Here is a 72,089-nt window from a genome sequence, read left to right as displayed (position 1 = left end):
ATTACCTGCAACACCAGTTATTCAGAAACTCGAGACTGATAACATTGCTCATACATATCTAAAATCTGTTCTATATCGAAATTACAATTTGCTGCAAAAGCTCAAAAGCTTATGTATTATGAAGCTGAGAATGTTGAATGATTGGTCATTGGATATTCTAACTTATGTCTATTATGTTCAGATATTATTATTATTATTCTTGACTCAGGCTTAAATGCAGTTTTCCATGTTTTATGATGGTTGGCATGTATCTTTTGCAAGGATTTAAGGTTTATCTGTCTATAATATAATACTAAATAGCTTTTTTCTTTTATTTTGAGAGTGGCAGAGAGGTGATGCAATGAAGCAGTCTTTTAATCCTTCATATTTTGGTAAATCTCCAAATTCTCTTGTTTTTTTTTTGGTCTTGGTTATCAACTTACTATTATATATTTATCATCTATAATATTTTGTTTCAAAATAGGTCCTTCCAAGATTCCACCTATTACTGCGCCTGGAAAATCAGAACATGGCGGGTTGGAAGTTTTATCTGGATCTGATGTAAACCATGTTTCTTCAGATGCCAGTCTCTTTTCTAGCTCATTACCTGTTCTTCCACATGAAAAATGTATGCGATAATTTTTTCCTACCAGCTCTATTCTTTGTATACTCCATGTTTTATGAAATCTCATGAACCTGTTTTGCTAACTTGATTGTAGTGAATATAAATGAAACTGAAAGCGGTTTTCAAGTTGTTGATGACATCTCAGCTGGCTTTAAAAAGCTTCATCAAGAGGCAGAGCTCAATGGTTCCCTTGAGGATGGTAATAATAATGCAAATGGAACCATGCTTCCTGATGATGATGATGAGCTTTTGGACGGCATATTGGATGACTTTGACCTAAGTGGTTTACCTGGTTCCCTTGAGGATTTGGAAGAATATGATATTTTTGGTAGTGGTGGAGGATTGGAACTTGAAACTGATACACAGGAAAGTCTGAGTGCGGGAGTCTCTAAGTTAAGCTTCTCTGATAGCTCTTCTGGCAATGGTTTTCCCCCTTATTCTCTCCCTAATGGGGTTGGAAGTGGAGCCGTTGCTGGAGAACATCCATATGGAGAGCATCCTTCTCGAACATTGTTTGTTCGGAATATTAACAGTAATGTGGAGGATACTGAGCTGCGAACTCTTTTTGAGGTGAGTTACGTTAGGGTGAGCTCAATCCAGACGCCACTATAAGTTTTGCTTTGATATCTTCACGATACTAGTAAAAACTATGGTGTCCATAATTTCATGTTGCCTCTGATTGAATAGTATGTCTTCATTGAGAAGAAATTCTTGTGAAAATAATGAATTATTAATTGATTTGTACTATTTTTTATTTATTTTCAGCAATATGGTGATATTAGAACCCTATATACTGCATGTAAACACAGGGGATTTGTGATGATATCGTATTATGACATCCGTGCTGCTCGAACAGCTATGCGTGCATTACAAAACAAACCTTTGCGGCGTAGGAAACTTGACATTCACTTTTCAATACCAAAGGTTTCTTACCTAAAAACAATTCTTGTCATTTATACTTTTAGTTACTGAACGCCCTGACATTCACATTATGTTGCCTTTTTTTTTGCCAGGATAATCCATCAGACAAGGATATCAATCAAGGAACCTTAGTAGCTTTCAATTTGGATCCATCAGTTTCAAATGAAGACCTCCGCCAAATATTTGGGGCTTACGGAGAGGTCAAAGAGGTGATAATTTTGTCCTTTTTAAAAACTGTTTCGCATTTGAGTCTCTCAGGGAAACCCATACAGTATGTGTTTTATTGTTTAAGCTCGGAATTAAGATGAATAGTTGGGTATCTTTGCAGATAAGGGAAACTCCTCACAAGAGGCATCATAAGTTTATTGAATTTTATGATGTCAGAGCTGCAGAAGCAGCACTTAAATTATTAAATAGGAGTGATATAGCTGGTAAACGCATAAAGCTTGAACCAAGTCGGCCTGGAGGAGCTCGTCGCAAGTATGTGTACTAATAATTTTACTTTTACTTTGGTGTTTGATTGCTCTTTACTTTTGCAGTAGTAATAATAATAATAATAATCTATTTTTCTAGCTGATTATTGAGCATTGTGTGACCTTAAAAAAACATTTGATGAAGCATCTTTGACCTATTCTTGAAAATATTTGAAATTTATTATTATTGGTCTTACATTCCTGGAAACAGAGTTTTACCAAATGTGTTAATAAAATGAATGTGCTGTGTAATAATTGAGAAACACCATCAAATCTAAGGGTAGGGAATTATCATCACTAACTTGTGTTAACTTCCATATGTCTTCCTTCTTTCTGGGATCCAAAACTGATACATTAACATTTAATTGATAATATGTTGTACCTTTTAGTTTGATGCTCCAACTTAATCAAGAGCTTGACCAAGACGAGTCTCGAAGTTTTCGATATCAAGTGGGTTCACCTCTAGCCTGCTCTCCGCCAGGTTGGTTCTTTGACATACTAAATATCCTGAGCCGTTGGCATCATGAAGTAGTATATATTTTAGTTACCAAGTTCATAAATTATTGCATTTGTTTTCTCTTCGATGGGATTGAAATTAATTTAATGAAACTTTCATGACAGGTAATTGGTTACAGTTCAACAGCCCTGTCGAGCAAAGTTCATTGCCAAATATCAATCATTCTCCCAGTTCTAGTATCATAAGCCCAACAACCGGCAGTCATTTATCTGGATTAGCTTCAATTTTGCAACCACAGACGCCAACCACAGTTAAGGCCGCAACCATTGGCAAGGACATGGGCAGGAGTAGTTATCGAGACCACATATTTACCAATATGAGTTCATCCTCTGGATCCACTGTCAACTCGCATTCACTTCCAGAGCCCAAATTTAGTCAATATCGCGGGACTCTGTCCTCGTTTGATACATCAACATCAAATGGATCTTCGGTGGAAACGTTGACCGCACCACAGTTTCTATGGGGAAGTCCAAACTTATCTTCAGCGCAAACCAAACCTTCAGCTTGGCCAAAACCATCTGTTGGACATCAACTTAGTACATCAAATGGAACGAGTCATGCTTTCCCATACTCAAGTCGGAGCAATTCCTTTGTCAATTTGTCCCAACAGCATCACCATCATCACGTTGGTTCTGCTCCTTCACGTTTGCCTTTTCAGAGGCACTTTGGTTTTTTCCCCAAGTCATCCGAAACTTCATTGATGAATAATGTTGGCTATAGTGGCATGAGTCTAGGGCACACCGATGGAAATTACATGCTAAATGCTGGCGTGTCTATTCCACGAAATATGCCTGATAATGGTTCATCGAACTTCAGAATGAGATCTTCTCCTATACTTAGCCCTGTATTTTTGGGTAATGGTCCTTATCCAGGATTGCTACCTACTGCTATGGAGAGTTTGACCGACCATGTTAGCAGTAGATGGATTGATAACAATGGAAGCCAAGTTGACAGCAAGAAGCTATTTCAGCTTGACTTGGATAAGATCAGATGTGGTGAAGATACAAGGACTACATTGATGATAAAGAATATCCCAAATAAGTATGAACAACTTAACTTAGCGATGCTTGTTTATTATTAATCTTGCTTTTTTCACTGGATGCTTAGATGATGTATTAATTCTCATTTACCTGCAGATACACCTCGAAAATGTTGTTAGCTGCCATTGATGAAAGTCAGAAGGGTACCTATGATTTCCTCTACCTGCCAATTGACTTTAAGGTATATGTTGTGCTATTTTAATTTAATGAGCTCTTTATTTTTCTCGATGAGTTGCGGTTTGATCCCTGTGCTCTTATAATTTGTGAAGCTGATATTTTTTTCCCACTTTCCATTGCAGAATAAATGCAATGTGGGTTACGCATTTATCAACATGCTGTCACCTTCCCTCATTATTCCATTCTACGAGGTTTGTATGAGCCCGCATATTTTGATCATTTTGCTGAATGAAAATGGCATTGATTTGGTCATTCTTCCCTTTTCATTATCTTACTAAAGTTAATTTAGTAGTTGATGATGTATGGCATTTATTATATAGATGATGACAAGAAAAAGGCTATTATTTGCCTAAATCATTGATTCATTGATATATCTGGTTTTGCAGACATTCAATGGGAAGAGGTGGGAGAAGTTCAATAGTGAAAAAGTTGCTTCTTTGGCATATGCTCGAATCCAAGGGAAGAATGCTCTTGTGAATCATTTTCAAAATTCAAGTTTGATGAATGAAGATAAGCGCTGCCGACCTATTGTTTTCGACCCAGATGGTTCTGAAGCTGTTGATCAGGTAACATTGTATATTATTGTTGCATTAATAAGTGAATGGAAAACACTAATTGATATTAGGAACTGGTATTCTGGTTGCACTTCAGCTTTTCTGTTGGATTTGTTGCCAGCTCAACCCTTTTCTTCTTTCTTCCTTTTTTTTATGCAGCACCAACACTTAAGATTGAAGCCATGTCCGGTGTCTGAAACAACACCCGACACACTACATTCAATCTCCTCTAATTTTTATAATTATAACATGTCAGTGTTGTATTTGTTGTCTGTCCGTGTCAGTCGTTAATAGTGCTTTTCTACTTATGATAATATGCTAACCGTGTTCATACATAACTTTGATTTAGGTCATACAAGAGAGTTTCCCCTCCTACTATAGCAATATTCAGGCAGTGAAGCCAAGTGAATTTCAATTAAGTGATTCGCTCGGATTCCCTTCAAAGAATGGTCTTCCTATGAGTTTGGATGCAAGTTAATATCACGTGAGAAGATGTAAAGTTGCTAACAGAAGGATGTAGATTTTGTATCATAAAGTATTTTGCCCACAAGTTTTAGAAGTCTGGAGCATTTTGGTTGTGATTTTCTGCACAGGTAGGAAAGCTGTCTCTGTTAATTAATGTACTAAACAAGGTGGGAGCAAAAGCTGAAAAGGTAAAGCAAATAGATCTTCACTTTTGCTCATTTTTGTTTTTTTGGTGGCTTGTAATCTCAATGTTAATATGTGGTTTAGAGTTAAGTTAGGTTTGAGATTAAGGGTACAAAATTGTAGAGAGATAAAAAAGACATCTTTCTATATTCCTCTAATGTATTGTATTTGTATCAGTACTCTTGAAAACAAAGTGCTTATTTAAATGTAAGATGCATGTATGTAAGTTATTCTCTTTTTCGAACCTCCACTAGTCAATATTGCTTTTGCATGATTATCTCTTGTACTTGCATCTTTGACACGGCTTCTGAAGAAGTCATTAAAACTATAACACGTAATGGCATTCTTAATGGATAAGTATAACTTGGATTGACTCAAGCTCTTTGAACCATATCTTTATTCAGTTGTTACTTTAAGCAATTATTGTAGACACATAAGTTGAAATACTGATACTAATTATTCAGTGGGGACAGATAGTTTAGATGACATGACATAATTTGTCAATATCTCTTTTTAAAGGATACATCCCAAGTCATTTTTTATTCTTTGTTTTATTTGATATAACATTGTTACTTTGTTTACAAGATCATTTCAACACTATTAATCCGAATTGAAATAAGCTTTAACTAATTCATTGATGAATTAATTCCCAAGTTGTTGTTTTGCAATCATGTCTTCCTTCACTGATTACACAAATCAAATAAGCATACTATCAAACTTTTTGAAAACCTAGTTTTCCAATTAACTTTGATTTTTAATCTGTTAAAACTCTGTATAGATTCATTCAATCATATTAGACCAATAAGTGGTATCAGATGTTGGTCTTTTGATCACGTTCTAACCACCCCTAAAAGATAATTATGAATGGTGATTGGCGACAATCCCAAGAATACATATAATAGGGTTTCTATTTTTAATAGAGTAAGCTATGTTTATTGGAAAGAGTACATGCATGTTCATGTCATGTTTGTTGAAATGAAGGTTTGATTCACTATTATGAATGGTAGATTTATGTGAAAAATAATCATTAATAACATCAAGGTAGACAAGCATCAAAATGATTGGGACAATGAGGAAATTAAAAAGGTCGGATATAAGTGAGAATTATTTTGATATCCAAGCACCGATGAATATGCTAAACTGATGTAAGATGCAATGAAGGTTATTCACGAGAGAACCAAAGATGTGAAGTAATCAAAGATAAGTACCTTAATTCAAGAATATGAACTCTTACAAATATTTTTTTGGTTTGGATGGACCACCCTGATTGTCGCTTCGTTAAAGCGAACGGAATATTCCCTAAACGACTATGATGGTCCCTGATGTATGTTGAATACACTTGTGGCTGTTAGCTTCTGGTGCCGGTTTTTGGCGAATTGGTGGACTAACTTCTTTACTATGTCTTGGTAGCTGGTGCCAGAGAGCCTAGGTAGGCCCATATACAATCTCAAGCATGCTTTCTTAAAGGTGTCGTATAAGAGCTTGGAATTTTGAGAGTCAGGTGCCTCAATGATGGTCATCTAAGTGTTAATGAAGGCCACATGCTCATATGGACCGTTGTGTCCATCGAACTTAGCAAACAATGGTTGCTTAAAGTTCTTTGGGACGAGTGCCTCTCATATCCCGTTTGATAGAGGTTCGAGATCCAATACCCCCACTTCATCCACCATATCAGTTTCTCGTTATCACTATTGAGTATGAAGAATATTATCCTCAAAGGTTTGGTTATGGCGACGAAGGTCGTCCATAACAAAGCACATCTCAGTTGTGATACTTTTTTCGTCATTAGATTCTTCGTTGGTCGGTGTCGTTGTCTTCTTATGGGCGACGAAGGTCGTCCATAACAAAACACATCTCTGCTATGATTTTCTCCGCTATGATTTTCTGACATGCTTTTAATCATTTGAAGCATCAAAGTTATTTGTATTAGCTATTTTAATTTTAGTTTGACTTTGAACACTTTTAATTGTATTTGCATTTCAAAATTATTTTACCCTTTTTGTTAACAAAAAAAACCAAATATTAGATAGTTAGAACTTATAATTAAATTACAATTTTGAAAGCTACAATCTCTACTTTCATTTTATCACTTGTTTGACTATGTATATTTACAAATCATGTTTAACTAATCAATAATTATTATTATTTTTTTCATATTATTTAATTATCTATAATAAAAGGCAAAAAGAGAAATAAGAAAAAGTAAAAAATATTAATAAAAAAAACTTTTAATACCAATTAGTTAAGACTATTTATGTTCGACTTTTTAAATAGGTCAAATGATCTATTAAATAAGTTAAAGAGACAAACTAAACACATCAACACAACTAAGTAGATATTTAATAATGATTTTGATTCTTGAAATGATTTTCTTGCAACTTCCTAAATGCTAAAGATAATTTTTAAAAATATTTAACACATCGATACTTCTAAAAGACATTTAAAGTATTTAATAATGAAGTTTTCACGCTATAAAATTATGTTACAACTTTCTATTTCTACATGAAAATAAGAAAGAAAGAAAAAAGAAATATGTCTGGATTTAACAAATTTCTCTGGGTCATGAATGCTTTCGTTTTCTTATTTAACACTGTAATTGGTGGTAAGTTCACTTTGTCAATTTATTTTTAATATTTTATTTATTTCATACCTAATATTTTTTCTGATTATTAATATTCTTTTTTTTCTTCATATTTGACATTATAGGAATTAATAAATGCCAGTCTGATGCAGATTGTCCTGAATCTATGTGTCTTTTTCCTGAATTTCCAAAGTGTAAAGAGGAGATTTGTAAATGTGTGTTTTTTTAGAAGTTAAGCTAAAACTACTCACTTTAATGAATAAAGGAAATAAATGATAATATATGTTGTAATTTATTTTACTTCTTGAGTTATTGTAAGATTGATGTATGTTATTAATTGAATTGATGGAATCTCTGATAATAGAAAAATCACAATAGTTAGAATTATATTTGTAAAAACATTGATATATACTTCAAAATTATAGAAGAATATAAAAAATTATTATAGATAAATATAGGCAGACCACAAAGACTAAAACATTAAATTTACTCCATGCAAGATCCTGTCGGGTTTGGGTTCCCTTCCTATGTGGAGAAAAGTCCAAATATTAATAGCTCATTTGTTTTACTTATTTAAGTGGAGAGTGTCAATTTAGGGTTAAGAGAAATGGAGAGAAAATAAGGATTCAAAAGAGAGAAAAGAGGAGAGAAACTCATTCTCGTTTTTTTCTGCACCAGCCCCACTAAATCGACGATCCCCAATTCGTTCACCGTTGAATTGAGCTGAAATTTTGTGAGCATGTTCGCAACTCATGTATCTAACTTTTAACCGTTCAAAATTTGAAAACAAGGTATGAGCTGAGAAATATGTGCGTCGCATTGGAGCTGCAGATTTGAGTTATTTTTCAGCTTTTTGATTCTTATTTGTAAGCTAATTGTGCTTTGTGATTTGCGGTTGATAGCACGTGTTTGTGAATCACTTAAAGACTATCTTGTATCCTCAATTGATTATAGTGGAGCTATTTCTATAGTCTTGACTACTCGTGGTTTTTACTCTCAAATTGAGGGATTTTCCACGTTAAAAATACCAGTGTTCTTTTTTTTGCATTTATTTTGCCGTCTTCTATGATCCTCAAGGTTCCTACAAGTGTGGGACATTTTATATCTGCTGTGTATTGATCTGTTATTGTATCTTAATTTTCCATCAGAGTGGCATCAGAGCTCTTGGTTAAGGGTTATTTTACTTATTTGAATGATGGAGTCAACTACAAAGATGAAGATGGTATTGTTGAATGGTTCTAATTACCATTTATGGAATGGTAAGATGAAAGACTTACTATTTGTGAAGAAATTGCATTTAACGATTTTTAGTTCCGCAAAGCCGGATTCCGTGTCTGATGAAGAATGGGAGTTTGAACATCAGTTATGTGGTTTTATTTGACAATATGTAAAAGATAATGTTTATAATCATATTGCTAATGAGACACGTGCAAAAACTTTGTGGGAGAAGATAAAGTCCTTGTATGCCTCTAAATCAGGAAATAATAAATTGTTCTTGTTGAATAGCTTCATAAATTTGAAGTATAAGGAGGGGACTTCTATTTCAGACCACTTGAGTGAATTTCAAGGGCTCCTTGATCAGATGTCTAGAATGAGTATTAAATTTGATGATGAACTTTTGGGACTATTTTTATTGTTATCTTTACCAGAGTCTTGAGAGACGTTTCGAGTTTCTATTACAAGTTCTTCTCCTAGAAGTGTTGTTTCTTTAGAAACGGCTAAGGGTGATATTCTTAATGGGGAGATGAGAAGGAAGACACAAGGTTCTTCATCTCAATCCGAGGTACTTGTCACTGAAAATAAGGGGAGAAGTCAAAAAAAGGAACCGAAGGGTGGTAGAGAGAATAACAGAAGCAAGTCCAAGCAATGATACAAGAATCTGGAGTGTCATTATTGTCACAAAACAGGACACGTACTGAAGTATTGTTATTAGTGGAAAAGGGATAACAAAATCAAGAAAGGTAAGTCTAAAAAAATAGATCATGATGATCATGATGATGATCATGTTACTACTGCTACTAGTGATGATCTTGTTATTCTCCGTGATCATGAGTCTGTTAATCTTGTATCAGATGATAGCATGTGGATATTTGACAATGGTGCTACATTGCATGTTACACCAAGGAAGGAGTGTTGAAGATGGATAATGATGATGTATCTAAAGTAATTGGTGTTGGTGATGTTTGCTTGAAAACTAACATGGGAATGCAATTTTTACTTAGAGGTGTCAAACATGCTCCAGATGTTTGCTTTAATTTGATCTCTGTGCACATGCTTGATGATTGTGGTTATGACAATCACTTTGGTTCTGGAAAGTGGAAACTCAACAAATGTAACTTGGTTGTGGCTAGAGGGGAGAAGCTTTCTAATTTGTATTGGACAAACGATTTGGTTGCTAGGGACAATGTGAATGCTATCGACATAGAAACATCTTTATGGCACCGAAGACTTAGTCATATTAGTGAAAAAGGCTGAATGTTTTGGCCAAAAAGGATATTCTTCATAGATTAAAGAATGCATATTTGAAAAAGTGTTCTCATTGCATGGTGGTAAACAGACTATAGTATTTTTCAAGAGACATTCTCCTTCAAGGAAGTCAAAGTTGCTTCAATTAGTACATTCTGATGTTTGTGGTCCATTAAAGGTAAAATCCTTTAGTGGTGCACTTTATTTTGTTACCTTTATTGATGATTATTCCAGAAAACTATGGGTTTATGCCTTGAATACAAAAGACCAAGTATTGGAGAAATTCAAAGAATTCCATGTTTTGGTAGAGAGGAAGACATGTGAGAAGCTGAAATGTGTTCGTTCTGATAATGGTGGTGAGTATTGTGGACCATTTGATTCCTATTGCAAGCAATATGGTATTGCACATGAAAAGACTCCTCCTAAAACTGCTCAATTGAATGGTTTAGAAGAGAGGATGAATCAAATATTGATTTAGAGAGTAAGGTGTATGCTTTCTGAAGCTAAGTTGCCAAATAATTATTGGGGTGAGGCACTTTACACTATGGTGCATGTTATTAATCTCACTCCTACTGTTGCTTTAAACAGTGAAGTTCCAGACAAAAATTGGTTTGGAAAGAATATCAAGTATGATTATTTGAGAGTATTTGGTTGTAAGGCTCTTGTGCATATTCCAAAGGATAAAAGATCCAAGTTGGATGCAAAGTCAAAACAATGTATCTTCATCGGCTATGGGCAAGATGAGTTTGGTTACAGGTTGTATGATCCTGTAGGGAAAAAGCTTATTTAAAGCCCGCGATGTGGTGTTCATGGAAGACCAAAATAATGAAGACATTGATAAGGTAGAGAAAACTACACCCAAAAAAGATATTAGTTTGTCTAATACTGATCCAATTCGGTTACCTAGTTATAATCTAGATGCTATTGGTGGTGATGATCAAAATGGTGAGCCATATGATTATGTTGATGATCAACAACTTGGAGATGCGGAAAATATTCCAACTAATGATGATGAAGGGGAGAGAGATATGTCACAGGATGAGAATCTTGGTGAAGCTCCAAAATCATCTCAAGTTTAACTTGTTAGAACAAGATTGAGAATCTATGTTCAGAATCTGGTTTTGATGATAACAAGCATATATTTTGTGAGTAACAATTTTACTACTAATGCTTTCATTAAGTGTGCAGATATTATGCTATAAGTCTTATACGACAACATTAGAAAGAAATTCACACAAGCTTCAAGGAATTAAACAGAAATATCAGATACATGAAGAACTCATTACAACAAGAAGATCACATGAGTAAATGATCAAAAGTTCTGCACATAGAGCAGGAATTCAACAATCAGTGATGAAATATCATAAGTCATCATAGAAACAAAGGCTTGACATTACAAATAATATTAAGCTTCCTGAGAAGTACAAGCGACATCAACGTTCATAACAACAAAAGTTTTGACTCTGTATTCAGAAGCTTCAAAGAACAACATAAATTGCTCCAATTAAATCACATGCAAGAAATCACGTTACTCAATGCAAAGTCAAAATTATGACATCTATTGTTGTCTACATTTTGATAAAGTGTAGGAAAACACGCCACCAAGAGAAATTGTCTTGAAGGAAGAAAAACAAGGAAGACGCGCTACCAAAGATAAGATTCGCCTTGGAAATAGGTGCGTCATCATTAAGTCTACGACAAGCATTAAATGCTATGTTCAAATATAGTTCAACGGAAATATTCCAACGGTAATAACAAACTTCTATAAAAAGAGAAAAACTATGATAGAAGAGATATGAGATGAGAGGGAGACAGTGTGAGCAGGCAAATAAGCATAAGATTAATTAAGCCTCTCCATTAGAGGCAACACACACAAAATATGTAATGAAACGATTATGTTGAAATACATATTATAAGCCTATGAAAAGAAAATCAAAAAGAGTGAAAAAGAAAATCCTGCATGTTTTGCGGTATGCTCCAAAGGAGTTATAAGAAATCCACAAATACTTGATCAATCAATCTCTCATGTTGAATGACCAAAGAAACTGAATACACTGAGTTACTGCTCGATAATGTTTCATGTTTACTTGTGATCATTAATGTGTTATCAGCTGCAACAAGCTCAATGATCAGTATTGAAGAAGAAGAAGATGAAGATCAATGAACAAGAAGCAATTCATACAAGAGCTGTTGCTCTTAATCTGCTTTCAAAAGAAAAAGAAGATCCCATCCAGAAGTTGAAGAAAACAAGACTACAAGAATATTTTTATTTCTTGTAATTATATGTAAAACACATAGAGTTGTTGCTCGTATTGTATTATATCTTAGGAAACTTCTGATAGATTGTTTAGGCACCAGAAGTGACTTCTAGTCAGTGTGTCGTAAGCATATGTACTTAGAATAAGAGAAAATCTGCTTGACTAAGAAGCACACATATAATTGTTAGGAATAAATTAATGGTAAATTCATGTGTTAAAATAAGTGATTTCTTCTCTAAACTAATGCAAATTGTGATAAATCCATAGGTTTTTATTAAGAATTGAATTGAAAAGGTTCAGTCATGTGTAAAGCAAATCGAATCACTTGTGGGTATTATTGATGCAGGTTTAGAGTTGAACTGGAGCTTTAGGAAAGCATGAAGAGGAAAGAAAGCTGGAAGTCTCAAAGGCAAAGCAAAAAAGATGAAGTTTGACAAGGGCGCGCCGCGGGAGTTCTAGCCAGCGCCGCGCCAAAGTCTCTGTTTGTGATCGCGCCGCGCACATCCGTTGCCGCGCCGCGGCCTCGGCGTTAAAAGCCCAAAACTTCTATTTAAAAGCCCTAGCTTCCAGGTGGTTAGAGGAGATCTTTTGTGAGCGAAATTAGGAGAGCATTCTGAGTTTGCAGTCAAGAACAACAATTGAAGGCCAATTCTTTACCAATCGAAGACATTCCATTGATGAAGATGAATCCCTCCATTAATTCTTGTGTGTTCTTCATGTCTATGGAGAGCTAAATTCCTCTTGTTGAGTTTAAGGTAGTAGTTAACCTATGAATATACAATACCATTGATTCTTTCCTATGAACAATTGTTTGAATTTTATTATCAATAAGAAACCTTGCTTTTAATTTACATCATTGTTGAATCCTTGATCGAAAGAGAGGATTTTTACTTTTGCCCTAGGTTACTATATTGATTCAATTGCAATTTGCAGAGATGGAATTGTGATTGGGTTTTCATAATTATCGTTCCTAATTACTATTATCGTTATTGATATTTGGAGAGATCGAATCTCATACCGGTAAAAGTTATCTAATTTGGTTTGCAGACATGGAATCATATTTGAGGATAAGTGAAGATAATAGTTCAAATGATTGTTCAATTGTGAATTAATCCATAAGTTGTATAGGACTAGGTTGATGAACCCTAAAAGCTCAACATATTTCCTTAATCGTTAACAAATTCTCATTATTTGCATTCTTATTATTATTTATATTTGACAATATTAGAATCATAACACAAATCCAATTACTTTTTCTAACTCAAAATAATTAACTATAGAACAGCAGTGATATTAACCAATCCCTGTGGATACGATATATTACCGAAAATATTTACCCACAAATACTTTCAACAAATTGGCGCCGTTGCCGGGGATTGGTGTCAATATTGCACGCATTGCAATAGTGCTTATTTTGAGTATTAAGTTTTATTTTCTCTATTTGGTTGTTTCACGTGTTTGCTAGTTTTTGCAGAAGATCGTGTATGCGCAGCAAAGTTTCTAGCGATCGACTTCTTTTTGATCCCGAGATCGAAAGGACCGCTAGGAGGTTAAATAGCAACGCACGAAGAAGAGCAAACATAGCAAAAGCAAGAGACAACGCAACCGCGACATCGTCACAACAACTTGAAACCATTGACGAGTCGCAAGAAGGATTCTTCTTTCACGAACTATTCACGGAGGAAGAACCGGAAGTTTTTATACAACCTACTGTTGTCAACATGGCTGCTAATGGTCCATGTGCTAATAGTCCAAGACTCAATCCTCAGTTCGCTAGAACTGCCGCCAACGGGCGACCGACAGAACTGAAGACCGGTATCATACAATTGATTTGTGCAAGTCCTTTCGCCGGATTGGACCATGAAGACCCGTACACGCATCTTACTCGATTCTATGAGTTAGCAGGTACTACGGGTGTCGCTCAAGCTGATGAGGAAGCATTATTTAAGAGGTTTTTCCCACACTCTTTGCTATCTAAGGCAAAAGATTGGTATCTGGATCAACCCGAAGCAGTGATGACTAATTGGAACACATTGGAAGAAAAATTTCTGGAAAGGTTTTACTCTCAAAACCGATTCTTCGAAGCAAAAACAGTAATAGCAGTATTTTCTCAAGGTAGTAATGAATATTTAAATGAAGCATGGGAAAGGTATAAAGCTATGTTGAGAAAGTGCAAAGGACACGGCTTTACAGACGTCGATCAAATCCATATGTTCCGTAACGGTCTCACAGCCACAAACAAGACACTTTTGGACGCCACAGCTGGTGGTTCTCTCATGTCCAAAACACCTGAAGAAGCTACTCAGATAATAGAGCGAATGGCTCTAAATGATCGTCAAGGCAATCATGATCGAACAGTAAGAGATAAGAAACCCGGAATGTTAGAGTTGAACAACAGTGATGCTCTACTTGCTCAGAACAAATTGCTAACTTCACAAGTGGAACTTTTGACACAACAAATGTCTAAATTACCACAACAGATCAAGGAGCTGAACGGGGTATCTAATTCATATCAAGTTGCTAAGTGCGAATTATGCAAGGGAGATCATCAAACAGGATTCTGTCCACCAGTGCAAGAAGAAGAAGTGAATTACATGAATAATAACCAAGGACAAAGGCCGAATCAATATCAAAATCAGCCATACCAACAAGGTTATCCACCAAGATATAACAATCAAGGGTACCAACAAAGGCCACCGAATCAAGGGTATCAACAACAAGCATTCCAACCGTACACTCAACCACCACCGCAACAAGGAGGACAATCAAAGCTAGAAGAAACTATGACACAATTTATGCAAATGTCCATGACAAATCAAAAGAATCAAGAAGCAGCTATAAAGAGTTTAGAAACTCAAGTGGGCCAACTTGCTAAGCAGATTGCAACTAATCAATCAAATGCAACTTTCTCGGCCAACACTCAAGAGAACCCAAGGGAACATTGCAAAGCAGTGGTAACAAGGTCTGGACAAAAAGGTGGCAAGGATGAGACGGAAACTAATGAGGTCGAAGACGATAGAGAAAAGGAAGATGAAAAACATGATGGAGAAGATGAAGAATACGAAATTATTAACAAGGGGGCTGAAGAGGAAGATATGAGTAGAGAAGTCAAGAAGGAGAAATTAAAAAGAAGGAGTGCTAAAGATAAGATGGCGAACAACACGATTCCAAGTCAACATTTGCCATATCCTCATGCTCCTTCAAAGAAAGACAACGCTAGACAATATGCCAGGTTTATGGAAATTTTTAAGCAACTACAAATTAATATTCCATTCTCTGAAGCTATTGCCCAAATGCCAAAATACGCGAAATTTATGAAAGATATCTTGACAAAGAAGAAAAGACCGGAAGAAGAAGAGGTTATTATACTTGATGCACAATGTAGTGCTATCATATCACGCCTCCCTCAAAAGGCGAGAGATCCTGGAAGAGTTACTTTACCGGTCACAATAGGAAATCAAAATATTGGGAATGGATTGATTGATCTCGGATCAAGCATAAATTTAATTCCTTTATCAATAGTAAAGCGGCTGGGAAATATTGAGATGAAAGCAACAAGAATGACTTTGCAACTAGCAGACAAGTCTACCACTCTCCCATATGGAATTGCACAAGACATGTTAGTAAAAGTTGACAAATTTTTGTTTCCGGTAGATTTTGTGGTGATTGATATGGAAGAAGATAAAGATTCACCTATCATTCTTGGAAGACCATTCATGAAAACAGCCCGGATGATGATTGACATCGACGACGGTATAATGAAGCTAAGAGTCCAAGATGAAGAGGTATGTTTTAACCTTTTTGATGCTATGAAACAACCCAAAGACAAGAATGATTGTTTTCGCATGGATGTAACTGAAGCAAGTGTCGAAGGAGTGGCGAGCCAAATTCATCTCTCTAACCCTTTAGAGAGGTCTCTTGTTGATTCAGTTAATGTACTCACTCAAGAAGAAGAAAAAGAAATTGAGTTGTTTCTAAAAGAATTAGAGAAAGGTGGCAACATATCCAACAAAGAAGACAAAGTGGAGGATTTGGAGCTAAAAAAAGAAGTCAAAGAATCAAAGTTAGAATTAAAATTGCTCCCAACTCATTTGAAATATGTATTTTTAGATGAAGAGGGAAGTAAGCCGGTCATTATTAGCTCGAAGTTAAATGCTACAGAAGAGGCAAGACTCATACAAATCCTTCAAAAGAATAAAGCAGCAATCGGATGGGTATTGGCAGATTTGAAAGGTATCAGCCCTGCATATTGCATGCACAAGATCATGTTAGAAGAAGACTTCAAACCAGTGGCCCAACCACAAAGAAGGCTAAATCCAACAATGAAAGAGGTAGTAAGGAAAGAGGTGATCAAACTCCTAGAAGCAGGAATGATTTACCCAATTTCTGATAGTACATGGGTAAGTCCAGTACAAGTTGTTCCAAAGAAGGGAGGCATGGCGGTAATCCGGAATGACAAGAATGAACTCATACCAACTAGAACTGTGACCGGGTGGCGCATGTGCATAGATTACCGGAGACTCAACAAAGCAACGAGAAAAGACCACTTTCCATTACCATTCATGGATCAAATGCTTGAGAGATTATCGGGGCAGAATTACTATTGCTTTCTGGATGGATATTCCGGATACAATCAAATCGTAGTCAACCCAGAGGATCATGAGAAGACAGCATTTACATGTCCATTTGGAATCTTTGCATATAGGAGGATGCCATTTGGACTATGCAATTCCCCAGCAACCTTTCAACGATGCATGCAAGCCATATTTTCGGACCTTATTGAAAAGAGTATTGAGGTATTCATGGATGACTTTTCAGTGTTCGGAAAGACGTTTGATACATGCTTGAACAATCTGGACGTGGCACTTGAAAGGTGTATTGAGACCAATTTGATACTTAATTGGGAGAAGTGTCATTTTATGGTAACAGAAGGAATTGTACTCGGACACAAAGTATCTTCAAGAGGACTTGAAGTAGACCAAGCCAAGGTGGAGGTAATTTCAAAGCTACCACCTCCAATAAATGTCAAAGGAGTACGAAGCTTTTTAGGTCATGCAGGATTCTACAGAAGGTTTGTTAAAGATTTTTCCAAGATTGCCAAGCCTTTGAGTAATCTACTCAATCAAGGTACGTGTTTTAATTTTGATGAATCTTGTGTTAAAGCCTTCAATGACCTGAAAGAACGGCTAGCTACCGCACCTGTGATAGTAGCACCAGATTGGAAAAACCATTTTGAACTTATGTGTGATGCTAGCGACTATGCCATAGGTGCGGTGTTAGGCCAACGGAAAGGAAAAGTTTTTCATGTCATACACTATGCAAGCAAGGTGCTAAATGACGCTCAAGTCAATTATGCTACCACAGAAAAAGAATTTTTAGCTATAGTGTATGCTCTTGAAAAATTCAGATCCTATCTCATTGGGTCAAAAGTGGTGATTTACACAGACCATGCGGCCATAAAATATTTGCTCACCAAACCGGATTCGAAGCAAAGACTCATTCGTTGGGTCCTTCTTTTACAAGAATTTGACATAGAAATCCGGGATAAAAAAGGGTCAGAAAATGTGGTAGCAGATCATTTATCCCGGTTGGTCAATGTAAATGTCACCAACCAAGAAGCTGAAATAAATGAGACATTCCCGGATGAACAACTTTTTGAAATACAAACAAGACCATGGTTCGCCGACTTGGCTAATCATAAAGCAACCGGTATGATACCGGAGGACTTTGACTGGAACAAAAAGAAAAAGTTGTTAGCCGATGCAAAGTACTATGTGTGGGACGACCCATACTTGTTCAAGATAGGTAAGGACGGAATTCTAAGGAGATGTGTTACTGAAGAAGAAGCCCAACAAATCTTGTGGCATTGTCATAATTCACCGAGTGGTGGTCATTTTAATGGATGGAGGACGGCAACAAAGGTCCTCCAATCCGGATTTTTCTGGCCAACGATTTTCAAAGACGCCCATCACCATGCAAAGAGTTGTGACAAATGTCAAAGAGTTGGTGGGATAAGTAAACGGGATGAGATGCCACTTCAAACCATCATTGAAGTAGAAGTTTTTGATTGCTGGGGCATCGATTTTATGGGACCATTTCTTCCTTCTTTTACTAACGAATATATTTTAGTTGCAGTGGATTATGTTTCCAAGTGGGTTGAAGCCATCGCTACACCAAAGGCGGATGCCAAAACGGTGCTAAAATTTTTAAACCGTAACATATTCACACGTTTTGGCATGCCTAGAGTGATCATAAGCGATGGTGGATCTCATTTTGTTAATGAACAGGTGGCAAAGGTGTTGGACAAATATCATATCAACCACAAGATAGCTTCACCTTATCATCCCCAAACCAACGGGCAAGCAGAAATTTCAAACCGGACAATCAAGAATATTCTCGAGAAGACGGTGTCAGAGTCCCGTAAAGACTGGTCGGTAAGGATAGACGATGCCTTGTGGGCATATAGGACAGCATACAAAGCACCAACTGGTGCATCACCTTTTCAAATGGTTTATGGTAAGGCATGTCATTTACCGGTGGAGGTGGAGCACAAAGCACTATGGGCCTTACGTTTCTTCAATAGAGATGATAGTTTGGCGTATAAGAAGAGGAAGAATCAACTCCATGAACTTGAGGAATTCAGGTACCTAGCATATGAATCTAATAAAATGTATAAGGAAAATATGAAAAGGTACCATGATAAGAGAATCAAAAAGAAAGAGTTCAAGGTGGGCGACCTTGTATTACTATTCAACTCCAGGCTCAGGCTCTTCCCAGGCAAATTGAAGTCTAAGTGGTCAGGGCCGTTCATAATTAAGGAAATTAAACCTTACGGAGCCATTACTATCGAAGATGGTAAGACTAAAGACAGTTGGACCGTTAATGGAGAACGGTTGAAAAGCTACCTTGGGGGAGAGTTTGATAGAGAAGTGTGCACAATCTCACTGTTGAACTCCTAGTCAAAGGAGTTTAACCGTCGAGCCATGCGACGTTAAACGAAGCGCTTGTTGGGAGGCAACCCAACAGAGTAAGCATCTTTTATTTTAAGTAATTTTCTTTTAATTTCATCTTTTATTTTTATGGATTATCATCAATCAGTGCCATCAGCACAATGGAAGTTACAAAAGAGTGAAGTGGGGGAACAAGCAACAAAAAAAGTTCATTTTTTTTTAAAAAGACCGCGCCGCGGGAAGTAAGTGCACGCCGCGACGCCAAACAGAAATATTTGCGCGCCGGGGGATTCATCTTGCGCGCCGCGGTGCAGGGCTAAAAATAGGTTTTATTTTGAAACCCCCCACTTCCCCCTCATTCTATCTTTTACAACTCCCAAGCCCCAAAAACGCAAGTTCTGGTTCAGAGCTCCAATCTCTCACCTAGTTCACTATTTTTCATCGTTACTCATTCGACAGCAAGATGCATCCTGCCAAGAGAGTACGCACCAAGTCCACAAGCTCGGGTCCTAGAGGTTCCCGTGCTACTGCAAACCAAGCTGATCGATTTCTGGGTCGGGCCCAAGCAGACAGGTTCAAGAATCTGGGTTCCCGCACCATTTTAACTGAGAAAGTGGTTGTCCCCTTAGGACAAGGAGGGGGTCCTTATGCTGCTATGTGGGATTTTCTTGAGAATAGGAACTGGCAACGTGTGTTTGAACCACACACTGTAATTGACTACGACATCGTCAAGGAATTTTATGCCAATGCCATTAAGACTACTGATGAATCTGTCGCTTATTCATATCAGTCCTATGTGAGAGGCAAAACTGTGGCGTTCGACAGAGAGTCAATCAGTGAATTTTTAGGGGAACCCCTCCAATTGTCGGAGAATGAAAGATGCTTCTACCGGCAGAATGTCAACAATTGTGCCAACATGGTGGAGATGATATCTAAAACAATTTGTATTCCAGGGAGAGGACCAGAGCTTAGCCGGCAAGGGAACCCAACCCATTACAACAGGAAGGATCTGAGTATTCAAGCAAGGGGAATTCTATCGGTGATCCTCTACAACATCCGGCCAAGGACTCATGTCACCACCATTCCGCTTGATGTGGCTTTCTTAATAACCGCGATCATGACGGAAAATACTGTTGATGTCGCCTTCATTCTCTTGAATGAATTGCGACGAGCTGCATTGAGTGACACACAACATGGCATTAATGCCAAATGTGTGTTGCCACTACCTGGATTGATTATGGGCTTTGTAAAGAAGCCGGAGTGGAGATTCCTGGACAGGGACATCACGTTATTAACACTTTTATTGATGATGTTTATATTGACAGGTTTTGTGCAAAGCCATACTACAGGGATCAAGCAACCGGTCCTCCTCCAGCTGGACCTTCTGTTTCTGCAGCACCCCCTCAAGGTAGTGCAGCCCCTTTTGACCCTCTGGTAGCCCATCATTATTATTCTGCTATGTTTGAAGCAAATCAGAGGTCCCAAATCTTTCTGCACGATGCTATGCAGCAACAATTCAGGAACCTGTCTGTAGCTCCTGAAGAGAGAACTTTCCCAACCAGGGAAAGCTACTTCACTTACTGTGGTTGGCCGGAGACCAACCCTTTTCCTGTTGGGGGGGATGCAGGTACTGGTACAGGTGCTGATGCAGGTGGTACTGCTGGGGCTGATAACCAAGGCCAGGAGAATGAGGCGGATATTGAGGCAGATATTGATGCCATGTTTGTTTGAGATTTGAGAGGTGATGTACGAGTGAGTGAAAAAATTGTTTTGTGTTGGTAATTGAGTTGATGATAAGACTACTGTTTTTTGTTTTCTGTTTACCTGATCTAGACTCTAGTGAACCTTAGTGGTCACTATGACTTGTTTTATTGGAATTAAGTTATGTTAAGTATTGCAATTCGTTGTTTCTTTCAATTTTAGTTTTTTTTTTCTGTTTGTACCCCCAGTTAGAGTAGGTAGTCCCATAACAAAGTGAGAATCTCAAGCGAAGTATCAACAAGGAAGCAACATGTATGAAAAGTGGTAGGAAGTGAATGTTCAAACTTTTTCAGTTTCACTTTCTTTTTCAATAAGTAACAAAGCAGGTATGAATTTTCAAACTCAAACTCTTAATGTGTGCAATGAAACTTAAGGTGTTAGTAAATACTGTCAGAAGTTCTTTATGGTACATTGTTTATTGGATCAGCTTAGCCTTAACCATTGTGAGGAAAGCTTTCCATTGTTTACTATATGCAGGAGACCATCAATTATTTTGACTTGTTCGTATCATGCTAAACCGGTTGTTGCATCGTCTGTGGAAATCTGTGGAAGTGATTTAGGCAATTGTTTGAATTTGAGAGTTCTTTGAGCCGACTCTACCGTAAAAATTATTTTCTTCTGTGAGAGTGTGATCCTTTGCTAACCATTCTTTGAGCCTGAGGTCAAGGTAAGTATCATAATATGCACCAAGGAAAATACCTGGTGAGTATTGATCTCAATAAAAGTTTTGTTCTGGATCATCAACCATAAAATATGGTGATGTGTTTTCTCTTTAACCCTTTTTAGAAAGTAGGGGAGCATTCATATAATCTGAATACAGGTTGATCTCCAAGTTGGGGAGAGTCATATTCAAAAGAGGAGTAAGTACTTATGGTAATCGGTGAAAGAAAAAAAAAAGGGGTCGTAGCTTGAAAAAAGAAAAGAAAGAAGTAACAACGTTTGAATAGAACGATTGTTGAAAAAAAAAGTGAAAAAGAAGAATCAAGCTACGAATGAATGAAAAAAGATGGATAGGTAAAGGAATTAGAGTTTTAGAGAAAAAGAAATAAGTTATGAATTGGATGCTTCCCTATATTAGGAACAACCCTTGATTATCTTCTTTTCTTTGAATCTAAACCACATTACAACCATAGAAAGACCTTCTGATTCTCAGATTCCACAGTACTTGATGCTAGCAATTTGGTGAACGTATGATATGGATTTCTGTTGATTTAATTGTTTGGATGAGTGTTTAACCCCTCTTTTAGTCATCATACTTTTTGATGAGAGTGATTAGTGCTGATTCAATTCCAATTGTGTAGTGTTTTGAACTTCTGGAGGTAATTTGCTTTCAAAGTTTGTTTCATGTGTATATTCTGAGTTTGCAGGTAGAAGAGGAGTATTTGACTTAGTTACTGTATTGAACCACTTGAGAAAAACTTTTTGAAAAACCTGTTGCATGATTGTCGGTAGACTTTGCTGGAGGTAAGTAATTTTGTTTAGGGACAAACAAAACTCTAAGTTGGGGAGAGTTTGTTAGGAATAAATTAATGGTAAATTCATGTGTTAAAATAAGTGATTTCTTCTCTAAACTAATGCAAATTGTGATAAATCCATAGGTTTTTATTAAGAATTGAATTGAAAAGGTTCAATCATGTGTAAAGCAAATCGAATCACTTGTGGGTATTATTGATGCAGGTTTAGAGTTGAACTGGAGCTTTAGGAAAGCATGAAGAGGAAAGAAAGCTGGAAGTCTCAAAGGCAAAGCAAAAAAGATGAAGTTTGACAAGGGCGCGCCGCGGGAGTTCTAGCCAGCGCCGCGCCAAAGTCTCTGTTTGTGATCGCGCCGCGCACATCCGTTGTCGCGCCGCGGCCTCAGCGTTAAAAGCCCAAAACTTCTATTTAAAAGCCCTAGCTTCCAGGTGGTTAGAGGAGATCTTTTGTGAGCGAAATTAGGAGAGCATTCTGAGTTTGCAGTCAAGAACAACAATTGAAGGCCAATTCTTTACCAATCGAAGACATTCCATTGATGAAGATGAATCCCTCCATTAATTCTTGTGTGTTCTTCATGTCTATGGAGAGCTAAATTCCTCTTGTTGAGTTTAAGGTAGTAGTTAACCTATGAATATACAATACCATTGATTCTTTCCTATGAACAATTGTTTGAATTTTATTATCAATAAGAAACCTTGCTTTTAATTTACATCATTGTTGAATCCTTGATCGAAAGAGAGGATTTTTACTTTTGCCCTAGGTTACTATATTGATTCAATTGCAATTTGCAGAGATGGAATTGTGATTGGGTTTTCATAATTATCGTTCCTAATTACTATTATCGTTATTGATATTTGGAGAGATCGAATCTCATACCGGTAAAAGTTATCTAATTTGGTTTGCAGACATGGAATCATATTTGAGGATAAGTGAAGATAATAGTTCAAATGATTGTTCAATTGTGAATTAATCCATAAGTTGTATAGGACTAGGTTGATGAACCCTAAAAGCTCAACATATTTCCTTAATCGTTAACAAATTCTCATTATTTGCATTCTTATTATTATTTATATTTGACAATATTAGAATCATAACACAAATCCAATTACTTTTTCTAACTCAAAATAATTAACTATAGAACGGCAGTGATATTAACCAATCCCTGTGGATACGATATATTACCGAAAATATTTACCCACAAATACTTTCAACAATAATCTCCAGAAGAAAAATTCTGATAGAATTGGTGTTCCTTGGGTATCCTCTGATATGGATACTTGAGAAGTCCTTGAGATCTGGTTAGACTCTTGGAGGGTTCTAGGTCAATAAACGTTATATCTCGTGGAGATCACTGAACGGTTTATTGTCTAGGGTTAGTCATGAGCAGTTGGCTTGTGCATGGTTAGTCACGAGCAGTTGGCTTGTGTAGGAGTTACTAGGTTGATGAACGTTATATCTTGCTGAGATCACTGAACGGTTCATCATCTAGAGTTAGTCACTCGCGGGTAGCTTGTGCAGGAAGTTAGTCAAGACAGTTGATCGTGCAGTTGTAATCAGTTTTCTTATAGTGGATTAAGTCCTCGATTGAGAGAGGTAAAATCACCTGAGGAGGGTGGAATTGAGGTAGCCTTGTTGAGTAGGTGAACCTGGATAAAAATGAATGTGTCTTTTATCTTCTGCATATTTCATTTAACTCAGAACATTCACACTGATTATCTTCAGAACTGTACTTGACTAAGTCAGAAGTTCTGATGGAGTTAAGAAGTTAAATTGAATGTATATCTCATTAGTTATGTGGTGTTATCTAAAACATGCTTCCGCAACAAATGATCTAAGCATATCCAGAAAATGAGATGCTAGAAGAAAGAAAAGATTTATAGAAAGGGAAATAAAATATGAAAGAACACAATTCAAACCCCCTTTTCTTGTGTTTTTCTCCACCTTCAATTGGTATTAGAGCATGGCTCTGTTATTGATCTCCAAATCAAACACTTAACCGTTTAGAGAGATCCAGAAGGAGAAAAACCACACTGAGTAGAAAACAAAGTCTCATTCCTACACTTAGTATAATCAGAAGCTATCAGAACAATGATACTATAAAAATCTGAAGACTTTATCTACATATCAAAGGAGTTTGCGGATCATATCTTAAAGAGGCTCAAGACATCAAAAAGAAGAAAATGTGCTTAATGAAACATTCAAGGTCAAACACGTATAGCTGACTCAAGCCAGTTGGTCAACTTTAATTCATCAAGATCAAAGGAAGAAGGCAAGGTAGAACAAGATTGTGAAGCAAAGAGCAGATAGAATTATTACATCAGAAGATGCTCTCTCTCAGTAAAGACTAGGAAGAAAGGTGTATCTTCAAAATAGTTAGATCTTTCTAAGACCCTCTGATTATTTATTTAAGTTTTTTTTACTCTATGATATCCTTAGTAATGACTAGATAGCTCGTTCACTATTACCAAAAATATCCTACTCGTAGCTTTAAGTATCCATGTGTAGTCTCTTCATCACTCTCAAGAAACTAGTTCAACCACCTCATCAACTCACCTGTCTACTTCTAAAAATTGATTTCCTTAGTAATATAAGTCTATACACCATAGACCCTTAGCAGCTACTTCTTCCTCAAAATGCCTCCACTGACCTATCTAGGTAACGAAAATCTTCTTGAAGTAATCTTAGAAAATCAAGTTGAAATTTCATCAGTTAAAAACCATTTTGCTTATAGTCTCATGGATGCAGTCTACTGTAAAAAATGGACTAGATACCTCTCAATGCTCAAGAAACCTATCTATGAGAATCTCGTTAAAGACTTCTGGAAACACGCGTGTCTTAACTCTGAGGATAACTCCATCTCGTCCTTTATATTTGATATCTCGATTTCCATTAACTATTTCTCTATTGTTCTTGCGATTGGATGTGAGGATCAAGGAATTGTTGTTAAATCTTTTGAGACTCAGTTCATTAAGCTTGAAATGTTGAGAACTCTTCACGATGTTTCTTCAGGATACAATCCCACTTACCCCGAAAGTCTCCTAACCATTCCAAAGACCTGGTTTAAGCTTGTTACTTCAATTTTCTTCCTTAGAAAAGAAAACCAAGATATTCTAAGATATGGTGATCAAGAGTTCATGTATCTTCTGGTGAATGATGTGCGCATAAATTTGCCACAGTCTATGTTCATTCATTTATGGAATTCCATTTCTGAATCCAGAAATCGCACTAAGTCCTACATTCCTTTTGGAAGAGTGCTGTCAGAAATACTCATTCAAGAAGGAATTGTGGATATCATCAAAGAAATGATAGAAGATGATGAAATAGAAAATTACCCTGAAAATGTGTTGTTAATAACTAAGGACAATATCTTTAGAAACTAAAGAACTTAGGTATTTATGTAAACTTGCTTCTAATGAAATTATGCTCCTGAGTTTGCATTATATTTTCTGTTTTGTTCTTATCTTTGTTTACTTTGCTAAACTTTATGGATAAAGACATTCTGATATATTTAAATCACTTAAGCGTTGACCATGCTAAAACTCGTTCAAACGCTGCCCTGTCTACACTAAGCTCCATCGGAATCTGGACTACGTGTAAACCAACTAAGTTAGAAGAACAAGTAGAACAAAAATGTCAGAAGTTTAGGTTTTATAAAGTCATAACTAGAAGTTAAATCTAACCAAAAGTCATAAAGAAAATATTACAAAATCAGAAAGTTCATAACAGTAACTCACACATGCAAAAACACGTGATTATTGACGCATGTCCAAAGGTTTTCTGAAAAGTCACACGGTCAAACTACTGAGAAAAAATCCCCAGGAAACTGTTCCAAACTCTTCAAATCACGCTTTCCCTTTCCGAAACAGTCAAAATCAATTAATGCCCAGTAATAATTACCTTTTAATTTAATAATTCCCTTTGTTTTCCATTACATCGTCTCTGTAGTTATATATTACTAACATTTCCTCTCTACATCTCTCCCACATCTCTCTTCACCCGTCTGTCCTTACCTCTTTGTTTGTTCATCACTCCCTCGTTCTCATATTCAATGGATTTCCAACCCAGTCTCATCATCATCAAAGAAAACTTCATTGGACTGACTGAAAGAAATGATTATTTTATGGAACTTCTGGAGAGACAAGGATGGTTTAATTATGTTGTCCTTCTCAACGGTCTAGTCTTCACCAACCTCGTGTAGACCTTATGGATGGAAGCATCTGTTAGTGAGGACAATTGCAGCATCACAGCCAAAATCTATGGCATTCCGTTTATCATTACGGAAGAGTCCATTGTTGAAACAATCGGATATGCTCCCAACCCATCTGGTATCAGTCTCGTGTCATTTAACGCTGGAATGCTAATCACACTATGAGCAGAAATATCAGACGCATTTTCAACAATGCGGAATTTCTGACTCCCTTTAGACAAGTTTTGTTTAGGTTCGTCTTGTCTAACATAAAACCTAGAGAAAACTTTCACTACATCCTGTCAAATAGGGATCGCTTTCTAATTCACAGACTTGAAAACGGTCGTCCTCTGAACCTTCCTGCAATCATCTTCTGTCATCTGAAAGAATCTCTCACTGCATTTTGTTGTGGTCAAAGTGTTCACATTCCATATGGGAGTATTCTATCTGCTCTGCTTGAATCTGCTAAAGTAATTCAGATTATCCACAATGCAGAGTTTGAGAACAACGATGACATTCTTGTTGAAAAAGAGTGTGAAGCATTCTATGCTTAAATATCTGTAGTTTTCTCTATTGTAATTTTTTGGGTTAAATTATTCTCTGCCTTAATTCTCTTCAATAAAATATAATGTTTTGTTCTGTATATCGATGTGTATGATGCTTTATCTACTGATTAATTGTGTTTTGCGACATTCTTAAAATTTATGAAACAAAAAGGGAAAAGATATATGAACTAAAATCAACTAATTATAAGCTGAAAGATACATTAATATTCATATATAACTCTTAAGACTACCTAGTTCAGGGGGAGCTAAGTGACAAAAATAAATTCATATGGTTATCTAACTCAGGGGGAGAAAATAGTTCTTAAACCTGCATCATTTCACCTGACCCTCTTAAGTAGCATTTTGATTATGACAAAAAGGGGGAGAAAGAATAGATTTTTTGATGAAATAAGTTGCTTGGTTGAACATGTAAAAGGGGATGAAATATACTTGCTTGATTATTATCAGCTCATAAAATTGTTCCATCAAAATACATGGTTTTTGTCATCATCAAAAAGGGGGATATTGTTAGAACAAGATTGAGAATCTATGTTCAGAATCTGGTTTTGATGATAACAAGCATATATTTTGTGAGTAACAATTTTACTACTAATGCTTTCATTAAGTGTGCAGATATTATGCTATAAGCCTTATACGACAGCATCAGAAAGAAATTCAGACAAGCTTCAAGGAATTAAACAGAAATAGCAAATACATGAAGAACTTATTACAACAAGAAGAGCACATGAGTAATGATTAGAAGTTCTGCACATAGAGAAAGAATTCAATAATCAGTGACAGAAAATCATAAGTCATCGTAGAAACAAAGGCTTGACATTACATATAATATAAAGCTTCCTCAGAAGTACAAGCGTCATCAACATTCATAACAACAGAAGTTTTGACTCTGTATTTAGAAGCTTCGAAGAACAACATAAATTGCTCCAATTAAATCACATGCAATAAATCATGTTACTCTATGCAAAGACAAATATATGACATCTATTGTTGTCTACATTTTGATAAAGTTTAGGAAAACACACTACCAAGAAAAATTGTCTTGAAATAAGAAAAACAAGGAAGACACACTACCAAAGATAAGATTCGCCTTGGAAATATGTGCATCATCATTTAGTCTATGGCAAGCATTAAATGCTATGACCTAAGAGATATGAGATGAGAGGGAGACAATGCGAGCAATCAAATAAGCATAATATTAATTAAGCTTCTCCATTAGAGGCAACACAGACAAAGTATGTGATGAAACGATTATGTTGAAATACATATTATAAGCCTATGAAAAGAAAATCAAAAAGAGTGAAAAAGAAAATCCTGCATGTTTTGCAGTATGCTCCAAAGGAGTTATAAGAAATCCACAAATACTTGATCAATCAATCTCTCATGTTGATTGACCAAAGAAACTGAATACACTGAGTTGTTGCTCGACAGTGTTTCATGTTTACTTGTGATCATTAATGTGTTATCAGCTGCAACAAGCTCAATGATCAGTATTGAAGTAGAAGAATATGAAGATCAATGAACAAGAAGCAATTCATACAAGAGCTGCTGCTCTTAATCTGCTTTCAAAAAAAAAAATCTCATCCAGAAGTTGAAGAAAACAAGACTACAAGAATATTTTTATTTCTTGTAATTATATGTAAAATACATAGAGTTGTTGCTCGTATTGTGTTATATCTTAGGAAAATTATGATAGATTGTTTAGGCATCAGAAGTTACTTCTAGTCAGTGTGTCGTAAACATATGTACTTAGAATAGGAGAAAATCTACTTGACTAAGAAGCACACTTATAATCTCCAGAAGAACAATTCTGATCGAATTGGTGTTCCTTGGGTATCCTCTGATATGGATACTTGAGAAGTCCTTGAGATCTGGTAAGACTCTTGAAGGGTTCTAGGTCAATAAACGTTATATCTCGTGGAGATCATTGAACAACTTATTGTCTAGGGTTAGTCACGAGCAGTTGGCTTGTGCAGGGTTAGTCACGAGCAGTTGGCTTGTGCAGGAGTTACTAGGTTGATGAACGTTATATCTTGCTGAGATCACTGAACGGTTCATCATCTAGAGTTAGTCAATCGCGGGTAGCTTGTGTAGGAAGTTAGTTACGACAGTTGATCGTGCAGGTGTAATCAGTTTGGTTAGAGTGGATTAAGTCCTCGATTGAGAGAGGCAAAATCACCTGAGGAGGGTGGAATGGAGGTAGCCTTGTTAAGAAGGTGAACCAGGATAAAAATGAATATGTCTTTTATCTTCTGCATCTTTCATTTAACTCAGAACATTCACACTGATTATCTTCAGAACTGTACTTGACTAAGTCAGAAGTTCTGATGGAGTTAAGAAGTTAAATTGAATGTATATCTCATTGGTTATGTCGTGTTATCTCAAACATGCTTCCGCAATAAATGATCTAAGCATATCTAGAAAATGAGATACTAGAAGAAAGAAAAGATTTATAGAAAGGGAAATAAAATATGAAAGAACACAATTCAAACCCCCCTTTCTTGTGTTTTTCTCCACCTTCATAACTTAGGAAGTCTAACAGGCAAAGAAAACCTTCTACAAGATGTAATTTTGATGAGTATGTGACCTTGACAGATGAGGGTGAACCTGAGTGTTTTCAAGAGGCCATGGAAAGTGATGAAAATAAAAAGTGGTTAGATGCAATGCATGATGAGATGAAATCATTGCATGATAATCACACTTATGATTTAGTGAAGTTTCCTAAAGGGAAAAGGGAATTGGAAAATAGAGTGATTTATAGAGTTAAACATGAGAGAAACTCTAAGTCTCCAAGGTATAAATCTAGATCAGTGGTGAAAGGTTTCCGTTAAAGAAAAGGGTGTTGATTTTAATGAGATTTTTTCACCTGTTGTAAAGATGTCATCAATTAGAACCATGTTGAGTTTGACTGCTACTCTTGATTTAGAGGATGAACAAATGGATGTGTGTCATACCCCGAAATTTTCCTTCCATATTTCAATATTCAAGCTCAGCTAATAGTCAATAGCTCAAGACATCTCAAGGATTGATTGTATACACTTTCTCCTAATCAAGGATCCTCAAACTAGGGTTTCAATTTCTTAAGGGAGATGAATGCATCAAGGACTCAAATGGGTTTTATATGGTCTCTCATGACTCAAATTTCCTCCATGACAAGTTTCAAATCTCAGTTCATAAGATTGCTCAGTCAAAAGCTCAAATAGTCAACAGTCTACTAGTTTGACCTAAAAGTCAACTAAATTCCTGATTTTTGGTCAACATCAATATTTTGAAGTTAGATTCATCATTTGATCAAGGTTTGATCATGATTCATCAAAAAAAGTTCAGAAATCAACAAAACTCAAAGTTTCTAAATTAGGGTTTTTGAACTAAAAGTCAACTGAACTTTGACCAGTCATAACTCCCACATGGTTCATCAGAAATTTCCCAACCAAAGCTCATTTTGAAGGAAATTGAATTCTAAAATTTTATCTCTCTAAAGCCAAGGCAAAAAATGCTTCATTTGGGAGATATGAACCAAAACATTACAGGTCTTTTTGAAAGTCAACTAAAAGCTGTTTTTGTCAAAGCCAATATCATCAAGATAAAATCTCCAAATGCAAAATATGTTCCAAAGTGGCTTGTAGAGGAAATCTTGAGATTTCCAAAAAGTCCTAGAACACTTCCATACAATAAAAAATGATAGAGAAACTCTCGGTACAAGTTGGTTGATTTTTGAGAAAGGCTTGAAACCTTAATTTGCTTATTTCTTATTTTTGAGTATTGGGCCTTAGGACCTGGACTTTCCACGTGTTTTTGAGCTTGAGGGAGGCCCATTGGTCATATAAAAATTATTTCATGATTTTATTTCATTTATATTTGATTTTATTCATTTAAATTCAAATTAAATCAAATAAAATCAAGTTTTATTGAGATAAAATTTTATGAATCAATTCTTCAAATATTTGATCCAATCAAATCTCATCCAATGGCCAAGATTTAACAAGAAACGTGCATAAAATAGAATGAGGTGCTAATATAGAAAGATTTCATGTGAAATCTTTTTCAATTTCCACATCACTTAATTCATTCAATCTTTGGCCAAGCTTCAACCCTAAAAAAACACCCTCTATATGAACCTAACAGCATCAGACCAAAAGGGACAAAAAAGATTGGAAGGAGGCTAGGGTTTCATGAGAAAAGAATTCAAGAAAGGTGCAAATTTTGGATAGTAAGTTGCAGCCACTTTTAAGGCCTTCCACCGGTCTCATTCGTTTTCTAAGGTAACATATGGTGAGAATGTGTTGATAAATAAACCTCATGATGTCCAGAACACGTTTTTTATGTTACCTATATTCATTCATGTTCTTTAAATTCACCACTCATGTTTTATCGCATATTAATCAAAACTAACCATGTATATAAGCTCATATTGATGTTTAGGACAGGTCTAACGTGTGACATGTGAGTTTCATGGGTTAAATCGCACATCATCATTGTTGAGGGAATAAGCTTCGACCTTTTCGTTTTCATGGTTACAAACCTTTTCAGCCCAAACCAATCACACCATTGGATTCACAGCTGTCATACCCCAAAATTTACCCGATGTGATTCCCGTTTCAATTTATTAAGGGTGTTAAAAATTAAGGGCCATAGGGTTTAGTATATCTAATTATTAAACTTGCTCTCTTATAAAATTCCCTTATAAATTTATCAAAGAAAAGAGAACGTGTAAATAGCAGAAATCTCTGAATTCAATTGACACTTGGGTTTTTCTCTTTCTTCTTTCTGTTTCGTAGGAAAAAGTAGAGGGGTGTCTTGCTAGAAATAAAAAAATTTGGGGCCCAATATGCCCATTTGCTTATCTTCATTTAATCATTTACATTATTATTAATCATAACTTATTAATTTTATCAATTCCTAAATATTAGTTTTTTTAAAAATTAATATTGGGTTATTAAGATTAATTAAGTTCTATTATTAATAGTAATATAATTAAGGGTTAATGAACTTTTTGGTCCCTCTAAATATTGTAGATTTCGTTTTTAGTCCCTCCAAAATTTTCCTTTAAGAAATCATCCCTTCAAAATTTTTCGTCTAAACTATTGGTCCCTAACGTCAAATTTGCTAGATATTAGCTACGACTTTAGCCATCGATTAGCTACGAAATTTGATGTTAGGGACCAATAGTTCGGAAGAAAAATTTTGAAGGGACGATTTCTTGAAGGAAAATTTTGGAGGGACTAAAAACGAAATTTGAAATATTTAAAGGGACGAAAAAGTTCATTAACCCTATAATTAATTGGTGCTAATTACGGTTATCAGAATATTAACAATTAAATTTATTGTTTTTATTAGTTAATTAGCCAATTAAGATAAATGAGTTATTTGGGTTTTATTGAGTTTTTGGTTTGTTTTGGACCAACGCGTTTTTTTGCAAGTAAATGGGCCGTTTTTTTTCTTTTTGTTATTTTTGTGTGTACCCATGCGTGGACCAGGTGGACCGGGTCAAACCCAGGATCCAACCCGATCCTGTTCACTCTCTTCCCCTCAGCGCTCATAAACCCTAGTCTTCATCCCCATGACCGCCGCTGCCACCCCCATGAAACCTAACTCTAATTGTTCTTGCCCAGGCCCATGCTTGAATCAAATGCAATCCAAATCAAACAAATCAAATAACAGAATGAATCACAATCAAACATTAAAACATAATCAAATCTGAAATCAAAACAGAATTGAATCCAAACTTAACAAAATCAAATATAATTTTATTAAATCAATAATATTACAATCGGGATCAATCAAAGATTACAAAAATCTAATCTCAAATTTCCTAATCTGAATTAAAACCCTAAGTCTATAAGAATAGAAGGAGAAGAAATTGAAGGGGTCGGAAAAAATTTGGGGAGAGGAGAACACTAACAACGCCGATTCGTCTTCATCTCGATTGTACCTGCAAACGGAGAGAAAGAGAGGGATTAGCAAAAGGATTAGGAGCTTACACGATCCTGAATTCAAGAACAAAAGGTAATCCTATTGTGACTTAGCTTAGGTTGATTATTGAATCATTTGTATGTTCGTTTGTTTTGATTGAATCTGGGAATTTTAGGGTTGTGATTCATAATATTTGGGGTTTTCTGGGTTAGATTGCATGAGGGTATGAGTTTTCCGGTTGAATATCAACCGGAAAACTGGGGTACACGGCGGTAGTTGTTGGGTTTCGCGGTGGGTTATAGTTGATAGGGGTGGTCGGTGGTGGTTTTCTAGGTTCGTTTACAGGTTATGGTGGGGGTGCGATGGAGTTGAGAGAGAGAGAGTAACACGAAGAGAGAGAAAGGATTTGAGAAAATGGAAGAGGGGGAAGGGTGAGACCGGTTAACGCAATTCTTAGGGCCGTTAGATGGATGACGCGTGGCCTCTTGATGGCCACATGTTTGGAGCTTGGAACATGATTCCATGTATCTCCCTTAATATGCATCCTCAACCTAAGCACATGCAGACCTTTAGACAACCACGTACGAGATCCAACGTCCCCAGATCCGTATGCACACCATGATCTTCCATACACCCGCGCACGCTGAATCAACCAGACCCAAACCTTTATGGGGCCTAATCCAGTTGCTATTTACACACCCCTTAAATTGCTCCCAAGTGTAAAACACACCCCTGTGCCTAAATAAAATTTTAATTAATAAAAAACTAATTGATATTATTTGATGAATTTAATAATTGTCTATTTGTTTTTTTCCGATAATCAATTTTCTCCTCGACCCGACCATACCTATTGGTCGCATTAGGCAAGAAATAATTCGGATCAATTTATTTATTTGTTAATAAAAATTCAATTAACTTTAGTTTAATCTTCTCCTCGAACCGACTAAACCCATTAGTCGCATTAGACGAGAAGTGACATTTTAACTAATTTGCTATCTCTAAATCAATTCTCTCCTCGACCCGACTGAAGCTATCAGTCGCTTTAGACGAGAGATAAACTACATAAATTAAAATACATTTCAATTTGCTGCCCGCGATGATCAACCTATCGATCTGAGTAACCAGCAATGCCTTTAATCCGTTAGCTATACTGACCAAATCCATTGGTCACCGCATCTAACGGTGCCAAATCAAATCAGGGTTGTATGCCAAACCTCAAAACATTTTTCCACATTCAAATCAATTTCAAAACTATGATAGGCCATTAAAAAAGCCTTTAAACAATTTCAAATCACAAATTCGATCCTAATGCGTACAACCCTGTGCCCGAACTACGTTGACTCTGATCCTCCATAAGGAGGTACGTAGGCACTTGGTAACAAGGCGAGTCTCCCCCCCTAAAATTTCAATTCATTAGCCATAAACCTCATAATGCCATAAACCTTATCTTTACAATGTTAGCCTTTAGGAAAGGATTGAGGGTGCCTAACACCTTCCCTCAACCTGATTATAATAACTTACCCTGAATCTCATATCTGCGTAGGGTTTCCTATTCGCCCTTCAGAATAGGTGGCGACTCTAAACCTTCGAATTTAAGGCAGGTTTCTACAGCTGGCGACTCTGCTGGGGACAACACTATAGGTTAATTATTATGCTCCTAAGGTTTGAGAGGGTTTAGGTTTGTGGTTTGTGGTTTAGGTTTTTGGCGCGTTTTAGGGTTTGGCAAACTTGCCACTTTTAGGGTTTGGGGGAAGGTTTATCTTTTTAATAATAAATTTTTAATTCTTTATTTATTTATTTATTTATTTATTGTTTTTTATTAAATGTTTATTTGCCATATTTGCATTAAATGTTTAATTGTTATATAATTTGCACTGTTGGGTTATATATTACTGCTGTTAAGCCTAAGCGTGGGAATTATAATAATGACCAGAGGGGAATTACATCGCCTACGAGTCTTATTATAATTCCACTCAGAGTGGGTTAAATATTCGGAAAGGTCTGATACGAGGCTCGACCTTGTTGAGGGCTGGACTGGGTATTTAGCTGATCTCTCTGGGAACCAACCCCTAAAATTCGAACCTCATGGACCAATGAGTTGTTCTAAAATCCAAAGAGACAAAAAGTCTCGGCGGCTACGAATGATCCCATGAGACCTTCTAGAAAATTCCTGTGGGAAGGGTAGGCTCCCGAGCCGTTACGTCGAACCTATGAACTTAGGGCCTATGTGATTATATGCTGAATATGTGCTTATTATTATAATAATATTGTGTTTTTTTTGTATAATTATTTGCATGCATCATACATCATATGCATATTTTTTTTTATCATGTCTTATCTGCAGGTAAAAAAAAAAGGGAAAAAAAGGAATAAAAAAAAATTAATTCTTTTTGGTGAAAATTCAGGAAAAATGAATGCTAAGAAGTCTATTGTCCACCTCACCGTCTCAGTGCCTGACATCAAGAAATTGAGAAATATTAGAGATAAAATGTCATCAACTGCTTTGAACAGGTTTGAGGGCCGTTATGGGGATATTTTGAACTTGCTCAAGGTTAAGGTTCAAGAAGAAGCAATCACCGCTTTGATCCAGTTTTATGATCCGCCACTTAGATGTTTCACTTTTCAGGATTTTCAGTTGGCTCCTACTTTGGAGGAGATGGATGCTATGCTTGGGTTTTCAAGGGTTAAAAAAATATTTTATACAGGTGCTGGAAAAAGAGTTGAGATGTCTGATTTGGCCAAAGCCTTGGAAGTGCCCGTTGCGGATTTAGAAGCTAATCACAAAACAGGTGGAAAAATACAAGGAATTAAAAGAACTTATTTAGAAGCTCAAGCTATGTATTATGCCCAAAAGAAACAATGGGACATTTGTGGACATTTTTTAGCTCTTTTAATTTTTGGTGTTGTTTTATTGCCTAATAAGGCGGAGTATGTTGATGATGCTGCTATTCATGTCTTCACCTCCTTCAGAAATTCAAATGAGGATCCAACTCCTACTATCCTTGCTAATAAATATTTAAAATATACTCCTACTATTGCATGGAAATATTTAAAATATTTCGCTAGCTAACAAATAATTCAAGATAAAATATCTGAATCTAACACACGTGATTGCTGAACACACCCACCTTTAGGATAACTCCTCTTCTGTTGCCTTTTCGATTACATAGTTAAGTTCCTCGGATTTAGGGATACCTTAGCCTTCTGCCTACAAATGAAAATCATCATACAAATATCATAGTCCCTTCGAGTTGCCTACGATAAAATGATCTCGTCCCTCGATGTTGTCTTCGATTAAATGATGATAGTCCCTTTGATTGCTAAGGTATCCTTACTTGTTGCCTATTATGACTATTCTCATCAATTCATAGAACTTCCTACCTCCTTATGGTATGGATAGCCCTATGTAAAAACGATGACCCTTCGATGACCCGCACATCCAATGCATAGGACTACCTACCCTCAAATGGTAGGGATAGTACTATCACCTAAGTAAAGACTTAAAGAACAAGTTAGACCTTATAACTTTAGGGTATGTTACTCCTAATTGCTTGCTTAAACCAATTTCAAATTACTTCATACACCTCTTTCAAAACAATTTCAAAGGCTACACTTTATTTACAAAGTTAAAGTCCTTTTTCAAAATGTTTTACTATACACACGACACTTTTCAAACAATTCAAACAAACAAGTGAGCTAAGCAATTAAGAGCCCATGGATAACCATGGATACAAAGGGTGCTCATACATTCCCTTTGTATAACCTATCCCCCGAACTCTAATCTCTTTCAAAGGTCTTTCCTGTTCTTTTTGCCTTTCCTAATTAGATAAAATAAAAGGCGGTGGCGACTCTTGCTATCCGCGACATTTAAAAAAAGTCAGTTCTCCCACCGTATTACAATGTGAAAACGGCTTTCCTTCATGGTGATTTGGAGGAAGAGATCTACATGAAACAACCCGATGATTTTCAATTTAAAGGCAAAGAAGATCATGTGTGTAGATTGAGAAAGAGTTTATATGGGTTGAAGCAAGCTCCAAGGCAGTGGTACAAGAAGTTTGAGTCTATTATGTGTGATCAAGGATATCATAATACTACTTCAGATCATTGCGTATTTGTTAAAAAAAATTCTAACGATGACTTCATTATCCTGTTGTTATATGTTGATGATATGCTTATTGTAGGGAAAAATATTTCTAACATTGACAAGTTAAAGAGGCAGTTGGGCAAGTCTTTTTCCATGAAATACATGGGAGCAGCTAAACAAAATCTTGGCATTAGAATTATGTGACAAAAAAGAGAAGAAACTTTGGATCTCACAAGAACATTATATCGAAAGAGTGTTGCAAAGATTCAAAATGGAAAACTCTAAGGCGGTAAGCACTCCTCTTGCTACTCATTTCATGTTGAGTTTTAATCAAAGTCCTTCAAGTGAAGATGAAGCGTTTGATATGAAACGTGTTTCTTATGCGTCTGTTGTGGGTAGTTTGATGTATGCAAGGGTGTGTACAAGACCAGATATTGCATATGCTATTGGTACTGTCAGTAGATTTTTGTCAAATCCATGTAGAGAGCATTAGAATGTTGTAAAATGGATTTTACGGTATCTTTGTGGTACTACTTATATGAAGCTTTGTTTTGGAGGAGATAAGCAAAAGTGTGTAGCATTGTCTACTAGAGAGGCTGAGTTCATTGCTATTACTGAAGCATGCAAAAAGTTATTATGGTTGAAGAAATTTTTGCATGAGCTTGGTTTTGTTCAAGACAAATATGTGTTATTTGTTGATAGCCAAAGCGCTATTCATCTTGGTAAGAATCCAACTTTTCATAATAGGTCCAAACACATTGATGTGAGATATCATTGGATACGTGATGTTTTGGATGCTAAGTTGTTGGAGTTAGCTAAAATTTATACATATGATAATGATTCTGATATGATGACTAAAACCTTACCAAGAGGAAAGTTTGAAGCTTGTTATGATATCGCCGGTTTGGCGATTTCCTCCACATAGTTGTGAGGGGGAGATTTGTTGGGTTTGGGTTCCCTTCCTATGTGGAGAAAAGCCCAAATATCAATAGTCAATTTGTTTCACTTATTTAAGTGGAGAGTGTCAATTTAGGGATAAGAGAGATAGAGAGAAAATAATAATTTAAAAGAGAGAAAAGAGGAGAGAAACTCAGCCCCACTAAATCGACGATCCCCGATTCGTTCATCGTTGGATCGAGCTGAAATTTTATGGGCATGTTCGCAACTCATGTATCTAACTTTTGACCGTACAGAATTTGAAAACAAGGTCTGAGCTGAGAGATATGTGCATCGGATTGGAGCTGCAGATTTGAGTTATTTTCCAGCTTTTTGATTCTTATTTGTAAGTTAATTGTGCTTTGTGATTTGCGGTTGTTAGCACGTGTTTGTGAATCACTTAAAGTCTCTCTTGTACTTATAGTTCTCTGGTCTTTACGACTCATGGTTTTTACTCTCAAATTGAGGGATTTTCCACGTTAAAAATATCGGTGATTTTTTTTTGCATTTATTTTACCGTCTTCTCTTTGTTATTGATTCTCAAAATTTCTACAAATGTGAGGAATTTTATATCCACTGTATCTTAATCGGTTAGTCGGTTATTGTATCTTAATTTCAGATCACATAGAAAGGAAACCTTTTAATGTTGGGATCCAAACATCGATATTTGATAAGTTTTACGCCTTTAATGGTTGTGTGGTCGCTGATGGCAAGATGATTCTGCATTATCATCAATATTGTAGTATTTTAGAGCTTTTCCATCAATCCAAATCATGTCTATTATGGGAATTGTAAGAATCAAGAGGATTCTAGAATTTGAAAGTAGTGATTAGAAAGCTATTAGTCTGATGTTTTGAGTTTTTCTTAATCACCAAGTCTTAGCTACTTTCTTGATAAGATATACTACTTCATTTATTTATCTTAGCTTGTAAGAATTAAGTTATAGTCCTGCCAATGTAGCATGCACCGTTTAGCACCGCCAATAGCGCCTTAATTGATAAGTTTAGTACACTTTCACACCTATATAAATATAATTCAACCATGATGTAGTGATAAATATCAAGTTGAAATAAATTGTGAGTTATTACATAGCACTCTATCTCTCCTTTCACGAGTGTGTCTGTTGCTGAACATCAGAATAGAATGTAGGACAGCTTTGAATAAACTTTTTAAAACAGGAATCACAAACGCTGCGTCGCGGTATAATAGCCACTGCCTTAGAAGCGATTTCGCCTAGACCACCGGAGCTCAGCCAGATCGGCGTCGCCCCCCAAGGTTACCACAACGTCCTCCGATCGCGGGCTCTCGCCAACGAAGGACTGGAATCAATCGGTATACTCAGAACTAGTTTTTTAGAAGAAAAGGAGAAGCTTTATGTTTGTTATATGTTAAACCAGATGGAAAAACCAGTATTTAAAGAAGATCAGTATATTTAATTCACAACACTAACTCCACCTCATAAAACGTGGGATACCAGCTAAAATTATGGAGCAGTTGCAACCTTTCAGCTAAAATATAGGGCTACTGCAAACTGCTAGGAAATAGTCAAAGAAGTTTAAATTTTAAATTTAAAACAAACTGCAGTAATAATTTAAAATACACGTGGAAAAAAAACGTTACTGTTCACTCACAGTGTCTTATTTTTTTTTATCATAATTATAAGTCTCATTTGATATAAATTAGTATTAGAGTAAGTTAGATTCTCCTAGTGTGACTGTTAAAAATATTTTTGAGTGTGTGAGGAATAAAATAATTTTTATTGTGTAAAAAATTATTATGAGTATTTTGTGAGAGAGAGATGACAAATAATTACAATTTTGTCTCATTCGATCCAAAATTAACTGCAAAATCAGATTTTAGTTATTGAATTTTTTTATGACAACACTACTCATAATGTTTAGAGCTTTGTGGATCCCGATTTACAAGAAGCTGATGAAGTCGCTCGTAGAAGGGACCAATTGGCACTTTCACAAATTAATCAAGGAATTGATTACTTAATATTTGGCAAAATAGCAAATGCCAAGACTGTTAAAGAAGCGTGTGACATATTGAAGTTATCACATAAAGGAGTAGAGAAGGCTCAGAAGTCCAAATTACAATCGTTGCATAGAGAATATGAAAGGTGTGAAATGTCTAATTTAGAAACGATAGAACAATATTTTTCTCGTGTTATAAATCTTGTCAACAAGAAGAGAATATATGGAAAAGATATTTCTGATAGCAAAGTGGTAAAAAAATTCTACATACGATGCCGATGAAATTTGACCATGTGATGACTATAATAATTGAGTCCCACGACACCGACGTTTTGTTTGTAGCAGAGCTAAAAGGTAATATTGAAAGTCATGTCAATAGAATATTGGAAAAAATAGAGAAGATAACAGAAGAAGCTTTGAAAAGCCAAGTGAATCTCAACAATATAGTTAAATCCAGTCAAATAAGAGAAGGTAGAGTTGTCAGCATTCTGATAAGGTCATGAACCATCATATACAAGGACAAGCATGTGAAGCATGGGTGCCATAGGATGAAAAAAAATGACGGATAAGCTATCGAGGGTATGAAATCGTCGCCCTAGGAAAGTGAGTTGCATCATTTTCATAATTGTTGCGCCTATATCCTGTCTTTTAATAGCACGATGATGGCATCTTATTCAACATATTGAAGTTTCCCAAAACATTCGATTTATGAATAGAAAAAGCTCTCGGGAAGCCTCACCAGCACTCGACACTTAAACTCCAGAATCTACCACCTTAGCACAAGCAGTCTCTAATTTATTTTTAGGTTTTTGAGTTTGAGCATCAGAAAGAGCTGGCCAAAACTTAGTTCCAATCACCATACCAGGAACATTAACACATTTCCCATCAACACTGGGCCTCTTCCATGGATACTTATGAATTTTAATCTCTTTCTAATATTCATTAATCTCATTATCAGCAGCCACCATAACTGTTTTTCTCTTACCATGACATCAAGATTTTTAGCTCACTCGGCATTCTATTTTGGAACCACCAAAAGTAGTTTCAGGTCATCGCCCAATGTCGAGATGGCGTAACTTTTTGCAAATACGCATCTCAATGCCACAACCCATCATTCTCCCATGCGGCCCGAAACTATCAGTAGTGTTATATCAAATTTTATTCACAAATAATAGAATCGAACCCTGGTTGTGATGACGGGCATTCGACAAAACATGTTTTGATTTAGGAGGGACGATGTCTTTGCTAGTAAAACTACAAAGGTCAAAATCTAGAATCACATTACTTAGACCATCCAAAGCTATATTAAAATCAAGTTTCACAAAACACACACACACACACACACACACACACACACACAAACACACACACACACACACCCACGCACGCACGCACGCACGCACGCGCACACACACACACAAACACACACACACACACGCACGCACGCACGCACGCGCACACACACACACACACACACATATATATATATATATATATATATATATATATATATATATATATATATCCCATTGTCTAGCAATATATGATCATGTAACACCCAATATTAGGCCCTAGGAGTCACAAAAGCGTATGAGGCAACCTCTACTTTCAAGTTCAAACCCAATCCCCTAACTCTATTGGGTAAAGAAACCACCCTCTATTGAATGTCCCTGAAAAAAGTACAACCACCAACCATGATGTCTTCAATCCTCATTCGCAACTCTTTATCAAATCAAATATTTGCTTCCACTATATAATTAGGTTGACATGTACTAAGACAAAAAAAAAGTGGCGATACCCATGCAGGATCAAAGTAGAAGAAGCTCACTCAGAGGATTCCTTAGTTGTGATAGAAGATTCATTAACTCAACAGTCTTAGAAAATCTCTTCTTGGACAACCCCTCGATAAAGCCTTCATCTCGTCTAGCATCCCTTCCAAGCAACTTCATCCATAACATAGGTCTCATGATGTTTGAAAGGAAGAGCTCCCTTGAATTTTATTACCAGCATACGAAGGCCAAAAGAACTCAGTCTTAGGAATATTCGATTCGAGACGTAATCTTGGACTGATTTCCCAAATAATATCAAGGGCTTTAGCCACCTCCTCTGAATCTCCTATGATGGTTTCTTCATCAAGATGTCATGCATGAAGAAGAAGCTTACAATTATCTCTAATTAGGTGAATGAATGAATAACACAAAAGCAAAAAGGAACGGCCTTAACGAGCCACCTTGTTGCACTCTAAAGGTACAAACTCGCTGCCTGACCATAAAGAAACTCAATCCATAATGAAATCAATGTACTACTCACTTTCAAATAATGTTGGACCGGTTTCCCAAATAATGTCAAGGGCTTTAGCCACCTCCCCTAAATCTCCTACGATGGTTTCTTCATCAAGATGTCATGCATGAAGAAGAAGCTTACAATTATCTCTAATTAGGTGAATGAATGAATAACACAAAAGCAAAAAGGAACGGCCTTAACGAGCCACCTTGTTGCACTCTAAAGGTACAAACTCGCTGCCTGACCATAAAGAAACTCAATCCATAATGAAATCAATGTACTACTCACTCTCACCTCGCGCAGAAAGGTTAACTGATACCATGTTGAAAGCATTTAAGAAATCTACTATGAACATAGCCAAATAACTATCTATATCTGCTTGCTTAACACTATGTTGGAATTATGCAAAATGGTCTCGACACCACCCAATACCCTGAGCCCAGAGTGGAAGTCATTGAGATATCGAGCCACATCTTTACTGACCCATTTCATATCCTTGGATACCAACCATTTTCAAATAGAACCTAAAGAAATTGGTCGTATCCCACCATCATACTTTAATAACAAGGTCAAGGATGTAAAGGCAACAAACTCGTCGAATATCTTCCTCTCAGCCATAAGTAAACAACTAGAGTGACTTCACATAAAAGATCTCTTGCCACAGCAGAACCTTCATTACACACTGCATCTGATATATGTTGTGCTCACAAACCATCTCCTCTACATGATTTCCCTTTGGAAAATAATTTAATGTGCCTAAAGATAGTATTAACTTTAGCCAGTAGAAGAGCTTTGAACAACAACATGTTCGACATGGAAGGAGGTGGTGTGTATGGGTGTTTAGCCTCCAAAATCTTCTTTGTAACGATTATAGGGGGTCACTCTGGATGACCCCTACACTTTCATAGTTGTTGTGAAGTGATCATCTGCAACCTTGCAGAGACATGCTTGACATTATAGCTCATATGTTTATCTTTCACTCAAATTTTATGACCCAAATTATCTTGCTCAGAGCTTCCCAACAAACTATTAACTAAATTGACAAGATCATATATGTCTCTCCAAGTAGCTAAGCACTCCAAAATATATAATTGTTGCAAGGACTTCTGATTTTCAAACCTACGATCTCACCTATTCTGAGACTTGACCACGTGAAAGTGCAACGAGAAAGAAGTAACAACCGAACTCAAGCATCTACAAATCTCGGTTCAACAACCACCTTATAAAGAATTTCTTTCAATGCCTGAGATAAAGTAAGACTACACTTAAGAAGTATTTTTTCACGGTGAAGATGTGTTATGAAGACTCTTTCTCTCTAACAACTTCGCATCCAAAACAAGCCCCTTGTTTATGTCGAGGTTATCAAAGTTTGTTGTAGATTGTTTTACAATACCTATAATGTAACTTCTGACTTCCCATGTCCCATGAGTAACACAAACCAGAATCAAAATGATGCTAATGTCTAACTCATGGCATGAATACTCATACACCTTCCACATAACAATTGCTCAATGACCCTTAAAGACTACTCCAATACCATAAACAAATCCCAATCATTCTTAATGACTTTCCGTATTGCACTTTTGCGTTCGTCGTTACATATGTGTAACGTCTTAAGATGAGATACCATACAAAAAATACACTTGCTCTCATCCTTTTCATCAAGGCAACAATGGAACCCTCAAAATGGACAGTGCAAGCCTTCTATACGAGTAGAAATCATTGGACAATGCAAAATTGTGTTTCTCCCCTTTTCAATACAAAAATGCCTAATTGAGGAATTTTAACAAACACGTTTGAATATCGGCGAAAGAGCAGTTTTCCTTGATTGTGATGTTGTGTTGTTGTCTTGCCCTATGGTATGATCATATTAATTAAATCAGAAGAATAATAAGATGATTAGATTCCATAATAAGCCGACAGAACAACACTGTTCCCCCAAAACTTCCTTTTTGGAGTTTACATAAAAGAAGCTTCATGCATTTGCTATGGTTCCCTTTTTGCTCTTATGTGTTGAACTTCGACGTGTGATTAAGATGTTATGAGCTACTAACTTACAAGGAACTTAAAGATGTTATGAGCTGACTTACAAGGAACTTAAAACTGAAGCACTGTATTAACCAAGGCATACACACCATTTGTAATCATAGCTTCTTAACAGGGAATGTATGACCAAATCAAAATTAACTATGTGACCAGATCAAAATGGTTCAAAGTAAGTGGTTGAAAACTATCATTATATTCAAATTACTAAAGTCTTATGTCTATGATTTATTTCGGAATAAATCAGTTCTTTATTTCGGAATAAATCATAGAACTGAGGCTTTAGCTTTGTTTGAAATGAACCAAAGCTAGTTCGGTTCGGTTTCCCTGAACAATATTTCTGGTTCTGTTCAGTTGTTGTCGTCGAGAACTAAACTGTGAACATGATTGATTACTTCTTATATATCTTGTTTATATTTGTATTAAAAATTGACATTCAAAGTGTTCTTCAACATACAAATATCTTGATTGGAAAAAATACAGTAAAAAATATGTGAGATTTCTTTTGTTTACACATGATATAAAAGAAATATCTTTCTCTCAATTTACAGATATTTACTCCACCAATAATCCCTTTATAGTTTGAAATACATGTATGCAATTTTATTTTTTTCAGATATCCGTCTTAGGCACCTCTATATTTTCACAGTATCAGAGTGAATGCAACAGAAGAATAGCTCCTATGATAAGCAATGCCACAGAGGATATTAAAGCCTGCAAGATCGCCTGAGCATTAAGAAAATGAACTAGAAATGCGAACATGTTTGTGTGTGTGCGAGCATACACAAACAGATAAACAGGTCGACGACAGAGAGCAAGAGAAGGATTAAAGAGAAATATTACAGCAATTGCAGAGGCTCCCAATCCCGCACGTTCCCTAGGATCCTTCATGTAGTAATTTCCAAAATAGAGAATAGTTGCATAGTACCACAGAGGTGGACATAGAAATCCAACAAGAAATCTTCAATGAAATGAAACAAACAAAAGTCACAAAACCATTTAGAGGAGGAAAAGAAATAGGGGAAGAATGTAGGTAAACTACTTACGAGAACCATCCAATTCCGCATCCAAAACATGGAAGGGGTTTGTCGTAAAGTCCGGTTTGCAGGTCCTCTGGGTCTCGAATTAGAGCATACTTGCCTCTATCATGATCAGGAGCATCAGCTGCCTGACCTGTCATGGCCATAGAAATGTCAATGCTTCGGAGGAACTTGTTTTCACAATTTTAGTAGAAAAATATAGAGAAACATTAGGTACAAACATGCTATTTTTTAAGGTCTGTTCAAATCAAATTATTTGAGTTTATTTACGGTTACAAGCCCTTTCGATAATGTTTGAAAGATCTCATATAAACAACTTACAACATGTCCATAAGATGTTTTCAACTTATTTCCATAAGCTCTCTAGAATAGTTTATGAAAACATGAACTATGATGAGCATTACCTTCAACTAGTACAAAGAGAAACAGTTCTTTATTATGATGAAACAATTGAAATGGAAAATGGAGCAACAAACTCAATTAGAACCACAACTCCAAGTCTGTTAAATATTGAACAAAACATGTTCTAAAGTATAGCCTTGAAGGCAATATACAAAAGCAATAGGGTGATCAAAATCCTTTGAATCATACGCATATTAATCCTTGTTTTCCATTTAAAATAAACTATCCAAGCAAAAATACCAAGAAAAGTTAGGACAGAACGTAAAACCATTTCTGCGTTTCAGGTATAATGATGAGAATGAGAGTGAGTACCTCTAAAAATTGAATAACTTCGAGCAGATGGCCTCAGAAGATCACGATGCTTATCAGAGACTGATGTTGCCAATTCTACATCATTTCTCAAATCAAAAGTCTCTTCCATACTGGAACCTGGACAATAAACAAAGTCACATTTTAATTGCAAGTGAATTGAGTTGCATTGCAGTAAATTTGAAATTCTCCATATTAGATGAACTAGTTCGTCTGCAATATTAATAAAATTCGTTTCGACATTTGCGTACCTTTATCGACGGATGAGAGAATCGAGTTTATAGATTCAATTCAAGTCTTCAGCTGGTCAAACAACACAAAAAAATCCTTAGAAGCAGATAAGTTCATAATCATGTTAGTTTCAATCTTGTCACTTAAAAAGGAAAATTCATAATCAAATTTCATTCCAATCACTCACATACAACAAAATGAAAATTGAATATGAAAATTGAAAATGAAGTTATAAACCCTAAATTTTAAATATGATCAAGTTACATACATAGTTGAATTTGGCTGTTTTAAAGATAGGGATATTCTAATATATTACTTGTGCTTTAAACTTGATGAAATTGCAATATGTTAGAAAGAATCTTCGAATCCGTGTACCAAACCAAAACAAGAAGTGGAAAACTTGTTGATAAAGCAATCAAGAAGACCTTCCAATTCAGAATTTCAGCTCAAACAAAACCGATTATTTTGGAAATTAGGGAAATATTGAAGTAATCGAACAGAGGGAAAAAAACTATTAAAAATGATAGAGATTTTTATCAAAACAAAATAAGGAAAGAAAATTATAAGAATTAGGAGAAGGAAAAAAGGAATTACCTGTTAAAGAAAGAGGAAACAGAGAGAGATTGAGAAAAAGTGTAGTGGGAAGAGAAACAAGAAGTTTCAGTGATCAATAAGGAAGTTTCAGTGAAAACAATTAAGAGAGAGAGGGACTTTTTATTCAAAGATCAAACGTAATGAGCAATTTAGAAAATTCAACCTCTTTAGTTTTTATATTTTATTTATTTATTTATTTTTATTATTATTACTATGTAGTATAAAATAACTTCAAGTTGAAGAGAATTGACTATAATTCTGTCTTGCTATTATAAATTATAATAAAGTTGAAGAACCAATTTTATAGTGTTTTAAATTAAAAGATAAAGTTGATCTTTAAGAATGAGTTAAGAATCAAAATAATTATTATATTAATATATTTTATTTTTTTACTCAATTTGTAATTTTTTTTAAACATATATTTAAAAAAGAATTTAATAAGTATGTATCGATTGTGTAAAATAGTTATATATTTTTTAAACATTTATTTAAAGAGTTTAATAAGTATGTATCGATTGTGTAAAATAGTTTTATACTGTCAACTAATAAGAATAAAGTATTCAACCATAACATACTAATATTTTAAAATTTATAGTCTGATATAGCGGGATATATGATGGTGTTCTCTCCAAGTATCTCAAAATTTTCCTTGTAGACTTCATTTGAGAGATTCTAGGATCATCCATGTATTTGCTCACTAGACCAACTAAGATGCTTATATCAGGCATGGTATTGCACATATATCTCAATGAGCCAACTATTTGTTTGAACAAAGTTGCACCAACTTCGTTCTCATCACCATTCTTCTCAAGTTTTATGTTTTCTTAGGGTTTGAGTCCAGTATCTTGAACCTCTTCAGAACCTCTTTAACATACTTCCTTTGGTGCAACACTATGCCTTTAGCAGTCCTTAGAAATTTCATGCCTAAGAAATATCTGACATCTCAAACTTTCATCATCGACTTCTTGAATTTCACCAAGTTGTGGATGTTATTTCCAATTACTAGCAAATCATTAACATACAAACATATTCTTGTAAATGGTGTTGGTAGAGCTCTGAAGTCTCGAAAGCTCACTCCGCGTTTCATCGGTCCTTACCAGATTTTGCAGAGGATATGAGAAGTGGCTTATCGGATTGCTTTGCTACCGTCACTTGCTAACTTTCATAATGTGTTTCATGTATCTCAGTTGAGGAGATACATTATGGATTCTTCAGCTGTGATCCAAATCGATGATGTATGATGGGTTACTTCCGCAAGTATACAAAGTGTATCAGAGTAATATAAAATATTGTCGAACCCACAAAGACATATTGGTCAAACTTTCATTTTCTATTGCTATGGTGTTTATCTAAGGAGATCGTTAGAAGGTTTGGAGTAAGAATAACAAAATGAAATAATAGACTTTGAATAAATCCAGGTATATAATACTGGAATGCCACTCTCATCGATCAATAATACTCTTATTATTTCTAAGTAGGATTACTTACGGGGCAATATTTTCTTCCTTGAAAAAGAATTAATTAAACAGGAACTGTCGCTTATGCGTATTCAGAACCAGATTTTACTCTCCAAATTATACTATCTGCTCTCGCGTGCCCGGTGCGCTATGCCTTAAAGTGGAAAAACCTATTTTAAGAAATTAGATTCTTGACTCAGTTGAAAAGTAGTTTCGATTGGAAATTTTAACTTAAAAAGGTTCCTGGCTTTCGCTTGGATAACCGGATCCTAAACCTATACACGCGTCCGCAGATAGTTTTAAAATCATTTTCTAGAAACATTAATCTCTCCTAATTAATTAATAAAGTGCTCTCGCAATATTTATTAACCAAAAACGAACCAATTTTAGTCTTAAGTATCAGACAAATTTCGATCTTACTCGACGTGTTCAAGACTCTCTCTCGTAGCAACCGATCAAATTAAGTTTAGAAAAATTGCATTAAAATCAAAACAACCCTCAATAGCAATTATAAAGAAACCACAAACAGAGTACCTTCGAATCGACGATCCTCACATTCCAGCACTAATAGATTATATGGACATACTTACGGTAAACATTAAAGCTTTTGATTGAAAATTGGAATTAAACATATTTAGCTATTTGTTGTGAAAATCGATACCAATAACAAAGTATAATAGGGAATTAGAGAGGATAAGAAGAACACAAGAATTGGTTATAACTGCTATTCTTTCACTTTCTCTTAAAACAAGATTACAAGTTTACAAGAATAACAAATAACCTCTCTCACCCTAAATTAGGATTTGCAGCTTAGCAATATTGAGAGACTAGTATGCTATTTATAATAAAACCTAACATACTAACTAATGGGCTTTTTCAGCAAGGCCCATTACACAAGCCAACTTAATAAACAAGCTAACTTAACAAATTAGGGTTTAAACACTAAAACCTAATTTAACATGCTAACAACCCTAGCATCTTTGACATCTGCATGCTAGACCCATCTTCGACTACAGCATGCACACTTCGACACCAGCATGTGAACAATCCTTCGACTTCATGCTTAACTCTGTCGAACTGTCGAACCAAGAAGCTACCCTTCGACAATACTAGAGTTCGATCCAATATCTCACAAATCTCCACCTTGGACCTAACTCTACAACGTCAAGGAACAGACTAGCTTTCTTCATGCAGCTTTATCATCTGCATACAGTGGAAAAACTTGCAACTCGGCAATGTCTTGGTGATCATATCAGCAGCATTGTCTTCAGTCGAAACCTTCAGCACTTGGACTTCTCCACGCTCGATTACTCCTCTGACGAAATGCAGCCTCACATCAATGTGCTTAGTTCGCTCATGATAGGCTGAATTCTTTGACAGGTGTATTGCACTTTGACTATCACATTTAACAGTGATACCTCGACCTTGAAGTTTCAGCTCCTTCGCAAAACCTTCAAGCCACAATGCTTCTTTCACAGCTTCAGTGAGAGCAATATATTCCGCTTCAGTGGTTGATAGAGCAACAACCTTCTGAAGAGTTGCTTTCCAACTAATTGCTGTGCCAAACATAGTGAAAACATATCCAGAAATAGACTTTCTAGAATCCACATAACCTGCATAATCAGAGTCGACATATCCTTCTATTGCTGCTTTACTATCTTCACCCAAGGCTCCACCATAAATTAAGACTTTGTTTAGAGATCCATTTATGTACCTTAAAATCCACTTCAATGCTTGCCAGTGAGCCTTTCCAGGATTCGCCATGTACCTGCTTACAAGACTTACTGCGTATGCTATGTCGGGTCTAGTACAGACCATAGCATATATCAAAGAACCAACTATATTAGCATATGGGATGCTATTCATATAGGCTCTTTCGACATCAGTACTGGGACACTGATCAATACTCAGCTTGAATTGAGGGTTTGTTGGAGTCACAACTGGCTTCGAATTCGACATACCAATCTTTTCAAGAATCTTCCGTAGATATGCCCCTTGAGATAGGCATAACTTCGACTTCTTTCTATCTCTTCGAATGTCAATTCCAAGAATCCTGGAAGCAGCTCCCAGATCCTTCATATCGAACTCCTTATTGAGTTCAGCCTTCACCTCATCACATCTTCGACACTGTTGCTTGCTATGAGAATATCATCCACATAAAGCAACAAAATAACAAATGAATTACCAGGTCGAAATCTGAAGTAAACGCAGTGGTCGAACTGACTTCTAATGAAACTTATGCGTGCCATGAACTTGTCGAATCTCCTATTCCACTGTCGAGGAGATTGTTTCAGCCCATACAAAGATCTCTTTAACTTGCACACATAATCTTCCTTCCCCTTTTCGACATACCCTTCAGGTTGCCTCATCAGGATCGTTTCATCTAGATCACCATACAAGAACGCAGTCTTCACATCCATCTGTTCCAGTTCAAGATCGAACTGTGCCACCATGGCAAGCAACATTCGAATGGACCTATGCTTCACAACAGGAGAAAACACATCATTAAAGTCGACACCTTCTTTCTGAGTGAAACCCCATGCAACTAACCTTGCCTTGTATCTTTTCGACGTCACTCCTTCAATTCCTTCCTTAACTTTGAAAATCCATTTACAGCTGACTAACCTTGCCCCAACAGGTTTCTTGATCAGTTCCCAAGTATGATTATCAAGAAGAGATTTCATCTCATCATCCATGGCCTTCAGCCATTCAGTCTTATTTTGACTCCTCATAACTTCCTTATAGTCTCTAGGTTCTTCGTCTAGAACCTCACTTGCAGAGATTAAGGCATAAGTTATAAGATATGCATATCCAAGTCTCTGAGGTGGCTTGATGACTCTTCTCGACCTATCTCTCGACAATAGGTAGTCATCGTCAGTTTCCTCAACTTCAGCATCTTCTGCTTCTTCTTCGACTTCATCTGGGATATGCAATTCAGCATCAACATGCTCCACCTCAACAGGAATCTCTACCTGTTCCAGCTCTTCGTCAGATGTTTCTGTACTTCGACCAACATCATTAGTTTTATTAAAAGCCATTTCAGCTTCATTGAAAACTACATCTCGACTGGTGATACACCTCCTGTGACCTGGCTCTAGGAACCATAGCCTATAAGCTTTGACTCCTTCAGGGTATCCCATGAACATGCATTTCAGAGCTCTAGGTTCGACCATGTCTTGCCTAATGTGAGCATAGGCTACGCAGCCAAATACTCTCAGTTTGTCGAGATCTGGTGGATGTCCCGACCAAACTTCTTCAGGTGTCTTCATATCTAACGCTGTCGAAGGACATCTGTTTATCAGATATGTTGCTATCGAAACAGCCTCAGCCCAGAACACCTTCTTTAACCCCGCACTAATCAACATGCATCTGACTCTCTCCAAAATAGTTCGATTAAATCTTTCAGCCAAACCATTTTGTTGTGGAGTACCTGCAGTAGTTCTGTGCCTTGCAATACCAAAGGCAGCACAAAAACTGTCGAATGCCTCATTGCAAAATTCAAGGCCATTGTCGGTTCTCAACCTCTTGACCTTCCTGCCAGTCTGATTTTCAACCAGAGTCTTCCAACTTTTGAAATTCTCAAAAGTTTCATCCTCAGTCTTCTGGATGAATACCCATAATTTTCTGGAATAATCATCTACTATGGATAGAAAATACCTTGCTCCTGAATGTGATGCACACCTTGCAGGCCCCCAAAGATCAACATGGATGTAATCAAGGGATCCATGTGTTCTTTGTTTGCCTTTGTTGAACTTCACTCTGCAAGATTTTCCAAGTACACAGGGTTCACAAAACTTCAGCTTTTCGACTTTGTCTCCACCAAGCAGATTTTGTTTCCCTAATTCGACCAGACCCCTTTCACTGACATGGCCCAATCTCATGCGCCAGATTTCTGTCTTCGACAAAGGTTTCGTGGATACAACATTTGTCGAACCACTTACAACTTCAGCCTCAAGGGTATACAAGCCTTGTTTCTTCACACCTCTCAAGACTTCCTTCGACCCCTTCATGACTCTTAGGATACTTTTCTCTCCTTGGAAAACATATCCTTTCTTGTCGAATTCACCAAGAGAAAGCAAATTTCTCTTCAAATCAGGAACATACCTGACTTCAGTCAACAACCTTATTGACTCATCATGGAGCTTGAATCTCACAGATCCAACACCTGCAATCTTGCAAGCCTTGTTGTTTCCCAGCAATACTGATCCACCATCTTGATCACATAATTCCTCGAACAAGTCTTTGTTTGGAGTCATGTGCCAAGTGCAACCTGAATCCATAATCTACTCTCTTCTCAAGTCACTGCTTGAAACCACAAGAACATCAGATGATTCAAAATCATCTTGAACAATGGCTGCATTGCCATTATCCTTACCTCCATGATCTTTCAGACGTTCAGGGCACACCTTTCTTGTGTGACCCTCCTTCTTACAATGATAGCATCGAATGCCAGATGCTTCGCCATTGTAAGACTTCGACTGGCTTTGCCCTTCTTGTCGAACTTACCATTCTTTCGCAAGAATTTTCCTTTAACGGCCAAACCTTCACCAACAGTCGAAGGTTTATGCTCCTTTCGTTCGTTCAGGTCCTTTGAATATAGGGCTGATTGAACTTCTTCAAAGGTCAGGGACTCCCTTCCATACAAGAGAGTTTCTTTGAAGTGAGCATGTGATCGAGGCAAAGCGCACAATAGTAACAGCGCTTGATCTTCATCATCAATCTTTACATCGATATTTTCAAGATCAAGAATCAGCTTGTTGAACATATCCAACTGCTCAGCCAACACTTTGTCTTCAACCATCTTGAATTAATACAAAGCCTGCTTCAGGTAGAGTCGATTTACCAGCGATTTGGTCATATACAAACTTTCAAGTTTCGCCCATAACCCTAATGTCGTCGTCTCCTTTGATACCTGTCGTAGAACCTTATCACCAAGGCTCAACAGAATTGCGTTGTGTGCTTTCTCGATCATAGTTGTCTTCTCCGCTGCCGTTAATGCAGCATTCATGGCTGCCTCTCCCTTCAACGCTTCCAAACAACCCTGCTGAACCAGTAGGGCTTTCATCTTCAAGCGCCACAGACCGAAATCATTCACTCCAGTGAACTTTTCAATCTCATACTTTGTTGAAGGCATCTTCTCCACGCTCACCGCACCAATTTGTTGTGAAAAACGATACCAATAACAAAGTATAATAGGGAATTAGAGAGGATAAGAAGAACACAAGAATTGGTTATAACTGCTATTCTTTCACTTTCTCTTAAAACAAGATTTCAAGTTTACAAGAATAAAAAATAACCTCTCTCACCCTAAATTAGGATTTGCAGCTTAGCAATGATGAGAGACTAGTATGCTATTTATAATAAAACCTAACATACTAACTAATGGGCTTTTTCAGCAAGGCCCATTACACAAGCCAACTTAATAAACAAGCTAACTTAACAAATTAGGGTTTAAACACTAAAACCTAATTTAACATGCTAACAACCCTAGCATCTTCGACATCTGCATGCTAGACCCATCTTCGACTACAGCATGCACACTTTGACACCAGCATGTGAACAATCCTTCGACTTCATGCTTAACTCTGTCGAACTGTCGAACCAAGAAGCTACCCTTCGACAATACTAGAGTTCGATCCAATATCTCACACTATTCAATTAAAATTAAGAACATGCAATGAAACAAGCGTGCAAAGTAAAATAGACAAAGCAAGTAAACCGTAAATAATATTAAATATAATAAGAACTTCCTCCAAATGGAGACTTGAATCTGGTACAACGGAAATAAACTTCAACGGAATGTAAATGAAAAAAATAACTTCAACGAAATATAAATGGAGGAAATAACTTCAACGGAATGTAAATGTCGGCAAGATTAAAAGCTTCAAAGTAAAGTGATCCAAACTCAATGACAACAACAACGCAATAACTTTCTGATGCGAAGAATTAGATCTTTTGGAATGTGAATTTATGCCTAAGTTATGCTAAGTTTGGATGGTTTGAAAAGTGAAGTATTACTCATATTTATACTATTTTAAAATCCTAAAATGTCAAGTGGTGGTTTCTAATTTCGTGTGAGAGAAGGTAGGGAGGAGTGGAGCAAGTGGAAGACCATGTCAAGCTCTTTTTCCAACCGCTGCAAAAATTCAAAGGATGGCGAATGCCACATTCACAAAGTGGAAAGACTTGGTCTTTGTGACTGTGGTAACACGGGACACGTTGTAAAACCCCAAAAATTTAGATTAAATTATTTAATCGATTATTTGTGATTTATGGTGGATTTATGTGATGTATGTGTGGTATATTGTGGGGTAGTAGTGGATTAAGGTGATGATTAGAATTATTTAGGTTTAAATAATTGAGTTTATAGTATTTAAATTAATTGTAAAGATAATAATATAATAAATAGTTAAAAGAGAGTTGAGTGAGGGCATAATGGGAATAACATAATAGGGGTCTAAGGGGTAACAAAGTAAAAGAGAAAAATAAGAGAGGAAACAATCATTCTGTTCGATCTAGAATTGGGAGAACACGAAGAAGAGGCTAGGGCTCAGAGGGGAATTTTGTAGAACATAAAGGAAAAGATGAACTTGCTAGGAATTTGAGGTAAGGGGTGTAATCGGGTTTATTATGATTGATATGGGGTTGAGGTAGATGAAGGTTTGTTGTATGTGTGGGTTTGATTGGTAAATAACATGATGTATGTGTTAATTATGATGTTTAGTTTTCCATTGATTTAATGTTTAAGGGTTGTGACCTTAAGTGTGTTAATGGTGTTTTAGAGATGATAAATTGACGTTCTGATGGTTTATTTCCCTTGATTCATGTGCCATGTGATACAATATGTTTTGGGGTTGTTGGAGGTCAAAACTTGGGGTTTGGGGTATGTTGAAGGGCTGAAAAACAAGAAAGATTGCACAAAGTCGCGTGAAAATGTGGTTTTCCAGGCTCTATAACGACCTGTAATAGCTGTTACGGGTGGTCGTATTAGCCCTCTGGATTTTTGTACCAGAATTGTGAAAAAGTGAAATTCTGGACTGGGAGCATTACAGGTCGTAATGGCCATTACGGGTGGCCGTAGCAGCTCTCAGGTTTTTGCAATGTGAAACCATTTTGATCATAACTTTTGATCCGTATGTCCAAATGACGTCTCGTTCGAATTGTCAGAAAGTTAACACACTGAACTATAATATGATGGAGATAGGTGAATTGTTTCAGTGTTATTCCTATATCCATTATGCATGGGAAGTTGATTTTTCATATGTTGTTTTTAACTATGATAAGCTTTGACGTTTTACCTCATAACTTTCGAGCCGTAAGTCCAAATCGAGTACCGCTTGAAGCATTGGAAAACTTAGGGGTGTACATGGGCCGGTTTGGATTGGATTTGGCGAAACCCAAGACCCAACCCATATTGGACACTCCGTTTTGGGTGATGTTAATTAACCACCTGTTACATTAATGGGCCGGTTTGGGAAAATCCACTAATTTTCGAGTTGGGTTGGGTTGGATAGTGGGTTGTCCAAATTATTTCTTTGCTTATTAACATTAAAGGGCTAAATGAGGAGTCATCATATTTATCATCATATTTTTTTCATAAAAGATACTCAAAATTTGCATCTTCTTAAAAAAAAATTAGACAATCTATTTTTACTATCTTTTAGCCTTATATAATAATAAATGATAATATCAACTAATAAAAATTATCATACAATACTAGCAACAAATTGAAGTTGCATGACATAAAACTGTATTAGCATTACAATAACCAAAAAGTGAAACATTCAAAATTAGTTAATGTCATGGTTCACTAAAATAGTAAATGTTTAGAGACTAAAATTACAACTTCTAAGTTAATATTCATCAAAGTTACTAAAATTATAATAATAAATATTTGATTTGTGGGACAATGGGTCTTTTGGGTTTGGGTTGGGTTTTATCTGAAACCCGGTTTTTTAATGGGTTTTTTAGCTTTGAAACTCATATTCACCCAATTACCCGACCCAACCGATTTTTTGGGTGGGTTTGACCGGGTTTTGTGGGTTAACCCAATCCATGTACACCCTAGGCAAACTGACATGCTGAACTATAGTATGATAGAATAATATGAGATATGTTATGTATTATTCTTGTGCCTATGTATTTATGGAATTGATTTATTATATGTTGTTATGTTATGATGTTCTATTTTAATGATGAATATGATGTTGCTATGAAGTGTTATGATGTAATTGATGTGATCCATGATGAAGTTTTAGTGATATGCATGTCTGATATGTTTACATGTTATATGAAGGTGATTATGTGAATGATGATGCACTTGACTAGCCGTGGTTGAATTTTATATGATGTTGTTGTGCATCATGCATTTGTAGCACTTTTGGATGGTGGTCCGCTTGTGACGAGCCTCAATCCCATTGTGTGGATTGTGTGCGCTTTGTGATATGCTCCGGTTCCAAGAGGGAATCAGTCGTATAGTGGAGATCTTTGGAGGATGATGAACCAGGTGTTCATAAATTTTGGTACCACATGCATTCTGTCAATTGTGTCACATTGACATCCTATGTGACATTGCATAAATTTCGTTAATAAGTGTGTGATGTAATGATAATTGTGAATTAAGTGAGTATATGATGATGAAAGATGTGCAAGTGATATTATGATGCATCTGTGAGTATGAAGTATTGATGAATATTATGTGTTGTTATGTGATGACGTTGTTATAACTACTAATCTTTTCCTTATGTCTTTTATAATAAATTATGATTACTCACCCTTTCTGTTTGAATGTTACCTCCACGTGAGTAACGCGCAGGTGATGATAACGCGAAAACGTATCGTATATTTAGCTTAATTTACATGCATTATTATTCTATTTTATTTTGATTTTATTATTTTATTTTGTATTATGCCGGTATTTCTATTTGTTTTCAAGAATTTATTTAATCGGAGATCGCAAAAGAAATAGTCGGAAAAAGGACTTAAAATGGAGAAGAATTGTTTAAAAGAGCAACTAAATAAGGAGGTGTAAATAGGAAGAAGAAAGAGGCCTAGAACACAAAGAAAGCCCATTGCGCAAGACTGAATCCGGATGGCGCACTAGGCCACCTGCCGGTCGGCGTAGCCCCTCCCCATCCGTTCGACACTCCCTTAATATATGTGTGTGACGTAAGTCACACACTCAAGCCAGAAGAGACGTTACGCTACTTTCTCTCCTCCATTTTCTCTGCCGAAAGAACAGCAACTGCTACGAGACAAGTTAGAAATCCAAGAATTGAGAGCTCTATATAAACCCTTCGAGAATTATTGAAAGGGTTACGTACTTTTTTTACCATACTGCCGTCAAGTTTAGTTCTCTGCAATTTCAACTTCCAGTTCAAGCCTACTTCTTCCAAACCATTTTCTGCAATAGATTTCCACACCGGAAATACTATTGCAATTCAGTTTCCTTTTCAAGCTTCAGAATTCGTATTAGTTTTAGGAGTAGATTTTGTTTTCAGCATTTATTTTCGTCCCGGATTCAAGATTCGATACTGCAAGATACAATTTTTCCAGTCTACAATTTAATTCAGGTTTATTTATTTTCATTTAATTAATATTGTTTGTTTATGTTAATTTATCAAATTATGTCCGGGTTATTTAATATCTATTATAAATGCTCTGATTTGTCTACTAAAACCATGTCCGGCTAAATACCTTTTATCGGTATGTAAGGTCACATAACCGAGGGAATCGAGTAATCTGTCGATGTAGGTTATTAATCAAATTTATTTGTCTGGATGATATTTCTAAACGCTTAATTAAACTATTTTGTAACGAGAGTTAAAAACAATAGAAGTTAGGATCAATAAAAACGAGAGTTTGAGATTTTAACTGGACCTTAGAAATTAGGCATTAACCTTAAATACAGCGAGAGCGCTTTAAGGGTAATTAGTTTTCATTGGTTTTCAAAAATCACTTTGAACTTTAATTGATACAGCGAGAGCGCTCACTTGGGTTTAATAGTGAAATCATAATCAATAAACACGAGTGTGAGAGGAGGGTTTTTAAACTAATGATTTCTACAGAAAAGTGATTTTAAATTACGATCCGCATCGATGGCTTACTAGATCCCCGAAGTCCGACCATTGCATACCGATATTATTATCCTAGATTTAATTTAATAATATTTCTTTTTAATTCCCGCCTGATCAATAATCAATTGAATATTAGCCTTAGATTTACGTAGTAGCGATTAACTACATTTAGGTCGATTCTTAGTCCCTGTGGGTTCGATATCTTTTAAAACTACGCGATAGACTGTGCACTTGCAGTCATAATCACAGACATACCCCATTGTCGCGATCAGGTGACCAGGAGTGGTTCGTAAAAGCTTTGAGGATAGCTTCAAAATGTGTTATTTATTCTGTTAATTAGAGGTGTCTTGCTCTAATATGTAACATTGGGTTGGGAATGCTATTGCGATTGTTACGTTCTTTTGATGTCGACATAAAGTTGTGGTGGTTTTGATTGTTAAAATGGTTTTAAATTGATGAAACTAATAATATGAGTTTTGAGAAGTATGATATGATGACGGTGACTCCGCTGTGAAATTTTAAATGATGGCTTGGATTATTATCAGATGCATGTTTTAAATTAATGCAACCCGTGTTACAGAGCAGGATTGTTTTTATAAAGTTTTGTGTGAAGTGTGACACCCTTGTACGGTGCATTTGTTTGATTTATTTTCGTAAATTATATGCAAAATATTTGTGGACTTAGAAGGGTGTTACACACGTCATTCACCTCATGGCCTATTTCATGGCGAATGCCATGCTGGATGTTGTGAGTGTAAATTACTCCTTTTTCTCCATTTTTCATTTGATTTGCTTTGTTTCTTCGCGTATGACTCTCATATGGTTGAGTACTTGAAACACAGACAAAACACCAGCATAACACTAAAAATAAATATAAAACAACGATAAAATATGAGGATAATAGCTATTTTTCCCCCTGTCATATGGGCGGGGTTAGAAAAATCCCCCTGTAAAAAAAAGTTTGGATTCGCCCCATAACATATGAAGATTTCCATGTTTTACCCCTTCAAGAAATTCAATCATTAGAATTATTGACGTGACAAACTTTTTATATATATTTTTATTTTTTTAATGACGTGGCATGTAACACCCCTTTTTACCCCATAAAATAATAAGCATATAATCAGAGAATAAGCATGCATATAACTCAAAGGGCGTCACATTGACGTTTCAACAACTGAAAAACTTTTAAAACCGACAGCATTTATCCACAAAATACAATACACCTGGTCATTTCAAATAACACCTTACATATAATCATAATTCATCCAGAATATGCATTAACAGCGAAAAGTAATACTCATGTGTTTCATATAAATGATACATGTCCCATATCATGATCATATCTCCATAAACAACTCATAAGATAACCATAATCATAATATTTGGCTTAAGCCTCTCAACAACAAGTAACTAATTAAACATGTTCGCAAGTTATAATAAAATGCATAAACAAATAGAACATGAGTTCAACGTCTAAGCTACCCAGTGTTACATGACCAGAGCATTGACTCGCTACTTAATTACCAAGCAACTCAGAAGAAACTCCGACTAGATCACACGCCAGCTACTAATTGTCAAACCTGCATGTCGCCAAACGAGGGCAACATTAAAACAGAAGGGTGAGAATACAAACCATTATGAAGAAGGTATAATGAGATACAATGGTTAAATCAACAATTATAGGAATGCATTACACTTGCCTAATCATAAAATTAATGCTAATCATAGTTCACATATATTAAGCATACACCAAGTATAAGAGTATAATATCTCAATACTATATTCTCAATTATACACATAGCCATAATTGTCATACCCCAAAATTTGCCCTATCAATTTTAACCTTTAATTATGCTAGATGAAACATGACACTACCTTGTTACTTCTACTATTATTTTTGTTACAATTCTTTATTTAAGTTAATACAAATTATAAAAAAGGGAAACTATTAGAATTAGGTTACTTTTTTTTCAATTAATTAATTAATAAAGAATTTCCAAAAAAAAAGGGAGTATTAGTTAAAAAAAAAAGGAGAACTTTACGGTTACTACTTTTATTTAAAAATTAAAGTAGTGATTTTTAGCATAATTAGAATGTTTAAGTTGTAAATAGTGACTTTTATAAAATCAAATAAAAGAAACTTTTTCTCTATTATTATTAAAATAATATCATTAATTATTATTATAATCATCAATTATTATTTTTAAGCACTATGGCTAATTACGGTTATCTTTATGATTATTAATATATTAACTTTTTTTATAAGATATTATTAATAAAAATTTGTAAATTAATTCATTAAGTTAAGTATCATCTAATTTTAATCAATTATTGTCATTAAACCATTCATACCATTTATTAATTTTAATATTATTATTAATTATTATTGACTTAGTCAACTAGGGTTTTCTTAACCTTGTTCATCTTCCACCTCTAGCGGCCGCCACCCTCCACCATTGTCAAACCCTAAAAAAAACCTAACCTTCAAGCTCGGATTCGGACATCAACGAAATAGTCTAACAAAATCAGAATCAACAAACCTCAAGATTAAATCAAATATTCTGAAATTAAAAAGGAATCAAACAATATATTAAATCGAATCAAGAAAATCATTTTTGCAATGAATGTTCATATTACAATCAAATCTCCCGTCTTAATTCCTATTTCTACAACGAATCTCAATCTTTAAACAAATCAAATCGTACAATCAATGGGTAATAACTAAATTCAATGTATTTCCTAATCTACTCAATCCAAAAAATATTATATAAAGCTATTTCTGAAAACGAAAAGAGGGGAGGCATAACAGAAGGGGATCGAAAGTACAGAAGAAGAAAAGGGAGGCATCGACATTTTCACAAAGTAAAGGAACCGAAACAATCAACGACATTCGCGCCGTCGTCGAAGCCACCGTGCGGTTTGCGTTCCAAACACACTTCAGGCTGTCGTGATTTACGCCTCAGGCCGCCGTTTCAGGTATTTCCCTCTGTTCTTTTGTTTATTGCTATGCTGTACAGTGATAGCCATGCTAGGATGATGAATTGAATAATATTCTTGAACTTGTTCTTTTATTATCTTGATGAGAAGAAGTTTTGTTGTTGTTGAATTTATTTATTAAGAATAAAACTAGTGGGAAACCCGTGCATCCGCACGGGTTCTGCTGTGGAATGCGATACGTCACCAATTTGCCATGTGAATTCAAACAAATTAGTAAAAATAAAAAATATATATATAGACTGCAAAAAAATTGTATAAGTTCAAAAAAAAATTGTTAAAAATAACTATTAAACACATAATTTAAAAAAAAAACAATTTTAAAAAATAGAAGAAAAAAAAGATGTTTTTAAGATTGATAGAGTTGAAATAATAAAAGGATTTATAAAGTTTAATAAATGAGACAAATAAATATTCAAAATTTAAATTATTTAAAAATCAGCTTATAAATTTGCTTCAAATATGTCACCGGCTTGTCATGTGAATTCAAATAAATCTACTTAATATAAATGTAAAGAAGTAATGATGATAACCCTAGCAAACTCTAGCTTATGTGTCAATCTCACAACAATCTAAGCTTATGTGTCAATCTCACAAAAATCCAATCTTATTTCAAATTTTATAAAAATAATAAAATTGATATAATTATTATATAATATATTAAAGTTGATATAATTTATGAGTTATAATATAATACTCTTCATATTTATATTCATATTCCAATTACAATTATAAATCAAAAAATAAAACTCATAAAATGCTTCATACTTAAATAAAAAATCTACTTAATCTAAAAAAAATTCTCAAAATTTTAATAATAATAATACTCTTAATAATAACAATAAAAATTATAAATATTTATTTTAAATATAAATATTAAATAAATTGAAAATATATAACTAATTTTGTCGAATAAAAAATAATATTAAAAATATTTTGACATACCAATTTTTTTTATCACTAACAATATTTCGTTAGTCATTTATATAAATATTTTATATTAGAGAAGAAATAATAATATTAATATTTTTTAATAAGAATAAATTACAATATTTCTTATTCTATTGTATATAATATTTATATATAAATAGTTATCATAATTTTTAATTTTAAAACATTATGACTTAATAATGTAATATTACATCATCACTTTATGTGCGATTTAATTCTAAGATTCTTAATATCCTAATTCTCATTTTTTTTATGACAACAAATTTTTAATTTATAAATAATAATAATAATAATATAATATTAAACATTCACTATTCATAATAATAATAATATAATATCTACCTAATAATAATAATAATAATAACTAACGAACTACCACAATTATAAATAATAATATATACAATTAACACTATTATATCTTATTATCCTAATTCTAATTCTTTTTATAAAAAATATTTAATTTACAAATAATAATAATAATAATAATAATAATTATAATTTTCGTTTTATATTTATACAAACAACTTTACCAATCTTTCAACAACTCACCTAATAGCTTTATTAATATGAAATTTTAATAACCAATTCATATTTTAATCTCTGCTATTAGAAATCTCTAACCTCTAATTTCTTTAATTTATAATTACTATGAGACTCTTCTTTAACTCATCGTTATTCATACTTTTATAACTACAAATTATCTTTTAATAATCAAAGATAAGTTTAATTGATTTTTGGAGCTACCACAATAATGTTGTCATTATTTCATTATTCAATGTGGAAGTGTAGTACTGGTATATAAAAAACGAAAACAATGTAATCGCAAGACAAATAAGGTCACTGATATGTTTAATACTTTCCACTAAAAGTGAGAGCTACGTCAAGAAAAAAGTCATCATTTATGCATGAATAATTTTGTTTTGATAATTTAATAGTCTAGGTTCTATAATCCTTTCTCCGCTCCTTAAAATATGTCATCTAATGATATTGTTGTCAACCTTTCAGCTTCTAAATGATTTCTTTCTATCTTTTAATCTAATTATTATTTCTTCTAATTTTAAGAAGTTGGCTTTAAATTAGGATTTTATAGGCAGTTGAATGTCCAAACATCTGTAGGCTAAAACAATTTCACAGTTCTAAGAAATTTAGAGACCATGGGATATATGGTGGTGGTTAGCTTGAAAATGGATATGAGCTTGGAAAAATTTGTTTGTAAATTGTCGTGTAATTACAAATCAACACAAGTAATTTATATATATATTTCTGCAATTTTTATTCCATTATTATTAAATTAAATCGATATTAATACCTAATAATTATTAATTATTATAACTACGACTAATCCTAAATATATTATTTGCTCACCACTTTTATACTTTGGTCGTCTATTTCACAAATTCATTTTTTTAAAATTGGCACAATATCATACGAGTAAGATTTTTTCCCCTTATCTCTTCTTAATCGATCAAATTAATTTATATTCTTTCATTTTTAACACCAAAATAACTCAAATGATTAGAGTCCTATCTTTTCTCAATGATATCACAAATGATTGAGATTAAATTAGAAAATCATAAAAATATAATGATCTCACAAATCATTGAGAACATAACTAAGCGAAAGAAATTACTTACATTATAATTTAAGTTTTTCTTAAAACTATTTCTTACTTTAAATAGTTTAACATTGTATTACTTATCTTTCTATTTCTATTACATGATGTATTGTTATTTTTGTGATATGATGTTTTTTTTCCTCTTAATTCACATATATTCATACCATCTTTTTTTAAATTCATTTTCTCTAATAGATGTATATCATTATCCACACCAAAATATAAATCTTTATTATTTTTATATTTTATATTTTTAATTGACATGTGTCTTCATAATTGTTGTTTTTTATTTTTATTTTTTGTGCATGAGAATGAAATATACATGTTTTAGAGTTATAGTTAAACTTATAGAAGGTTTGTCTAAAAAATATGTGGCTAATCATTTTTTTTTCTTTCTTTTTGTGTAGGAGAACAAAATATACATATTTTATATTTATAGGTCAACTTATAAAAAAATTGTTTAAAAATTTGTGTCTATCCCATTTTTCCATGTATTTTCATATATATATAAATATATAAATTAATTATTTTTATTGAATTTCTCATATTTGTCATCTAATACTAAATTTTCAATGACAATAATATCTCAATAGTTTAAAATTTGCATAATTATGTATACATACCATTAATAATATATTTTCTTTTATGTAGATTATTTATTTATTTAAATGATGACCACACCATTTTAAGAAATACTAAAAATATATGAGAATATATTAATATTTAAGTGACAATTTTAATTAGATAATAAATATTTTAGTGAAAATAATATATCATTAAAAAAACTATTAAAATAAAAAAACACTAAATTTGATTTAAAGAATAACATAATAATATATTTATATAATTATTTTAAATTAACATTAATATTAAAATAATAATAATAATAATAATAATAATAATAGTCAAATATTATAATTTTCAATTCTAAGGTACCCGTGCATTGCACGGGCCAACAATCTAGTTAAATAAAATCAAAAAATTATTAAAAAAAAGAAAAAAACAGTCAAAGATAAATATATAATGTAATCAAAGATAAATATTTAAATGAAAGACATATTTTTTAAATAAGAACAAAATTGTATCAATTTTTCAAATTTTAAAAGAAAGACATCAATAATATATACTATAATTATTCATATATTATCTTAAAAATTATTGTATTTTAAATTAAAAATTGCCTCAAAATAAAAATATTAGATACCCGTGCGTTCACACGGATTTTGGGTTGATTACCCGTACATTCACACGATACTCGTGTATTACCTGTGGGTTCACAATAATTTTGACTGGTGTTACCCGTACGTTCACACGAAATTTGGTCTGGTTACCCGTGCATTTACACATTTACTCGTGTACTACCCATGCGTTCACAATAATTTTGACATGATTACTCGTGCGTTCATACTATATAGTGTGTTACCCGTGCGTTCACACATATCTTGGCCTGATTACTCATGCATTCACACAGTTATCGTGTGTTACGCGTCTGCACATTTTTATTTTCAAAGTGTAATCAAATATAATCACTAATTTTAGTGAAAATTCAGATGACAGAACATCTTCGAAATATTTACATAATTTTATAATAAAAAAATAGCTACAAGATCCTCAAAAGAAGTTAAATATATAAATGGATACATGTAAGCATGGTTGTCAAACTCGCGGGTAGACTCGTAAACTCGTACGAGTTTACGAGTCTAGGAAGCATTAACGAGTAGACTCACACATAAAATCATTTTTTGATAGACTCGAGTAAACTCGGGTAGACTCACACAAACTCGTATAGACTCGCGAGTCTATCACGAGTTTACGAGTCTATAAGTTTTTTTTTATTTTGTTTTTTTAACCAAAAAGGGTCCAAATTCCCCAAAATATTTTATTTTATATTTTTTAAAAAGACTTATTTTGTTTTTCTTGTACGATAATTAGAAAGTCTTTCTCTTAGCCTCTTTTACGAGATTTCTATGGAGATATGACTCCCGAATTAAAGAGGATCGCAATTCGTGTTCAAAGCTTAACTTGTAGCTCCTCAGGTTGTGAACGAAATTGAAGTTCTTTTGAAAAGGTAATCAATTATTATTTTTTGTTTATAGATTTGATTTTAATTTTTTAGAAACATTGACTTGAATTATTATTTACTTTGCAAGTTCATTCAAAGAGAAGAAATATGTTGCATAAAAAGTATAAATAATTTGGTTATATCACATGCAATTTGAAGCTGAAAGGTAGAAAAGGAAAAGCATAGAGTGTTGTTCTTTCATTTGAAGATATTCATTCAGATGATGAATGAATAACTGAAGGTCCTAATAAAGAAAATGTGCAAACTGAAGTTAATGCTGAGCAAGATGTTGTTATTGTTAACAATGATATGGAGTATGAAATTTTAATTTTAATGTTAATTGGTGTTCTATTATACATATTTGTGTCATATATGAGGAACTTACAAGTGTAAAAATATATAAGTGTGTCATATATGTGTCACTTACAGGTTTTTTAAAGTCATTTTTAGTTTTCCATAGACTCGTACGAGTTTGCGAGTCGATTCTATGAGTCGAGTCTATGGACCCTTTACGAGTCTGAGTAGACTCGCGAGTTTGACAACCTTGCATGTAAGGATACATGTAATATACTACATACTTAGGGCACAACAGAAAATCAATGTATTCTCTTAGCCTTACCTCTTTACTTGAAAATTCATAAATCTAACACACAAAAAAAAACAAAGGGTATTTTTCCTATACATACACAAAAACTTTCATCTTTCAATCCAATGTATATCTAAGTTTTGAACAACAAATTAAGTACCCACAACACAACAAACTCACTACGAACCTAACAACCTTTTAAATCTCTTCATCTAAGGTAAATTAACCCGTCGAGATAATGCATGTAAGCCCCCGCCACAACAAAGAATATATATATATATATATATATATATATATGGATTAAGGGTTATAATTATATTCTGGGTCCATCTATCAACCTTATATTTTTTGTTTATTTTAGTCTCTACCATTAACTTATTGATAATTGCTAATAATATTGCTAGTTGCTACGTGATTCAATTTGATAAAGTGTCAACCACCCCCGTGTTATTTCATTTAGCAAAAAATGTTTTTCAAGTTAGGAAGAATGTTCATATAATGAAATACAATATGAGTTTCATTTCTAACATATGTTACATTAATATACATATATCTTTTTAAATTCTTAAGGCATAAATAGATTATAGAAACATTAGTTTCAAAAAATTTGTCTCTTATGATAACAACATGTCCTATCATAAGAATTCTTTCTTTCCTTGCAATTTTGTAGACATGATGGGAAGTTAAAATTGCAATCTCTCTTGAAAATACTGCAAACACTATGTGCTTATTTATATAATTGAATGGATGTGTTAACCTTTTCAAAACAAAATTAACCTTAAAAAGTTTCATTGCTAGCATTCTTCTGAAATGGATTGGCCTGTGAGCATTAAGTATTGAGTCATCAACTAAAAGATGTCTGGTAATTTCAGTTCTGGTCCACCAGCTGAAAAATCACTTCTTCTGTGTTATCTATATGGAACCTCTCGAATGTGATCGACCATTGGCTCAGAGCTACAACTTCTTTGTGTCACAGATGTAAAAAGCTGCAAATTTTTAAACCTAATAGGGTACCAAAGAATAGTAAAAAGACCACATCACTTGAACAAATAGCTAAAAATGGAAACAAAAGAAATGTAAGGGAGAAATAATTGACATGACTTTTAGATTTAGATTGCATGTACTCTAGCTGATATACAACAAATGAGAGGATAGTTCTAGAGCCAGTTCTAATAGGTACAAACTTGGTTGTATCAGATCAAATCTGTATAACTACCATGTAAATATGTATCTCGACTCTTGAGAAGTTGCATTTAAATGTAAAAGAGTTTTAGCATGTACAAGCTAGGTGATCTAACACAACACAACCATTTTGGAAGGCAGGAATCTTGAGAAGCTACATTTAGATGATGAGAATTAACTTGCAATCTTAAAGGCATCAGTTAGAGTCGTGAAACTCTCTTAAAAGCTACATGTACAATAAAAAATATAAGATTGAGGAACAATATCTTACAATCGAGCAACATTAACATATAACCACAAAATACGATATTGCATCAGCTACTACTGATCTTCCCATTGTCGATGCAATTGCGATGATTGTTTCATAGACGTTATACTTCTTATCAATAGATTTAATAGCCTCGTAAGGATAAAAGAATTTAATCTTTTCTTCTATTGAGGTTCTATCAAAATAATTGCCATAAAGATATAAATACTTGCAAGCTAGCATCAAGTCGGCGCTCTGGTTTGGACCCACATACTTGTAGTCAGTAAGAACATCATAGACAATATCTAGAAAAGTTTCTCTCTTAACAAATACAGTTGTGTGCTTTTTGTACAACTCATATGGCACACTCTTACTTTCATGATCTTTTCCTAAAAGTAAGTGATTGTCTATACTCTATATCTGTTTTACTTCGGCAAGCAGAAGCTTCCTGACAATCTTTGTTCGCATTTCCTTTAGGAGCATCAAAACATGATAAAACAATTCCTTCGGACTTGAAAGACTCAGTAGAACTCCCACTCCTTGTGAGTTCAAAAACCCTTTGGCTGATATGATAAGATAAAAAGACAATTATCAGAAATATAAGGACTAACTTTCAATAGAGACGTAATTTAGATATGCAAGAAATCAAGTAAATTGGCATATGTGATCTAATGAGTAACGACCACATATATTAATGGCAGATGCCATATTATGAAATTAAGAAGCTACTCAATTGTTGCTCTTCTGAATCAAATAAAACAATGTGACTGGGAAGAGACCAATTGTTTGCAAATATTGACATGAAAGAAACAGGGTCCGTCATGAAACGGTCAGACTCGTCTACGACTCCTTTCTCTTCACCGCTGAAAATGATATATTAACATCGATTATGAACTTGATTCAGTTTCAATTAGCATTAGAGGACATTCCTAAATTATTAATACACGGTGATAACCATCTATGAAGCACCTCCGTAGGGTACAGCCGTATCTGATTCAGTACACGTTACTATACCTCCATCAACAACAACTTGAACTGCTGAATCAAGAGCAACCTGAAAGACCGAAAAGGTGAAACTAAAGACCGTGAAAATTTGTTTTTGTTATACTAAAAACATTGGTGTTAAATAAAAGCTATAGCAGCGCTATACCATTATAGCATATCAGAATTTTGACAAACCGACATTCTTTCACGATCAGCTATGTAGTATAAAATATTGTCAAATAGTTGCTATAGCGCCGTTATGATAATATTTATTGTGTAAACTAAACATGTAAAAAATATATCTATATTGCCGTTATGTTCGCGTTTGCTTCCGTTCCAATCACTGCAAAAATTGCCTATGGTTTGTATTTTAGAAGAAGATGATAACAAACAAATAAAGGAAGATAAATTTATTACAAATTGCCTATGACATACCAAAAATATACCTTTTGAGCATATGTCTGAGAGGAACCAGAGTTTTTAAGCATGTCAAAGACTCTATTTAGAAAACTTTCATCAAAAAAGCATTTCTGACATTTTGAATTAGCCTGCAGTTAACAGATTCACCAAAGAATAGAATTGCATGAATAAAACACACACAAACTAAGTTGTATAAACTAAATAGATAAAAATATGCTCTAACATTTTTTAAACTTGTTGCAATATGGTGCTGCAACTATTATAGTTCGGAAGTCTAAACCTAACCAATTTTCGCGTCTTGCGGCAATATAGTGTTGCAAGTGCTGCAAATGATCATAATTAGTGTAAGCAAATTATCAATTGGTCCCTGAAATGACCCTTCCATAGCACTGAATCAATTATACTAACCAACAACAAAAATGTTTCATTTCATACCTGAGCAGAGAAATAGTTATATAATTAACTATGCATTCATGGCAGAGCCGAGAGGATACATCCCCTCTGCACATGAACAGTCCATAGACAGATTCAGAGCAGTTTATGGAAGTCCCCGTGGTGTTGTAGAATTTTCGGTTGCTCATGGATTTTGATGACAAAGAAGAGAGAAGGGTCATGAGATTTAATTTGAAGGTGTTATTGGCTACGGTTCTGTCGTTTGACCAATCGTTATACAGGAAAGTAGGATTATGTTTTGCCATAATTGTTGCAAAAAATAGGAGGGTAATACGAATACAGAAAAGGAAAGTTTTAGAGTAAGCCATGATTATTCTTTTGAAGTTTGTTAATAGCAAGATATGAAGACTAAATTGAATCAAAGTAGAACACAATAAATAACAGAAACTATGCACAAGTCAAATTTCGACTATGCTACCTTACCTGTATATCATCATTGAAAAGAAGATGCGGCGAGCTGTATTTATCCAGAAGATCGAACACATTATGATTGGCAAAATCTTCAATTGAGGAACAACTGAAGTCTACTCATAGATGGCAATTGAGTTCCAAACAACATTCAAAAATGACACCCAATGCATTAACAACTAATTCTCAAAACTTTGAGTTTAGATTCTGATAACAACAAAAAAAATCAAACGTTATACATATATACATACAAGAAGCAAGACAAAACCATTTTACATACTTCGCTGTTGGTACCTCATAATTTGTTCGCAAGATAGTTTTGCGGTTCTATTGGTATTTTCGGAGTGGAATTCTGGAAGGTCTTGTCTTGAACCTGGCATATGTCTCTTGACAACAACCTTTACATTGTCTTTAGGTGCTCATTTGTAAACCATACCAAATCTACCAGACCTGATAATCAAGTTTCGAACGAAATTGTTTATTATTTGGTGCCAAACAGTCCAAATAATGACAATAATCAGCACAAGTTATAACACGGTAGTATATAATCATGTTAGAACTAACACAAAACTATTGATGACACTATAAGAACTGCTTATGGTATTATAACTGATAACACCATCTCACCAACAGTGTCTTCTTCCTCTTCCTCAACCTTCCCCTATTGACATCAACACCAATATTAAAAGTATCAGTAACATATAATTTAAATTATTTATCAATCATTTCTATATATACCTTCCCCTATCCAATCTCAGTTCAGTGAAAAAACCATTTCTAATTATTAGATGACATTCTTAAAAAAACAAAACTTAATTACCCCAAATGAACAACGAAATATTCAATTCAAACCTTAAAAAACCAGCGTTTCAACTTTATCACATTCCTCAAATTAAACTCCTTCGGATATTTTGCAACAGCAACAACAATCGCATGGTCAGTTATTTCGAAAATTACAAAACTTTCCAGCAATGTATTACCTTTCATACTGCATGGTCATGGTGTTACCAATGTCGGCAAACTTACGATCCTCGAATATTAAGAAGTTTTGTTTTTCTGCAATCTTCAACATAGATGCCATGTGTTAATAATAAACCATTTTTCAAAACTATATAATCAAGTCAAAACTATAAATAAAACAAAGTAACCAAAAAACCCCAAATTGAAATGAGCATTATCGCATAGCAAACACACCTCAGTCATCAACCACACCAAGCGAGTAATGGACGAAGTTCTATATGTACAATGGATTGTTCTGCAACAGCTGCTCCAACCATTCATCTCTGACCATTCCAAAAAGAACTATCAAAGTTGAGAAATATTGTATCATAAAGATCGACAAAACCAATATACCACAAAGAACGATAATAATTTCATATCTATAATAATAATAATTTTAGATCAATAATAATTAGTTCAGATCTTGCACTTTCTACAATAGAATGAGTTAATAACGAAACATAAGTTGAAAATGTCATATATAAACCTTTCTGATTTCGGCCACCACCACACTCGTCGGCAGAAACCCGTTTACACCACCACCACCACACTAATCGCCGGTAACCTGTTGTTGCCACCACAGATCTGAATGTTAAAAGCAACTGGTGAAAACATTATTCATATTTTTGTTAGAAAGATGAAAAGTACAACATACCCCCATTTGGCCAA

General features: G+C 34.8%; 3 protein-coding genes and 1 long non-coding RNA gene across 6 annotated transcripts in view; 1 reads left to right on the top strand and 3 right to left on the bottom strand.

Annotated features, from left to right (window-relative positions):
* Window positions 1-5,178, top strand: part of LOC131594721 (protein MEI2-like 5) — a 6,216-nt gene extending 1,038 nt beyond the window's left edge. For 2 of the 3 annotated variants that reach the window (XM_058866924.1, XM_058866923.1), the window contains exons 2-13: window positions 329-371; window positions 464-607; window positions 699-1,174; window positions 1,370-1,528; window positions 1,618-1,734; window positions 1,854-2,005; window positions 2,388-2,479; window positions 2,620-3,556; window positions 3,652-3,736; window positions 3,855-3,923; window positions 4,119-4,298; window positions 4,636-5,178. In XM_058866924.1, coding sequence (XP_058722907.1) covers window positions 341-371; window positions 464-607; window positions 699-1,174; window positions 1,370-1,528; window positions 1,618-1,734; window positions 1,854-2,005; window positions 2,388-2,479; window positions 2,620-3,556; window positions 3,652-3,736; window positions 3,855-3,923; window positions 4,119-4,298; window positions 4,636-4,764 — 2,571 coding nt within the window. In that variant the 5' untranslated portion in view covers window positions 329-340 and the 3' untranslated portion in view covers window positions 4,765-5,178. Of the gene's footprint in view, window positions 1-320; window positions 372-463; window positions 608-698; window positions 1,175-1,369; window positions 1,529-1,617; window positions 1,735-1,853; window positions 2,006-2,387; window positions 2,480-2,619; window positions 3,557-3,651; window positions 3,737-3,854; window positions 3,924-4,118; window positions 4,299-4,635 lie in introns of all 3 variants that reach the window. The other variant, XM_058866925.1, reaches the window with a different exon arrangement.
* Window positions 5,179-44,545: 39,367 nt separating this feature from the next.
* Window positions 44,546-47,121, bottom strand: LOC131599075 (uncharacterized). The gene is made up of 6 exons (XM_058871569.1): window positions 46,984-47,121; window positions 46,410-46,461; window positions 46,162-46,278; window positions 45,454-45,580; window positions 45,251-45,368; window positions 44,546-45,121 (listed from the first exon to the last, which is right to left on the bottom strand). The coding sequence occupies exons 3-6, from the start codon at window positions 46,268-46,270 to the stop codon at window positions 45,059-45,061; spliced, it is 417 nt and encodes a 138-aa protein (XP_058727552.1). The 5' UTR covers window positions 46,271-46,278; window positions 46,410-46,461; window positions 46,984-47,121; the 3' UTR covers window positions 44,546-45,058.
* A 20,697-nt stretch (window positions 47,122-67,818) lies between these two features.
* On the bottom strand, window positions 67,819-69,538 carry LOC131599073 (uncharacterized). Its single transcript, XR_009282532.1, has 3 exons — window positions 69,112-69,538; window positions 68,386-69,019; window positions 67,819-68,135 (listed from the first exon to the last, which is right to left on the bottom strand). It is a non-coding gene; the product is annotated as an uncharacterized LOC131599073 (long non-coding RNA).
* A 1,965-nt stretch (window positions 69,539-71,503) lies between these two features.
* The window catches only part of LOC131597086 (uncharacterized), a 1,514-nt gene continuing 928 nt past the window's right edge, over window positions 71,504-72,089 (bottom strand). Inside the window, exons 3-4 of the mRNA XM_058869801.1 lie at window positions 71,908-72,005; window positions 71,504-71,704 (exon numbers count right to left, since the gene is read on the bottom strand). Coding sequence (XP_058725784.1) covers window positions 71,538-71,704; window positions 71,908-72,005 — 265 coding nt within the window. The 3' untranslated portion in view covers window positions 71,504-71,537. The remainder of the gene's footprint in view (window positions 71,705-71,907; window positions 72,006-72,089) is intronic.

This window comes from Vicia villosa, linkage group LG4 (genome assembly GCF_029867415.1).
Source record: "Vicia villosa cultivar HV-30 ecotype Madison, WI linkage group LG4, Vvil1.0, whole genome shotgun sequence".
Classification (NCBI taxonomy): Eukaryota; Viridiplantae; Streptophyta; class Magnoliopsida; order Fabales; family Fabaceae; genus Vicia; species Vicia villosa.
The sequence above is the reverse complement of the archived record's forward strand: the minus strand, read 5'-3'. Positions and strand labels throughout refer to the sequence as shown.

Bases quoted from the DNA above. Each gene is read 5' to 3' on its own strand.
- LOC131599075 (XM_058871569.1), bottom strand. From the start codon at position 46,270: ATGGAAGAGACTTTTGATTTGAGAAATGATGTAGAATTGGCAACATCA. The intron at 45,581-46,161 runs GTACTCACTCTC...TGGCCATGACAG, and splicing joins AAGTTATTCAATTTTTAGAG to GTCAGGCAGCTGATGCTCCT. The intron at 45,369-45,453 runs GTAAGTAGTTTA...ATTTCATTGAAG, and splicing joins TGCGGAATTGGATGGTTCTC to ATTTCTTGTTGGATTTCTAT.